The sequence below is a fragment of the Pholis gunnellus genome (assembly GCF_910591455.1).
Source record: "Pholis gunnellus genome assembly, chromosome: 1".
Classification (NCBI taxonomy): Eukaryota; Metazoa; Chordata; class Actinopteri; order Perciformes; family Pholidae; genus Pholis; species Pholis gunnellus.
Window position 1 is genome coordinate 3,809,092 of NC_136528.1, and position 71,279 is coordinate 3,880,370.

The following is a 71,279-nucleotide window of genomic DNA, read 5'->3' on the forward strand; positions in this document are numbered from 1 at the left end:
AGAGTCGCTTTAACTTCACAAAGTCTAACATTTAATTGAGGCTCCTCAAGTTGCCATACCAGTACAAGCTGCCTAACTGGGAGCTGCTGCTCCACTCAGTCACATTTGTGGAAAATGATCAGATTCACAGAAGAACACATGATGTGAATGTGGCCTCAGGCACGTTGGACGTTTTCTGATGGCTTCTGTGATGATGTCATGGCTATCCCCCTGTCCTCTATATGACTCACCCTACCCATCTTCTCCCTCTCCCCCTGTGCATCTTCTCCAGGCGGGTCTTCAGGATGGAAACAGGGTGTGTAGGCGTGTCTGAGGACAGCAGCAGCAGACGCCAGCAGTCATGGAGGTGGAGGGTACTGCAGAACCGGCCTTCGTGGACGTGGACCAGGGCCTGACTCTGGCCTGCATCGCCTTCCTCTGCCTGCTGCTGGTGGCCATGATCATTCGCTGCGCCAAGGTCATCATGGACCCCTACAGCGCCATCCCCACCTCTACCTGGGAGGAACAGCACCTGGACGACTGACACACTCAAGCACACATTTACATAACGTGGATCCATGTGCTCCTCCAGGCAACCAGACAAGACAAAGTGTCCCGCCAGAAAAAGGAGGTTTCTTCAAGGGTCGTGTAGTCAGGAAGTGCTTCTGTATGAAACCTAATGACTCCACATTTCATTAAGACAAGCAAACAAACAGGTAAAACACATGTCAAATATGATCTTTTAATAGTCTTTAGAGCATTACAGTTATTCTAAAACTATGACAGAGACCGTAGAAGTAACATGTCTTCTACTGGTACAGAACTTCTTTTGTTTGAATACACAATCTAAAATGGTTCTGCTGTGGTCGTGTCACACTGCGGGACATTAGTGGGTTTGAATTGAGTGGTCGGAAGAGTAGATAGAAAGGCAAGTTCAAGTCCATTAACCCTTTACAGAGCACTGCGCTGTGGCTATTGTAGAAAAAACACTCTTTTGTACTATACAGAACATGTTTGTGCTGAGTGGAGAAACACATACAAACCAGTCATGAACATGAAACCTGCACATCAGGTAAGATGTACATTGGGAAGACAAAATGTAAAGATTGCTTTATCCACATAGACGACTAGGAGAGAGAAAGTGGGTAAAGCTCCAGTGATGGAGTAACACTGATGCAACTACAGAGTAAAGCACATAGACTTGGCTTTTTGTATCTACTGGAGATGTCTTCAGGAGCTGCCTTACATTCCTGTCGGACTAACAAACACAATCAGTCATGCCAAGTGGACGTCATCCTTTACTGAATGCACTTTCCCTTTATAGACTGGAATGAAAAGATTAGCAGAAGATCAACATGAAGAAGAGAAGTCACAATATTAGCAGGTTGTGACAGATTGCACAGGGTTGGGAAATAGAACAAAAGACACGAGAGGTCCATATCGAGACAACAATCACGGCAAAATGAGTCAAAAGAAGCATGATTCATGTTCATTTCAACTTGGTTCTTATGTTTTGATCATCATTCTGCTCAGTAATATTAGCATACATACATCAAGTTGATTGCTGAGCTCTGGCAACACAGCACATCATCATGTAGAATAATAGTATGATAAGTACATATCCATCGCAGTTTAGACTGGCTCCATAGCTACATTGACATGGTACTGACCTCGGTGCTTTCAATGATGTGGTTAAACTGACTGCTTGTGGTTCCTATCATGTCGTGACCAAATCTCGCCGATTCTAACCACAACTACGTAAATAAGACCCAAGTTGTGATGAACCAGAATCATCCTATAAGGGAATACACACAAGCTCTGAAGAGATCCACAACATAGCCGACTGTACACATTATACTGTGTACGAAATTAGCATGGAGCCTCTGGGGTAACAGGCCCTCTCCAATGCAGCCACTTTGACACGTCATTGCAGGGTAAAGACAGGTGTAATTAATAACATAACGTAAGGCCCTGTTCCAAATAAAGTGGTGTGTAAATATTGTCTCACTGGAATAACAGTGACACTCTAAATAAAACAGCACCGTAACTATTTTCGCCAATTACACCGGTGTTTTCCCTGCTATGACATGAGAAAATGGCTGCTGGGAAAAGGGCCTATTTACAAGCAACTGAAGCAACAATCCCAATCACTTCAACTCAACTCAACGTTGTCATTGATTAAAGCTAAGGTTGGCCATCTTCTTTAGACAGGAAAATGGTTATATGTGTTACAATTCTCATTACATCCCGACAGCAACCAATAAACCAGATGCTCTTACAAAGAAAGCAAATAAGTTCATTCAGCCTGAATGGATGATCGTTTGTTGGGGGGGGGGGGGCTTTGGAGGGTGGCCTAGAGTGACGGGCTGTCAGTGTCGCTAGAATTAGCAACTTTTGGGGCTATTGCTGCTGGTTTTTCAGTTTTCGGTCTGATCCCTTTTAAGATGCATACTCTTGGTTGTTTCTCAACATTGCTAACCTTAGCTTTGGTGTTTAAGTTGTCGACCAGGACTTGATGATTTCCATAAGACAAGTTTAAAGGGGCACTCCATTGATTCTGCATGTCAAAATCAGTTTGCTAGTCAAGAACCTAAGTCGTATTTCACATCTGAGCTAGCTGCTGTTCCACTAAATTCTATAACTCAATGCAATCTCTGATTGAGTATGAGTTTGATTGTTTTGTTCCTTGGGTTTACGAAACATATTCTAAGAAAAAAGACGGGACAGTGTGTTTCATGGGTTTCATGGGTTTTATGGGTTTCGTGTGTTTCATGTGTTTCATGGGTTTTATGGGTTTCGTGTGTTTCATGTGTTTCATGGGTTTTGGATGTTTTCTAAAGAATGATGACTTTCCTACACGACTTGATTGACTTGTGTGTAATTGATATTCAGTGTCTGAGTATACCTATTTAGCATTAACACTCAGACAGTCTGCCGCCATTCAGCCTTTACAATTGCGGTCATGCTTGATTATGTGTTACTGTGACAGCATGTCCTTCTCTTGTTGCTGAAGAAGATGCACACATATAGGTGCACCCAAAGACAAAACTGCAAAACAGGCATGCTGTGTAATATTTCACAGAATGTACCATTACGCACCATTGCCTCTGTTGATAAATGGACCTTGTCTACTTTGCCTTTTTCAGCCATTAGTTTAGAACAAGCGGAGGTGTTCTTGTTGCTGTTCATTGGATCTGTCTCTGACTTATGTACCATGAAATGATTGCATGTTATGAAGTGCCTTTGCTTAAAGTAAACCACAGAAGAGCCATTTAGCACACTGAACTCCACAGCAGCCATCAAAGTCTCCTCAGCTTAAATTCCTCGGACAAATCAACATTTTTGGGATGGGAAAATGGCACATTATGCTTCTTAAGGCAGCAGGGTTGAATAGCTGAACTTGTACCATTCCCTGGGATTTACAGTTTTCCTGGTTTTCCTGGAAAACCAGTGAAGATGATGGCAGGGGTCACTGTGGAAGTCAGAAAAATACTGATGTGCTTCACTTAACGTTGTGTTTAATATGCTGTATAACAATGAGGTGAAGCACCATAAATAGAGGAATGAGAAGTCATTTCCTAATGTCCACTGGATACGACGGCATGACATACAGACTATTGTTATGATCCACTGGAGCAGCACGCGTTTCTAAAGCCTGAAATTCACTGTCAATGAATATCAATGCCTACATTTATTAGCAATTGACTTTGAATGAAAATGTGATTGTGCATTTCAGTTGTTATTGAGTGTCTGTGTCTGTGTCTGTAAATAAGTAGTGAGAAAGACAGCGAGAGAAGCAGAAAGAGAAGGAAAAAGTATGAGAGAGGGAAGGAGACAGTTTTGCTGCAATTATATGTCTTTCTCTTCGTCCTCTTTTGAGTTTGGCAAAGAATAAAACTGCATCACAGCCAACATCTGGGAAGGAGTGACACTGAGAGCTCAGTCTGCTGCATCTCAGCTGGTAAAACCTCCATTCAGTCTCTTCCTGCGGTGTGTAATTGCCATCACTGTGTTTTAATACAGCTGAATTACAGTTGTTCTCTGTGTATCAGTCGCCAAACAACGGAATAAGTTTAAACCAGTTTGATCATGACTCTTAAACACTACTTGTTACCAGTTCTGCCTATATCATTATTTTATGTTTCCATGTTATTATTCAGTGTGCATGCTAGGAACACTGACTATAATGCCACCGGCTTCTTCTTCTTCATCTCCTTCTGACGTCACATTTTTTGCTGCACTACTCCTTTTGCAGCGTTGCCAACAAAACAAAAACGAGCAAAATGATTGGGAATGTGCTGTGACTTTTCTCAGAGATTCGCCAAGCCATTTCCACCAAAATTCCCAAAACAGCAATACAAATCCAATCATCGGAAATCGGCGTGAACAGAGCTCAAAACCTCTCCTCTTCGGGGCCATACCGTCTTTTAACATTTAAAAATGCTTAAAAGTTTAGACCCCACGCTGCTGGAGACCCAGGCCGTACTGCTGGGCCCGCTGCAGGGAGGAGAGGCAAGGGAGAACCAGAACCAGGACTGAGCGAGGCAGACTGTCAGACCCTGGTGCAGTAAAATGAGAGGTTTTCTAACTCTGGTGCTCGGAAACACTACTGCTTTTATCCACAGGGTTCACACATGAACACAAACTCTCTTGAACACATACTATCACATTAGTTTTACACAAGACGGATCCTTTCTAGCCATAATCATGGGCCACACATTCTCACCCCAAAGGGTGAAATGACTTTACACTATGACGCTCTACGTACCGCTCTAGCTTCAGGTTCATGTATACTTGCAAGCCTGGTGCATCGCTAAAGAATAACTCAATGAGCCAGTGTCTGAGGGATTGATATGGAAGGAATGTTCAGAGCTGGAGTGGATCACATCACAGCTAGAGTGCAGAGGAGCTTTATAATATCTGAAAGAAATATCTTAAACTGGCTCCCATACCTACAATTTTCACTCTTCACATGCAATTCCAGGTAAAATCTCTGAGAAAAACTCCAAGCAACTGCCTCAAGACAGCAAACAATACCAGCCTTCAAACCATCTCTGTTCCTCACATTTTCACATCTGAGTCTTTTCTCTCTGGTGATCATGATATTTTTACACAACTCATGATTTTTGAGTTTGACAATCAACTGTCCTGCACTGACTGTTAGTATTTGGATAATTTAAATGCTTCACATTTAAAAAAAAACACTGGATTGCAGTTCAATAAAGACGACTGTGGATTGTAAAAGTACCTACCTTTTCTGTGCTTGATAATTGAACATAAATGAAACTGGAAGCTAATCTCACATTCTTTTGGACATGTAATTGGGTCACACCAAAGCCTGATGGAATTTAATTCAGCACTTATCTGTGGGGAACGTCTGTCAGCCCAAAGGCCTTTTCCTTCAACTTCTGTCTCATATAATAGGCTAAATGCTCCAAAGATGAAAATCTGCAATCGTGCTTTGAGTCAAGGGCATAATACTCTGCACATTTCACCATCCACAGGGCTTTGAAGGTCAGCTTCAAGGTGCAGTATATTATGGTAATGAGGTTGGCTCTACATTGTGAGAATGTAAAACAGTGATTTAATTTGCCTTGACAGTTAAATTGTGTCCTGTTTCTCTCTTTCCTTTATTAACCTTGGCTCTGTGCTGGCAGCCTCATGTCTGCTTCAGCCCTGTTTCTCTGAAAAGGTCAGCCTGCCTCTCATGTTGAGCATGTTTATGGAGGAACGGGACACCGTTTACAGCATCCAGTATGCACCTGCCTCCTGCTAACTCTCAAGCAATTACATTTTGCTGCAAACTTTGCATGGGTGAATATCTCACATCAATTGTCTGTGTGTGTTTTGTGGCAATGATGATGCCCCTTACTATACTGCCAGTGTAATAATGATTCCCATTAAAGGAGAGAGTAAACGAGTAAAAGAGTAAAAGAGTAAACTAATAAATCCGACACTGAATGTTTTACTTAAGGTCATCAATATTTGTGTTGCTATTTCCTTTGCTGTTTGTTTCACAGGCTTGTCTGTTTGAGACTGTAGGAGAATCTTTGATGGCTGTAACTGTAGCAGCTTCATCTTCTTGTTGTTTGTGGGTAAATGATAGATCGTTTCACGTTTTTATGTTGCGTTGTTGAAAAGGGAAATCAAAGATGTCTCTGCCAAACTGTAAAAGTAAGGATCGTAATACATCATTTAAACTGCTGAACATCTAAATCAATTCTCATTTTCTCCTGAAGAGTTATTTTGTATTTATTATGGGCTGTGTTACATCGGCTGCATTGCCTCTGACCAACAGCTCATCAACAGCCACATAGAGCCCCACAGAGCAATGTTTGGGCAAATTGGGAGAGAGAAAATGATAAAAATCGATGTTAGATTCTCAACCACCTCGCTAGAATAAGAGTAAACACCACTCGCCAACTCTTTATTCATGTCATTGACTAACTAGAAAGACCTAAACAGCTTGTGCTCACAGTGCTAGATATTTGTGCCAGTTGCTGCAGATCTGAGGAAGCTGCATGAATCAGTCGATCGGTGACCTACGACATAGTCTAAGTCCAGTTAAGAGCCGGCCAGGAGCAGCAGCCAAGACCGTGACGGAAGTCTGGGAAAGGTGAGGGTTTAAAGTGGTCCGGCTGAAACTGTCAGAAAGGGATTCTGTGTGGTGGCATTCCACCCATCCAGTCACACAATCGGACCAAAATAAAATTGAAGTCTTGAAAGAAATGCAGGAGTACCGGGTTTCATCTGTTTATTTGATCTTAGAGAGAATGTAACCAGAGGTGTAATTGATTTCATATAGACTCAATTGCTGCAAACAGGACCAACTGAAATTGAGAACACTAATATGTATGATGTTTAGGATCCTCCGAAAGCTTTGTGAGATTAAGTTTGACGCCATATTTCTTTAGTGTCTCCCAAAATGAAAAGGTGCAAAGGGGCTCTTACAGTTTCTGAGCTGTTAGTTTCTCACTGCTTGTTGTGATTCTTGGAAGGTAAAGATGGAAGATGTGGCTGTTGATCAGATGTTGGTCAGGAGGACCAGCAGCCCATGATTGATCAATGCTTCAGATGAAAATGAGTATTGATTTTGATGTTCCGTAGTCAAAATTATTTATTTAAATCTGGATTTTTATTGTTGGCAGAGACTTGTTTAATTAACTTACTCAGCCACAGAAACAATAAATCATTTACTCACAAATGACAACAGGATTCAATTAGGACTAGGGAGACACCGATCCAACTCTTTAAGTCATGATACCGATACGATACCGATACAATACCGATACGATACCGATACGATACCGATACCGATACGATACCGATACCAATACGATACCGATACCGATACGATACCGATACCAATACGATACCGATACAATACCGATACGATACCGATACGATACCGATACCGATACGATACCGATACCAATACGATACCGATACCGATACGATACCGATACCAATACGATACCGATACGATACCGATACGATACCGATACCGATACGATACCGATACCGATACCGATACCAATACGATACAGATACAATACCGATACGATACCGATACCGATACGATACCGATACGATACCGATACGATACCGATACGATACCGATACGATACCGATACGATACCGATACCGATACGATACCGATACGATACGATACCGATTCCGATACCGATACGATACCGATACCTTGGCTTTTACGGTATCAGTCAATCCCAAGTAGCGATCCCATACCAGCGTTGAATCGAGGCTGTGACAATCCCAACATCTGCTGCCTCTGTGGAGCGGACATTTTCAGCCTCAAACGCATTAAAACTTATTCAAGAAATACAACTGGGGAGGCTCGACTGTCTTCACTGGCGTCCATGAATCCAGAAGGACTTCTTACTGGAACTAAAACGCACGGATGTACTGAACAACCGTGAGATTAAACTCTTTATTAACAAAGAAAGGAGGATGGACTTTAAATGTCTTTAAATAGTGAACAGCAGCTCTGGTAAATTAAATGCGTTTGTTTTTACATCTGCAACTTGTTTTTATGAAGATGGATTTTTGTTTGGTTTTATATGTGATAGGAACCATTGTTACATCCCATGTTGCTCTAATACTATGTATACTATGTTGTGTATACAGCCTGTTCCGTTGTCTCCAAGTCATCAAAAAGTCAATGAATGCAGTTTCACATAAAACCATGATACTCAATGCACTTACCAGTTTAAACGTTCCAATTAACTACATTCATTTTAAGGTCCATACTGAGCTCGAACAAAGCTTCGGTAAAGTTATTGGAAAATGTCTTCATATTCACACATATTCCCCCAAATTGTCAACACACTGATATGTCATCTGAACCTTCATTTGGATACGTGTGCACTTCAACGTTCCCCTATGAAATGCGACAAGGTACTGGCATGTCAGATGTCTGGACTATCCCTGACAGAAGCACAGTCCATAGGGGACTCATTGGCAGTGCTGGAATACAGGAGGAGGGAGGGGTGAAGTCTGAAATCCCTGTTGGTCTTGGATTGCAGAAAGTGGCTCACTAATAAGACTGAGATGGGTTCTTTAAAGCTCCCAACAGCCAGGAACGTGACTCCCCTCGATGCTTGGGTGGGTGGGTGGGTGGGGGGTGTAGCGGTAGGAGGGAGTGGGAGGGTGTAATGGATGATGTGGTTGTACGGCATTCAGGCAGAGGTGGAAATAGAGGGAAAGGGACATTTCATTAACATAGAAGATGAAGGTTGAGAAATCTACTGCAACAAGCTCTTTGACATTTTGGATTTTTCAGATCAATATCAATTTCCTCTCTGTGTGTGCTGTACTGAGATTTGTAGGTCGAGGACAAGTTTAGCATAGCTTAGCCCAAAGACTTGAGGCGAGGGGAAAAGTACATAATCACGCTTTGACAGATGAGGCTCACCATATTCTCTCTTATAGTTCATCAAATCTAATGTGCTCAATTTTAGCAGCAGCGCTCATGATTCCTAATAACCCCTAATCAAAATGTCACACGAACATTAACATCCACTGCTTTCGTGTTTCAACAAGTGCCAGGTTTAGCCTCTCCACACACACAAATTGAAGATACCGTTAGGTACGGGATACAAACAGGTATTGAATGACATGCTGACTGATTCTGTGATTTTGTGTTTTTATCTGAACTAGACTAGAGAATATGTTTGTTTCAGGCTCAGGGACAACTTTATGTATCGCTATTCCAACCTTACCTGGGCTATTAACACCCTCTACATGACATGTCCAAACAACATACAGTATTAACAGTAAGGTACATTGGTTCAGCTTGATTGTCTACTCTAGTTCATCCAGAGACAGAAACAGAACTGTTATCTCTGCACATGGCAGAGTACACCTTTGAACCATTGTACAAGTCAAAGTTGTTTTTCTGATGTAATTATTTATTATAGTGCAAAGGAAGGCTGAAATAAATTAAATATTTGAATGAAAAAAGGCTCTCCTCCGCTCTCCCATAAAAGTCTGAATACCTTTCCTTCCGGCAAAATGAAAATGGCGATAGGACAAGGTGGAGTGGTTGTCTTACCCCATCTCCCCCAAAACCATTTTCACACAGTAGTTGTACCTACAGCACCAGAGCATGAATAAAGAATAAAAACTATGCATCAGCAGTCCATGGTGTGCAAAACAACAGTAGATGGAAAAGAACTTTCTTTCAACCTGATTCATCCAAATATAACCAGAAAACTCTGACTTATGAGTGCAAAAAGGCTTTGCACAGCAAACGTCTCATGTTCAGAGTGTGCGAGCCTGAATAGAGAATCAACTGCTTCCACTGGTTAATAATCTGCCAGCTGTTCTCCAGGTAGTGGTTCATTTACCATCACAGAACCAGGAGCGCCGCACGGCCCTCCGTTTCCTGTCGCTCATTTCACTTTAACAATCTGTCAATTTCTTTAATATAATTTCTTCCCTCAGAGTTACATTAGGAAAGAGATATCTGTAAATCAGCTGATGTTTCTTTGTTTTGTTTGTTTGTTAAAGTAACAAATACATCAAATCATTTGACCGAAAAGCTGTAAATGAGCCTGAGAACGAGGCTGGACTGAGGGTTACAGGACAGTTAAAGTGTATACACAGGAAGTCAAACCTCTTTTGCTACACGAGCCACTGAGTGACTTTCATGGGAATAAACGAGGCCCCACCTCCAACGCTGTCTCCAGTACTCCTTTTACATCCATACATTGAAGTAACTGGTGATATATGCATACCTAGGGTGTGGTTGCAGAATTACAACTAGAGAATGACAAAGTAGGTGACTACTGATGTCTGCTCAAAACACTGAAGACCTCAATGTATCCTTTACAAAATGTTCCTGTTATTCGTCTTATATTTGTATCATGTATTGTTATTAATGTGATGAAAAGTTGATTTGAGAACTGTTTGTTCTTTCATGTGTAAAACACAGTCTGAGGTGTTTGCAGATGGAACGCAGCATGCAGATAACGTTGTAGCTATTGGTGATATACTGTATACCTGTATCTCCCATCGATCATGTTGAGAGATATAGGTAAATATTCTCACGATATTCAGAGCATGTATTAGGCATCAATTAACTATTGTCTATTTAAAAATAGAGGAGTAATGTCTACCTGAGAAGGGAATGAAGTCTCTCTCTCTTAGTTTCTATCAGAGCTTCTCTGTACTGGGCCGGCCGTGCGCGTCCTTTAGTGCACGTGAGCGCTCCACTGGCTCCCTCACGATGTCTCCATTGACGGCATTGTCATGGAAGAGATGCGCTCTGTTTACTGGTTCTCCCTCACTTAAACAGTGTTAGCTCTGTTGGACTGTTGCCGTTGTGAACACTGTTAGCGCTGCTAGAACCTTTAGCTGTCGGCTCAGCCGTCTCCTTAATGAGAGGCGTGTGAAGGCAATACATATGATCTGAATTTCAAACCTAGCTCCTTTAAAGTTAATGAATTTTCTTGTCCATCTCTATTTGGATGAAATCAACCAAACAGCAGCAGACAGAGTAGTCCAGGGTCATCAGGCTGATCTCAGAGGATTCCTCATCTCTTGACATTTTCCTGCTTTCATCTCTGACTCTGCCACACAGTCCTTTGCCCCGTTTGACCTTCACAGCCTGCAGGGCACGGAGCCAGCTTTACCCACACACACACACACACACGCAAACTCACACACACGCACACACACAGACACACACACACACGCACACACACACGCACACTCACACTCACACACACGCACACACACACAGACACACACACACGCACACTCGCACACACACACACACGCACACGCACACACCCACACACACGCACACTCGCACACACGCACACACGCACACACGCACACTCGCACACTCGCGCACACACACACACACACACTCGCACACACGCACACACGCACACACACACAGAGACACACACACATACACACACACAGAGACACACACACATACACACACACACACACAAACACACAAAGAGACACACACACACACACACCTACACACCTACACACACAAAGAGACACACACACACACACACACGCACACAGACACACACAAATACACAAAGAGAGACACACACACGCACACACACACAGACACACACACACACACAGACACACACACACACGCACATACACACACACACACGCACGCACACACACACACACAAACACGCACACACACAAAGAGACACACTCTCGCTACTAATATCCACTGCAACACCTGCAATACATGTTGTGTTAAAGATAATGTTCCTCTTCATGCACTCAACAACCCTTTCTCGTACAAAATGACTTCGCCATACAACTAAACTGTGTTTTCAGATACATTTTAACGGATTACGGTTGAAGTTTGCTCAACAAAAGCACATGTTTTGATGATGTTTAGGCAACAAACTGGCAGTCAGGAATGAATGACTGCCAGTGAGACACTTGAGCGTTACACACCGTTAGCATCCCCAGCAGCATGAGCCATGTCTGGACTGTCAAACTCGTCCCAGGATTAAAAGACTATAGTCGGCACTGAATCCTGTCTACTCGCTCCATAGTCGGACGCACCTACATAGAGACCTAATTCAGAGACAGGCCGATGAAGGTGATACGCTGCTCGACAATGCAAGCTCTTCTCTCGAGTCACGAACATGCCCAGTGCCTCGACATGAGCTAGGACCTCCGTCGTTCTCTGTTCTGCCTCCCGGAAACAGGGGGCACAAATTAGCCATTAGACGGCAAACTAATATGCATGACCTAAAAGGCTAAGGGAAGAAACTTGTTGTGTTCTGGGTGAATAGGAATGTGAAAGTAGGTGTCTCTGGGCCCTCACTGGGTCACCATTTTCTACATAATTCCCCCTCCTGATGCCGAGGTGGGCCAGGGCACAGTGTGGATAAGGTGATTTATTGCCTCGTCTGTGGATCTGTTGGAGCGGTATGAGACCGCAACGGTCTGAAAGCCTTTGACAAGTCTCTAAAAGCACTTCATCACCCTTGAGGTCAGAGCTACTGGCAGCACTACCAGCATGGGGTGAGGTTTCTTCAGGACAGGGACCACTGTTGACAGTTTGAAGCACGTGGTAATAACAGGCTGGGCGATGGAGCGGTTGAAGATGACTGTGAACACCTGTGCCAGCGTGCCGTCCAGTCCCGCTGCCCTCCTGGTTTTGACGCTCAAGAAGCTCTTCTCACGTTGTGCTCTGAAGCCTAGTTTGTACACGAGACACCGTGGAGACCCGCGAGCTACGCGAGCTGATATCTCAAATTCTAAATTCATGGACAAACTTTATAACCTTTATACCATGAAGGAAGGAGACAACAATTTGGAACAACAATTGCATTATAATGATAATATAATATCCTGTAAACAATTAGATTCAGCTGGCAAAATATTTACTCAAATAGATTTCTAGTGTTGAATCGGTCTCTCTAAAATCTTGAGACATAATAACAGTGATTAATTATTTAACTTCCTAATTTAAATGAGCTTTTATTAGTATTCGTGCCCTTTGCAGTGACTTGTTACAAAAATGTGGAGGTGCACAAACAAGCGCTGCGACAACTTCACGCTAAATACGTCAGATGATGTGATGTTTGGCTGGCAGAAGCTCGCGCTGGGACACTACGGCTCACATGATGCATTGTGCATTGAGCTCTTCGGCCAGAGAAGCGTCTGCCCTCTCTGTCCTGGATGGGATTGTTTTGTAATCAGCCATGCCGGCCACAAGTTCAGGAATCAGTCGGTTGCAATTGTGATTCCAGTTTCTTGACGCCGCTTAGCCTCTTTCGGTGCTCGATCGCTGAACTGGAGCTTTCTGTTTCAGCTGTTGTTTGTATTTAGGCAGAAGTGGCTCGGCCGGATTTGCCAAAAATGAAGGAGAAACGGGGCTTTGTACCCGTCCTTGCACTGTGTGTAGCAGTGGTCCAGAGGAGTCCAACCCTGCTATAATGATGTTTTTATCCGCCCGCATATCAGACCGGCATCGCATCATCACCAAGGCCACACATGCAGCCTCTTGGGGGAAAGAAACGCGCTGTCACATATGGAGAGAAACATGAAAAGGCAGAAAAACTGCTGTGTAGCGAATGAAGCTCTACTTTCACACTGAGATTTGATGCACATAAGATACGTGAATATTCAGTTTGTGTGGTAAATTGCTAAATACTATACTGTGACAATTAATACTGATGGATAAGTTAGCTTAGCTAGCTTCTGCAGTACAGTCTTACTCTTAAGCTCAAATCAAACACCAACGACAGGAGGTGGGTCTTCATCTGTAGTCTGTGCAGTTTTAATTTGACACAAAGCTGTTCCAAACACTGCCACCGCAAAGGCTCAATCACCACTGTTTGTGTCTAGTTCTGGACATCCAAGAGCGTCTGATTGGTCGACCCCGGTTCTCTGACTGGAGTGTGGAGATGCAAGAGTTTGGCTAAAAGTCTTACCTGGAAAAAGTTAGTTTTGACAACTGAACCAACCACTCCAAGATTCTTAATGAAAGTTTGACTGTGAGAAGCTAAAGGGCCTCTGATAGGTCAGGTCGTCCAAACATAATGATCTGAGTCTTTAGAGTGAGATTGAAGTCCCACGTTTTGATATCATTTGACCACAGACATCTGAGAGCAAAACAAAAGACACAGACACATGGAGATTAAAAATGGATGATTTCATTACAAAGCCAACACATATAAAACATCAATAACACTGATCCTGGTATAGCAGTAACACTGTCACGTAATGTGGGAGCATCCCTCTGCTCGATGATGGAGGATTTCTAAAAAAAAGGTTCCGTGTACAACTCTACAGACCGCTGAGACTACATCAACTGAATCTGAGAAAAGCTCATCAATGATCAATAAAAGCTGGAAACACATCGTTTGAAGAGATAGATGTGTGTGTCTGTTTTTGAGAGAGAGAGAGAGGATGAGTTTGTAAGCAGAGTTTTTGCTGGTAGTAACTTCATTCATGGAATATTGAAGATCAAAACAGGGTGAGATACTTTGGGTGTGTAAGTTTGTGTCTTCCAGTATTTACGCTCCACAGAAGGATGCTCACTGAAACAACAGTAGGTGTGTTTCAATGTTGCAGGGCAGGGAGGACGGTTCCCATGCAGGGTCCGAAGCCCACTCTGTACCCGTCTCCTTGACAGTAACCTAGACAGAAGAAAAGATGGGACATTACTATGAATACAAACATGTGATCATGGACATGATTATCAGTATGATCACATAATTCATGTCTTTTTGCTGTCAAACTGATTTATTGTTAATATTTGTATAATTGAAAGGGGCCTGTCAGAAATGTTTCTTCAGTCTCCAGTGTGAACAGTAATAACTGGAGAGGGAGGGGCATGTGGAGTGTTAAATATGTGTTAAATACTGTTAAATATCCTTCTTTGTCTGCTTTGGGTCCATCCCCTATTGTCTGTTTGCCGTAACTCATGTGCCTCAGTGGCGTAACTTTGCGGTACAGAATGTTCATTAAGAATCACTCAACGTTTGAGCTCACACAGGACACAAACACTGGTCGGCTGAGTAATAGTCCTGTGTGTGTGTTTGACCCAACCAACTCACTTCCCCCTTTTATCATAACATGATATTCCTATCGTGTAGATTTTACACCAACAATTGTGAAAAAAAGCCTTGTACAACCTGCTGTTAGTTGTCGTTTTTCGTATTGATAATATCGTTTGAAAGCCGATTTTAGATAAGAACCACTCTATATGTTTCCAGTGAATGATCCAGTTATCTGGTTCACATGGGAGAAGTTTGCCTAAAGGGCCTTCTGCCAGAAATCTCCTTAATACTTGGTTAGGATTAGGAAAATGTGGTTTGGGTAAAAATAAAACCTTTCTGGCAGAAAGCCCTGACTGCATCTTCTTCTCTGTGCTTATCTGGCTGCTGTGCTTAGGGTTCAGTCCAACCTGTGATGGTGACTTTATCTCCATCCCTCAAGAACGTTCTGGTTTCTCCTCCTCCCAGATCGATGTTCTTAGATCCCCTCCATGACAGCTCCAGCATGGATCCAAAACTCTCTGGATCCTGTTGAGATGCAGTACACACAGAAACATGGTTCACTGCAAATGTAGTGCACGTAAAACACAAGACATAGAGGTAAACAAACATGCTTTCTTTTATATATGTTCCCATGGCAAAAAATGTATCGTCCACCAACACAGAGAAGTGATTACATTGTTTATAGTGTGTGAAATTGAATTGATTACAGCATCTTTTTAATTAGTCAGATATTTGCTTGATGAAAAAGCAGTAATTTATATTTTGTGGCACCAGGTCATATCCATCAATGTTATTCTAGAAATTACAAAGTTATATACACTAGAAAGAAAATGGAGATGAAAATGTATAAAAGCCAGGGGATGAAATGTGCATTTTAGGGGTTATGGGTAAAACAGAGATCCCCAAAATCCACAGTTTTCATTTTTTCACATAAAGGTTCTGATGGTTCAAAATTAAAAATTCAGACAACATCTATGCTTGAGGGATTGCCTCAACATGGCTGTCAACATGCACGAACGGGCCAAACAACAGCAACAGTGCTGACAGAGCTAACAGGAACCGGAGACGACGCCGCGGTACCGTAAAAGCACAGTGCAGAGCGGCGGCCGTGAGCTAACCAGAGGGGCACGCTCACGTGCACTTACGTGCACTAAAAGGCACAGAGAAGCTTGTATTAACACAGAGAGGGAGAGTGACTTCATTCTCTGCTTAAGTACATTACTTCACTATATCTGTACATAGACAATAGTTGTTGGATGATGTATTTTATGCAATATTTTCACATTCTGTCTTACAGCTAACAGATTATTCACCACTCACTTCAACAACATAAGCATGAAATGGGACTTACTTTGCCTCAGGGCAGTCCTGTCTATCACACACGGTGTGTGATAGAATATGTATTCATGTAAGATACACAGTTCAAATAGTATCCATCTTAACTCGTATTTACTGAGTATACTGTACATGCAGACACTCACAGGTCCACTAATGGTACCGGAAGCCAGCAGGTCTCCAGGTCTGACGTTGCAGCCGTTGACTGTGTGATGGGTGAGTTGCTGCTTCATGGTCCAGTACATGTACTAGAGACAGAGATAAGAATGGTAGAATGTGAGTGAAGCGAGGCAGACTGCAAGACGTTATCCTGGTTCACCATGTGCATAAAGGAGACTGCTGGTCCCACCTGCCTCTACAGTCTGGTGATGGCTTTGAGCTCTGAGGGAGTCTGCACTAACAACATTTGTGTTCAAAATGGACGGGGGGTGTTTTGATACCGATGGTCACAGTGTTGAATAATTGTAGTAATACAAAATTGACAACATAGGGCATAGCCCTACTTTCTCAGCCTACACAGTCCTGAGAGTTATAAAATCATCGGGGTGGGAAGGAAACATCTATTTTTTCTTTGAACTCATATGAGTTGCCGTTTGTAGAGCGAGGGGACCAGGATCAAAGAGGAGACCAGCGAGTATATACCAGAGTATAGATGATGCAACTGGCAGAAAAGCGAAGAATACAATTTAGCAGGTTTGATTAAATAAGTTTAAAACGTCTAAATAAAATGTATTTACTTGCACAATATCTATGAAACCAAATTCTTGAAGAGGGGCTGGACTGTAACCTTGCTGAGGAGAACTGCGGACCTGGACTGGGGATATTGTCGAGCGGTGGAAAGAAAACTTTGAGGAACTTCTGAACCCGACCTACACGTCCTCCATTGAGGTGGCAGAGATTAAAGATCCATCCATGTGCCTGGGAGAGGTTGTTGAGGCGGTAGAGAAGCTCCTCACCGGCCAGGCGCCAGGGGTGGATGAGATTTGGATGGACAGAATCTGTTTTTTTTCATAACAGTGTGAACTACACAAATCTCATGGAATTTGATGTTTTAAATTCTGTTTCGGGACACTTTCATGTTTGGGCCTACATCATATCAGGTCTCATTTGCAAACAGCCAAACAGACACGAGCAGATGTGGAACCGTGACGATGCAAATCTGCAAATCTGTGGATGCGTAGTTAGAAAATGTTGGCTGTGCACAGACACTCATGGATGTAGCAAGCATTAATCATACTTAAGACTTACAGTGTGGATGTGATTGACCTGTATATTATTAAAAGCGCCCTCCATGCTGTATTATTTACGATCGACATAATGTAGCACAGTGACTCAGCACACAAGGTCGCTACCTTAAAGTTTGACTTGCAGATGGTTGCTGCCTCTGACATGCCTTGTCCTGAAAGAGCAAACAGAAAGAGGAGACATACTGAAACACACATTCACTTTAAACTATGTACAGTCCTGCTGACACACACAGTGGATCATAGCTAACCTCGATGGTAGAAATGTACCAGCTACAATAATAAGATTGAACAACAACAATATAATCATCAGAAGTAATAATCGAATGATATTTAGTCAAAGAACACAGAGACGCTGCTCCATAATGAGTAAACTATGAACATTATAAAACACGAACATGGTTGTTCTTTGAGATAGTAGCCCAACCAAAGTACTTTAACATAATACTATACATTTTTATAGAAAACTCCTTCACATCCCTGCTTGCAACATTACTGCCTTAGGCTCATGACACATGTTTCTGGTGCATGCGTGTTTAGGAGGCATGGGAAACCCTGAGAAGTGTGGAAAGCATAGGTGGAGAGAGAGAGAGAGAGAGAGAGAGAGAGAGAGAGAGAGAGTATGGGGGAGGGAGACATAAAAAGCCTTTAATGGCTGACATTACCATAGATGACCTCGGGGCTTTTACTGCTGTGTGTGTGTGTGTTAGTTGATTGGATGAGGGCCACTCTGTGAACAGTACCTTTAAGTGACACGAACAGGTTAATGTTGAGAGTGTAAGCATCAGGGTGCTGCAGGTAGGGGAGGGGCTCTGGGTCCTGCAGGGGGAGGGGGGGGGGGGGGGGGACAGAAACAAAATGAACAGGAAACAAATGAGGAGGAGGCTCTGAAATGAATTCTGCTACGTAATGTATTCTTTAATCCAGCTGTTATTTTACTTGAAATGAGAAGAACATTTATTTATGTATTTCTATGTATTATTTATAATCCATCCAGTTAAATTTGAAAACTGAGAATAATAATCGTTAAAATATAATTGATTGATTGACTTTATTTGATTTGACAGTTGTTAACTACACAGAGACGTTACTACTACTAGACTTCTTGAATATAGATATACCCAAATTATATACACGTATATATATATAATTTCAAATTATATATAATTTGGGTCGCGGCCTGTCATTAAGGGGTGATGGTGGGTCCCGCACTATGATGTAGAACCGCTGCTCTACATCACAGAACATACGGAAGCCCTGAGGAGCAACTGAGAAACACATTCAGATGTAAACAGTTTTCTCTCCTGTGTCCATGGCTTAAGAAGAGATTCAAGACAGGTTTTGGCAGGAAAATCTGTCTAAGTTCCTGAATGACATCATCTCAGGGCTTCTGTATCGTGGTCTGGTGACTCAAGTCTCTACAGACTTTAACTCAGTGACGTTGAATAGGGGGGTCACTATTGGATGCTTCTCTTTACTGGTGTAAGTTGTGACCCCTGAACTCACCTGGACGGGGTTGGGCTCTGCAAAGGGTAACAGCGCCTCCATTGGGATGACCCAGGGTGAGATAGTTGTCCCGAAGTTCTTCCCCAGGAAAGGACCAAGAGGAACGTACTCCCACGCCTGGATGTCCCTGGCTGAGAGTAGACACAGATAATACTGCATAAGTATGCAGGTAATTCTTTCTTTAGTAATTAGATACTGTTGGGCAATAACAGGGAGAAACTCCCAGGAGACCAGGGACCGTGGTGACCTGAACCTTTCTGCTGAGCCAGCAGAATGTGAATATGAGTAACTCTTCGACTCGTGTGTTCCATTATGATGCAGATACAAAGGATTCTATGATGCTAGAAGACATTTATTTATCAAGGCAGGCGCAACTTCTCAATCATCATTTTGATATAATAAAGATTAAAAACATTCTCTTTTCCTTTTAAACGTCAAGGACCTAACAGCCACATCTATTTAGTTTCCACATTTCCACATCCAGGAAATTTTAGAATCACCGGAGGTAATTTATGCAGCGTCCAACAAGCATCAGTCTGTGCTTCACAACGACCCAACATGGCCGTTCACAGTAACAGGCTCATAGCGGAACAGAAAGGGAACATTGAGGGAACTTTTCTTGCGTAATATTTGATGCTGAAGTGTATTTCAGGGCATTATTCTCTCTGTTGGTTAGGAAAGGTTATTTTCATCTTCTATCATTTCTCTGATTCATTGTTGTAATTCGTTAATTCATAATAATTCAAAGTCTGCTGTCGCTGTCGCTGAGCTTCCCCTTTATTCAAAAATGGTGAACTATTATTTATGGTGTCATCTCATATTTTAGCAGTTTCCAAAACAAGAGTGCTTAACATCCAATTACTGAGAAAGGTCAAATGCTTTAGATCCTAAATGACGGCATGGGTCTTTCTATGGTGTTCCTCGAGGTCTTGGTGTCTTAATGAGCTGTTTTGGAGGGAAATTTGATCATTTTTTAAATTTGGCACCAAATCGGTGAAACAAATATTATCAACCCAAATGAAGTGGTTTGGATGACATGGTTAGCCTGTGAACTATGAACCAGTCTGATCTTCCCTCTGGAAGCCGTTGTAAAGCTTCGCTGCTAAACCTCTTTATTTTTCTTTAAACGTGCATTCGTGGTGTTTTAAATGGCTGAGATCCAGCCATAGCACAGGCCATATAATGACATATTTAATGTGTGGGTCGCTGCGAGGCCTGTCTGCTGATGTTTCATTTGTTCCAGGATTATATATCGGTCATACATTTTATGATGAACGCCTCATTTTCACACAGTATGGTTTTGTCCTTAATTCCGTATACAGAGTGCACTCCCTAGTGTTCAACGCGAGGAAATATATGTCTCTACGGATGGTTAGAAACACCACCGCACAAATGGGAGAGCAGTTAACTCTGCCTGCTGTCTGGCATCCAGTCTCATGGAATATGGGAATGGAGCATCATAGAGACAGAAACAGGACCAAGAATGCATCGTGACAGGTCGGGAGGTTGGCCTGCCAGCTGTGTAGCCATTTGTGAAACGTTATGTTAAAAGACGTGCGAACCATTGTGCATGCACTCTATCATGGTTAGATAAAAAGATATTAAAATAATATAATATATAAAGTTGTTATTCACACAGTGATCTGTATCAAATCTAGTGCAAAAGTTCAAAAGTACTCGAGGCAAAATAATTGAACGTGCCATCGATTTTACTCTATTTCCCCACAAAGTAAGGCACAAAGGAAGTGTAGGAGCTGCTCACAGAGGGACAAAGGTTGAGCAGATATGCACATCATTGATGTTTAGTGTCTATAGGCTCCGACTTTGTCACCGTGCACAACGAGGCGGTCAGTGCAGCACAGCAGGGAGTAGGGAGTGACACGCATAACTTCTCCATTTAATGTGGAGTCAAAGCCCCCAGGTGGAGGCGGGGCTTTTTGAAATGCTAATTTTAATTGACCACATAGCTTACAGGTGAGAGCAGGGCTCAAGCCCAGGGGGCCCAAGGGCCCAGGGGGCCCCGAAACCCAGAGCCTCTGCATGAAGTCACTGATAGTTTTGTTTCCACCAGGGATTATGTACACAGTTCTGTGCATGCGTGAGTATGTGTGTGCACGTCTTTGTGTCTGTCTGTCCATACTAATATTGCATATGGCTGGACCATATGTGTAGCATATTTTTCTGACAGTTTTATACCATCATTGACTGCTGACTCCTCACTACTGTTTGGACTCGGACTTGTTTCCGCTACACATTCCGAATTGTTCCTCTAGTGATTTGCACACCTGTGTAGGATAATTCACAATAGCCACAATAACTATAACTTACAAAGTGAACCGAGTGCTGACTACAACAGAGCGCGTCTTCCAACGCCGGTAGAGCTAGTTAGCTGTTAGCAGCCGCTAAGAGGCGTTACACGTCCCTACCCGGGGGTCCATTGTCTGCTAATGGTATGCAGCCCTTGTTCATACTGTATACAGTTAGCATGGAATTTGGGACACACCTCACAGCAATGCAATGTTGCACACAATACCAGTAGCCCCCTTATACCTGGGCTCCCATAGAGGTCCTCCACTGTGAAGCTGATGAAGCAGAAGTGAGATAATCTTCCACTGAAAGAGCTTTACTGTCAGCCTGCTCTTAGTATCCGTCTGTCTCTGCCGTCACATGGACACGGCTCATTGGCCGATGCCTTCCCTCACCCACTGTGAGCCTTTTACAAATTACTTTTCAACTAAGCCACTGTGCACCATCGAGAACAGAGGGAAGAAGAAGAAAGGGGGGGGGGGGGGGGGGGGGCATTTAACTTAGCGTGCATTCTTATGGTATGACAGGACGGCAAATATTCAGAGAGCTAGTGGTGAACTCGGATCTCCTGAGGGCTTCAGTGAGTACTAAATGAAAGCGATGTCAGTTCCCTTTCAAGCTGCACATTCAGCAGAAATGCTGTGGTGAGAAAAATAAAAAACGGACGCCTTCTGAACAGAAGTATCCGTCACAGCACCCGTATGATGGGCTGTGGTTGAGATGGTTCAGTGTGGAGAACGTGTGGCACGGTGTGCTGGAGAACATTTCAAAGGCAAAACAGCAAACTTTGATAGCAGAAAGAACACATTCTTTCTCTTAGTGGAGATAAGAAGAGAAAAAGATGAACTTGTTAGCAATAAAACACACCCTTTCCCATCCCCTGCTTTATGGTCTGTTTGACTCTAAATGGACAATCATTTACTAAATGAACATCATGCTGTATTGAAGAAGACTTGAAACTAGAGATTGAGACCATAAACCCATGTTTACAATGTTTACTGAGGTAATAAATCAAGAGAGAAGTAGAGTCATTTTCTCATAGACTTCTATACAACCAGAGGAGTCGCCCCCTGGTGGACACTAGAGAGAATGCAGATTTAACACATGAAGCTTTGGCTTCACTTTACAGGACCAGGGGTTGCTGCCTGGTTGGAAGTCTGTTTATGTATAACTTCAGTGCAACTTGAAGACAAGTTGCCAAGAACTGTAATAGCAAGGAGAGCTGTTTAATCAGGCTGTAGCTGTAGCCCTGCATTAACTACAAATCTGTTTTCAGCCTCCTGGTGTAACTGCTCTCACACCTTTTTAAGCTGAATTTCACAGTATATTTGTCATCATCATAGTACTTGATATCAAGGAACAGGAAACATAGGAGAATAGGGTCACCATTAGAAGAAACAACCCAAAGTACAATTTGGTTTTGGGTCTGAGGGTACAATTCACATTTGTTGTAATTGATTTCTGCTGGCAGAAACGGAGGAACGTTTTTGTCAGGCTGCAGGATGACTGATGTAGGAGTAAAGAGGAATATTGGAGATAATAATCGTCACAGGGCAATCGCACCATGCATGTCCTCTCCAGAGACTTACAGCTGAATCAATAATACATATACCCACTCATGTTTTGATGAGGACTGACTCCGCCATTTCATCTAAATCCATTTCCATCTGACTAAATCTGAAGTGGCATCAATATTTATAATGCAGAGCTAAATTAAGGAACAAGTGTGCTTCTAAGTGAAACGCCACTGCTAATGAGAGCTGTTGATTTGTCATAATGAAATAAAACCATCGAGCACATAAGGAGGATGTTGGTGTGACGTGTTGTGCAGAGGCTCTTACCGCTCCAGTCATTCATGAGTACCATGCCAAAGATGTGTTCATGGGCTTTCTCAATGGGAATGGGCTCCCCGAGCTGATTCCCCCCTCCAACAAAGAAGGCCTGAGAATAAGAATGAATACAACAGCACTGACATATTGTACCATATTAAATATCACACAGACTGGCAAAAAATATAATATTATAAACATGCTGGTGATTTGATGAAGTAAACACTGTAATCACCATCTCCAGCTCAATGTCCAACTGCTTAGACGGGCCAAACACAGGAGGTTGTGCTAGGAGAAAGAAAAAGGCAAGCATAGTTATCATCCGCTGTAAGAGGTTCTACTCTATGTACCTGTTTATGGTGAATGTGGTGAATGTGAGGATATTACTCTGGTCAGGTCTCATCTGGCCCGAGGGGCGGCGGATGGGGGTCCCAGAAACAACCACTGATGATGCTCTACCATGGTATCCCACTGGAAGCCTCAACCTGCAAAACACAATACTGAAGACTGAACAGGGACCACAGCATGTACACAGGTCATTGTCAGCAGACACGCATAGATAATGGCTGCAGGGTCATTGGTAAAAACCATTCAACTCAGTTACATCACAGAGACAATGAGCACGTATAAAGATGTGCCCTGCCCAGGTGATCTCTGGGAAGTGAAGTTTAGAAATGCCACAGTAATGACTGCTTTGAGTCAAAGATGGACACAAGTAGTTCAATACATTGCTGCGTTTGTTTATTTTGATCACGCTCTGCCATGAAACCTCTACTGAGGGTAAAACATATGATTTGATAAAAAAAACTTGAAGAAGCCACAGTAATAAACATATAGTGGTCTGGTCTCCTTATCTTTATTACACAGATTCAAAAAGATTGTATCCATCGTCAAAGAATTATTGCTAAAGCATATCCTGAACCCTGAAATGTGACCTGGGGAGCTCGCAGAACAGCCTTTCAAGGCCTTTTTTTTATTCTACCAACAGCTGTGAGTGTCTACTGCTGGTTAGATTGACAGCGTACCAGTTTGGCATCAGAGCATTCTCCTTCCCCCGGAACATGGTGCCAACGTTGATGGCGTGGTCTCTGGAGGAGTAGAAGTCGGTGTAATCGCCTTTGAAAGACAGATAAGACAGTTCATGAGAGGAAAAGGCTGAAATATTCACGTACCCTTCTGTTATTACTGAGGTCTATCAGCATGAACCTGGCTGGATGAGCCGAGTGTTACTAGAAATGCAATGTGTTGTTAAACAGCGCCCCCTAGTGCCGATGCACCTCAAGTCCATTTAACTATGTCAATGTTATTTTCTGCATTTAGATCTACTTCACAAGTAAGCAAACGGTCACTGTGCCTTCCACTATGACACGACTTCAACTACTCATACTAATGTATGCATTCTTAATGAATTAAAGGTAACTATAAAACGGACTTATTGTCATATTATCTCAAACTGTCACTCTATCATGACAGAAGTACATCAGACGGATAATCAGTGGAGATGTCTGGTTCCTCTGCCTTCTCTTATTGCTCCTGATGGCATTTGCAAAGTCCACCGTGCCTGAAGGTAACCCACCAATCAGAGCCAAGGAGTCGAGCGCAGCTGTCAGTCACTGCTCACGAAGCCGTGAACTCCAATCAAACTGTCAAACTCGGCAGCTCTGATCAAATATGAATCAAGATTCTGTGATTGTACTGCTTATTTCTCGCCTCAACTGTTTTCAGAAATATATTTGAGTGTGCTGTAAAGATGAGAAAACAAGAAAGTGAGCTAAGTCTTTAACTTCAAAAAGCTCAAGCAAACGCATGACTCTAGGCTGTGTGAGGGGACATCAATAGATAGAAGTGATGCTAACGGGGAGGTCACGTCTCTAACAGGACAGGCTCACCAATGTCTGCAGGAAGGTGCATGGTGGCTGCGCTCTGATGGACAAATGCTCTGCAGAGACAAAGAACAGAAAGACAGAAATCACTATGAGCTGTCTCAAAAAAGGACCAAGATTCTGCCCGCAAATAGAGCATTATAGAATATTGTTAATAATATATATAGAATATACAGCTGGGTTTCCACTCTACAATAAAAGATTTACCACAACAATACAGTTCATTGACATGTTTCTGAGAAAAGATGAAGACCACAGACCTGGAGCTCTCCATCATAGTGTAGCATGACAATTTTAACTTTCATCACATATCGTAACCACTCAATGATGAAGGCTGTTTCAGCCTGTAAGTAGACGTCTACATCCACAGACTGACCTGCTCCGAAGGCTGACATCGTCTCTCAGTGTGCCCTCATTGGCTGACAGCAACCCCTGCAAGGTCCTCCTGGCCTCCCTCCAGGCCTCATGACCAAGAGCCATGAAAGCATTCAGTGTGGACTTGTAAGGGGGGGACACAGATAACAAGTCAAAATCTGATACAGAAAGCAGCCCATCCCATCATCACTTGACTTACTTTTAGAATGCAAAACCTACAGTATGATAGGGACTTTTAGTGGAGTCCTGCATTCATGTTACTGCCACTTTAACCACATTTGTTCAGGTTCAGGGGTTTCTCTGTGTGGGGGTTGAGTGACGGGGTGTGTGACAAAGCAGGTCCAAAATAAAAAAACAGCTACTGGCAGCAGTAGAAGAAGTCCTCACATCCTGTACTTAAGTATAAGGTGCCATGTGGCAATAATCCTTTACAAGAAAGCATTCTGCATTTATAATTTGACTTAGGGAGTAGAACTGGCAATCAACAAAGTCACGGTACCAAAATACTGATTACACATACTGTATTTCTCTATAATATTACAGCATGAATGTGTAAGCATCATATTAATGTATCTGGTCAAGCAAGAGCTAATTAAGGAGCATTATCGACTAACTGGACTTACCGTAGTATCAGTACGATGATACCATCTGATTCATATCAGGTAGAGAGCTCAGCTGATCTATGTTGCATCTTCTCTGATTATTATTATTAGGGATTAAACGTACCTGCTCAAACACATCCTGATGTTTGGACATCACAGGTCCTCGAAACAAAGACATGATCACACTCAGGTCCAGAATCTGGTCTCCAATGGCAACGCCAATGCGACGTTTGGGCTGGGAAAACAGAACTCACTGATGTAATGATCCACATTCCACTACCCTTGCATCGATCCACGTGGTGCTTTCAATTTACGACGTCTCATCCAGCAAGCCAAGTAAGCCTTCATGCTTTAAACTAGGACCCATGGCAAACATGAATTAAATAGATAGTTCCAAATATTAACATGTAGGAGCTACGTAATGTGGAATCGGGTGCTTTTGACTACAGGACCCCAATACAAAAAAAAGCACCTGTGAGATATAACAAAAGGTATAGCTCTGGGGTCTAAAGGGACCCGTTGGTTTGATGAGGGTTTCGGTAGAGCACTTTTACCTTCAACAATAACTAATACTTATCAACAAAACTCTCTTAATGCTGCTCGATTGGGTGTTAGACTTGTACTGGCTCTGCTATTCAACATACATCCTCTCCCTCAGTACACTTCAGCAAGCTCAGGTCCTTTTTCTCCTCATGGACCCACAGTGATGTGAGTATTTTATTTTGAAAACCATGACCATAAGTCCTCAATGTGCCTGACCTGACAACACTTTTTTCTTTTTGCAAACCCAGAAGAAATAACCAAACTGCACTTACATGATCAGGTGTGGAGAATATTCCATAAGGGAGGTTGTGGAAGGAGAACTCTGATGAAGCATCTACTTTTAGGAAGGACATCTTCACTTTGGCAGTGGTATTCCTCTCAACCTTACTGAGTTACTGAGTGAATGAGCAGCAGCATCAAGCACATCCAGATGTTTGACTGCAGACAGGCCCGCCTCCCACTGCAGAGCCAATCACATGCTGCCTATAGTATCCACCCTCATACTGCCCCTTTGGAAGTTAATGCAAACCAGCCTGGTACATGACTAAGCAAAAACCAAGTTACTGATACGCCTGATGACAACTTGAGAGAAAAGCCCTGATTCTAATATGTTTAGTGTAAAAGCAGTTTAATGAGAAAAAACACAATTTGAAACATTCCAACATGAACAGTGAATATGTCAACAGAAAACTGGGGGGGGGGGATAGTTTGGAAAGGAAATAAAAAGCATTAAAAGTTTCATATTTAGTGTAAGACATCAAATAATTATGCCCTTCACATTCGATTTTGACAGTCAAATTTAGTTTTATTTGTGTGTGGTAACATAAGGAGAGCTTAAATTGGGATACTGATTACTGTTCATGGACACGTTTAAGCTTCAAACACTGCGATATACGATATATTGTATATATATTTAAAGTTACTTTTAATGAGGTTTTGAATAAATATTCATGATATGATTTCTAGCTCAGAGACGCTGATTAGCCACACATGTACCTCTAGAGCTGCTTATGATTATTCTGCCGTTGGCCTCCCTAAACTTCCGGTATGCAGCTGACGTCAGAGACATGCGGCGTAGGGATACTATGGCGTGGACTCTTTACTGGACTGTTGACTGTCATGTCTGAGTCCTTGCTGCCAGTAACGTTAGCTGTTCTCATACCGCCGCCTCTCATGTGTTGATATACTTGTTAATGTTTAACTACTGGAAGCAAAAAAACACTGTGAAGTCGTCTCTTCCACAGTAATAACAACTGACACGCATACGGAACGCACTTCAGAGTTATTTGTCAAACATCATTTTTACTGAACGTCCGCTTGATTTGAAGTTCTCAGGCAGAATGGCCGCCTTGCGTGCAGCAAAGCAAACTCTGAGGAGAGAAATAAAGCGAAGGGTTGCAGCGTTGAGTGACGAGGAGAAACAACGACAGTCTCTAGTCCTCTCACGGCAGGTAAGGGAGAGCTGACACGGACTGGCGGGTTTGAAAGTGACCTTTATGGTGTGGAACAGGCTGTTAGACCTGCTAGCTATGACCAATCAGAGTTAGTATCACACTAAAGAACCCACTGCAACTCTGCAGTCAAAGCAAACTCTAATAAAACGGGTCCAATAAACTGCCTTGTGTATAACGTTAAATATTGTCAAGTGTTTGAAGGTGACCAAATACTTGTTTACATTCATAGGACCAGTCTTTCAATTTACCGTACACCATCTGTAACATGTGAATTTAAGGTTGCTTTCCTTCAATGTTAACACATAAAAACACGTGGTGCTTAAGAAGTATTAACGTTAGTATGTCAGCTATTGCTCAAAATGTACGGAAGCCGAGAACGGCCGTGCTAGCAATTATTTTATGAATGCCGTTATCTTGACAGCACACATTAATATTTTCGTTATCAGCAGAAAACAAGAGATTATTTGCAATTATTACTTATTAGTTGACGTTTGTCAGAGAGCAGGGTACAATGCCAGATGCCTTCACTCCCATCTCCAGTCATATCAGCTGATGCTAACGCTAACGGGCACCCATAGACCAGGACCGAGCTGACTACAGACTATGAAGAAGTCTGTATACAAAAACCACGATATAAAACCACTATGTATGAAAAGTCTAGACTGTAGACAGTGTGTTGAGCTGACAGCTAGTGACGGACATGACAAAGCAAGCGGACGTACGTGTGACTACGTCCGGTTTATAAAATGTAAAAATACATAAAAATAAGATAAGTTGCATTATATTTACAAGACGTTTAACACGTGTAACCTGCGTCCCTTATACATTATTATAATGATTAAAATACCACTAAATTGTTATATAGTGACTTTGCTGTTCTAGAAACAATATTTAGTTAAATCCAAATGATCCTATTCTGAATTTTGTATTATATATATACAGGACTGTCTCAGAAAATTAGAATATTGTGATAATCCCCATACGTGTGATTTAGTTTACTGAACCAAGCTGAGTGTTTTTCAAGGCTCAGGAAACCCTTGCAGGTGTTTCGAGTTAATTAGACGATTCAAGTGATTAGTTGAATACCCTACTAGTATACTTTTTCATGATATTCTAATATTTAGAGATAGGATATTTGAGTTTTCTTAAGCTGTAAGCCATAATCAGCAATATTAAAAGAATAAAAGGCTTGCAATATTTCAGTTGATTTGTAATGAATCCAGAATGCATGACATTTTTGTTTTTTTAATTGCATTACACAAAATAAAGAACTTTATCACAATATTCAAATTTTCTGAGACAGTCCTGTACATGTTTTTAGAAACAATGATTTAGTCATGTAGAAGAACAGAGTATTGATGAGAGGAGCTCCTAGTAGAAGATAAAAAAGATAACTCTGTACCTGAAGGCCACCATAGTTCTGCAACATGTTGGAAAGGGAGGGGGGAGCAGAGGGGTGTGGAGAGGGTTGCAACCTGCAACACACCACTAGATGCCGCTAAATATTACATACTGTCCCTTTAACAATCTACATTATTGTTTGTGGGTGCAGTATGAACGTAGTTCTCCCCACCATTTTTTTACTGAAGTTGGGTCCTTAAATCTACAATTCATTCATACAATATTTAATGCTGCTGTCGTTATTAATAATATTAATTTCTTCGAATTGTTAACGAAAGAATCTTTTGCATTTCTGCCTGAAAAATGACTAAAGATTGATTGAGAAATTAAATAGTTGCCGTTTATTTTTCGACTAATAGATTAATCGGCTTAGTGCATTCACTGAGGAGAAACTATAATGTTATTTACATCTTTGATATTTGTAAATCAATCATGGATGACAATAATTAATGTACAGCCTCTGCTCCTGTGCTCTGATAATGTCACAGATTTAAACTTTCTCTTACTCTGCATCTTTTTGTAGCTGTTCAGACACCCCAAGTATCTGTCCTGTAAGAGGATTGCTGTGTTTCTCAGCATGGATGATGAGGTGCGCACCGAGGAAATCATCAAAGACGTGTTTAAATGGGGTAAAAGCTGCTTCATTCCAAGATATGAGAGCAACAGCAGCCGTATGGACATGTTGAAGCTTAACAGTCTGCAGGACATGGAGACGCTGCCTCTGACATCATGGAACATCGCACAGCCGGCTGAAGATGACAACAGCAGAGAGGAAGCACTGGCTGCAGGTAAGCATGGACACACACATTCATCTACAGTCTACAAATTAATCTGCATATTGCTGATTAACAGGTCACACAGCTCTTCTCCACCGATGTCTATTCTCAATATGGCTCCAGCTTTTAGCTACTATATAGCTGAGTAGTAGTACTGCAGAGAAGTTTTGTTGCTTTTTGGTGACCATAAGTTACAATCTTAACCTCCACCATTTCACATTAACCACAAGTTACAATCATAACCTCCACCGTTTCACAACGTTGACCACAGGTTACAACCTTAACCTCCACCGTTTCACAACGTTAATTGTCATTGCCGTTGACCCGTGCAGCCTTGAGATCCGATAGCAAACATTAGAATTTCGTTTTTTCAACAAAGCAAACATGGTCACAGGTCATAAACTACACTTGCTGCTGCAAACGGTTTGGCTAGGTTTTTGGCACGGTGCCACATGTCCAGTGTGTCTTTTATCCAGAGGTCTTTGTATCTTCTTCTCTCTGGGTCTGAAAAGGGAGGAAATACAGTATTACTCTGACTTACTAGATGCATCTTATGTAGAATATAACCAACTATCTATACCATTGGCATGTATACTCACGAATGAAGGTTCCAGTGTGGACAATGTGCAGAAGTTTAATTTCAATGTGAAGTTTCTCTTTTGTCTGGATAGAGGAGTAACTGCAGTACTGAGCAGTGTGACCTGTCGGGTGTAACACAACTAATCTGTAATCTACCCAGCGTAAATATTTAGTTTTATTAAGGGCTATGATCCAAACAAATCAAAAATAGCCTGAACATTTTTGCTAACAAAACAATCTTTTATTTTTCCATCATCAAAGCAACATTTTCAGGACCATTGTGTGTCCCTTCAAATCTATCATTATTCCATGAGAAGAAACTATTACCAACTTTTATACACGTATGACTAGTCGAAATATTGTGAACAATATTTGACACCATTTCTACAGCTCTGGCATGTATTATTTTCTAGATATTCTCTAGTCCCAGAAAAAAACTACTTTCAAATTCCACAAGCAAGACGTTTGGCATCTCTATCACCGTAACAGCCGGTTTATGATGTTTAGTATTACCTGAGGAGTCATACATTCCGTCTCTTAAAAAGAAAGAACAAGTCATTATTAATAAAGGTATCATCTCAGTTATCAGGTTCCAAGAATGACCCAGTTAATGATAAAGCAGTACACCTTTGTGAACGATGCACTCTCATATAGGGGGAAACAGTCCAGTCGAGAGGTGAACCAATTTAGCCAGTTCATGTATGTTCTCTTGATGAACGATGGATGCGCGGGAACCAGTGATGTCTTCTTCAATCGTGACCTTGTTAAGCTGTGTAGGAAGCACGTTTCAACCAATGGAGGCCTCTCTTTGGCAGCTGGTCCAAGATCTTCAGGGAGGTCATGGATTGTCTTGTCGGCTGCAATGACCTGCAGATTGTCAATATTTGGCCTCGTGGCCATAGTGGCACTGGCTACCCAACTGTAGGATCAGTCAGCAACCTGTCTACAACCGATCCATCACTGAGTGAAATAAAGTTTTACTGACAATTATTCAGTAAAATATGTGATCAGAACATCATTTATGCTTCTCTAGTTGCCAATGTCTGATAATGTTACATTGTAAACAACCAATCAAGTGTTTAAATCAACAGGAGAGCTAGTAACGTTAGCAGCACTGCTAACGAATAACGGTTACGTTCAGTTACATTATGATGCGTTCAGGCTCTGTTCAGTGAAAATGAGTATTGGGCGAAGGTAAACTAACATTATCATGATGTGTTTATGTGTAAAATGTAATGTTAGTGAGAAACTTGTTTTTGTTGTGTTTCTCATGTTTGTTGTGTTGAAAATGGGTTACAACTGAATGTCGTAGTGCATCCCTGTGTTGTATGACAATAAATAATCCTTGAATAGTGTATTTTTATGAAGAAAGGAAAACACTCTAAATGACTTACTAAGTAAATGTGTCACTTTTAGAATGTTTGATGCTTTTTATTCATATGGTAATTATTTCATAATGTGTTTTTATTTATTAATACTGAACACTTTGGGGTCTCAAAGCGTCAGACCCAAATCATTGTTTCACCGTGATGTAGTGAAGACCGTGGCTTATGTGGAGAGAGCATGCACAGTGCAGTCCTCTAGTAGAAGTAGAGATATTTCACTGGGTAACATAACGTCGAGCTGCTGTTGGCATCAGATAAACGATCGATGGATTCATCCTCTTGATCAAAGTGGTAAAGCGACAAACAAAACAACTTTTTTATACACAGAGATTTGCTCCCGGTGTGGTTAAAAAGTGTTTGACTTTTATTTCACCGTCAATATTCTTGTGAAGTGCTGTCCATATTTACAGGCAAGGGCTGCCAGTCCAGACCTCTATCACTGATCACACTGTCTGCTCTCATTATCTAGGAGGTCTGGACCTGATCTTGATGCCAGGCCTGGGTTTTGACCGGTTGGGGAGACGTCTGGGAAGAGGGAAGGGCTTCTACGACACCTACTTGGAGCGCTGCATCGGACACCCCAAAGGAAAGCCCTACACCATCGCCTTGGCCTTCAAAGAGCAGCTGTGTCAGGAAATCCCTGTCGACGACAATGATGTGCTCATCGATGAAATCCTGTATGAGGATGAAGAGTAGCTAATCAGTCACCACCTGTGGTCCACGAACTCTAAACTGGCTATATTTACATGTCAAAGTCCGCCAACCGTGTAACCTGGCCTTTCAATTGAACTCTCTGGCCATGGCTACACTTTTCTTCTCCCTGACTCTTTTGGTCGTACGCACCTGACCAGAACTCAGCTGTCTTCACACTTCACACTTCAGTGTGACCCGCCTGATCAAACAGTGATCGCATATATTTTGTGGTAAAATGGGCGACTGTAAAACGGTGAATAAACATTTAATTTCCTTTATTTTCTTCACAATAAAAGCCCCTTGTTATGTTGCTATTCAAAAGCTTTTGTTTTGAAGCAGCAGAATCATGAAATGTTGGGTTTTCATCAGCAGTGCGGACCTGCTGGAGGAGCCCAGCATGAACTAATGCTCCTTATGCCTCCTGTGCTATACCTGCTGTGACTTGTCAAAAACATCATGTTATTACAGGATGCACGTTAAACTACTAATTCATGGCCGTGTTGATTCTTGTGTTGATGGTGCTGAAATATGTTGTGCCAGTGTTCTGCTCTGTATGTCATGCTGCTGATGTTGCCATAATGAGCTGTTAGGTAATCACCAATTACCTACAGTGAAGAATTGCTTTACACAATTACAACATTAATGGACAATTAAATGAAAGGCAAATAAATGTTTTTAACATATCTCTTAATGGCTGATGGACCCTGACTGTTATTATAAGCCTCCAACAATCTGTTCTACTGCTCTCATTGTTGAACATCTTGGCACCTCACATGGTGACTGACACGTTACCACAGTAGGGATTCTTTTTGACTCTTGAGCATCACTGCTGGATAGATTCACTGAGTTATTACTAGTTGGCATATTGAAGCTGAAATCAGTGAAGTTCTACATGCAGGTTTAAAAGCCTGTTGACCACATGACTGTAGTTCCATAATCAGGTCACAACTTAGCAAGCTCCATCCATCCATCTTCTTCCTGTTATCTGGGGCCGGGTCGCCGTGGTTCTCCAAACTCCATCAGCTAATAAAGACGATACGATGCAGTTGAACGCACGGGGGAGAAAAAGGCAGAAAATCGACAACTGTGGTCCTCACCAACCATCATGGCACTAAGTAACTTAAAGTATATCTATATAGAGCACCAGGGTCCAACTGAGCCGTAGCCCCGGTGGTATCTTGAATTCTGTCCCCCTGTCAACTTGTGTTTTCCTCCTGTTCAAATAATAGCCCCCCCCCCCCCCGTAGGTGGTCAGGGAAACAGTATACGACACAACACCAGCACATAGGTCTACACTCTGTTTTTATGGAGTTTCCTTTCATTCCGATATTACAAACATGAATGTATGCGTATAGGTCTGTGCATGTGTAAAACAGAGTGAATTTCCCATTCAGGGATTATTAAGCTTGTAGTCTGTCGTCCTCCGGCTAGAAGACAAGAAACAACCTGGACACGCTGTAAACTCATGGGAGGACTAACGGACACTGGACCACTTAGATTTAGCTTCACTAAACATATTCTATAGATCTTTATCATTTATTGAAATGTAACAGATGTTGATTGTTAGGAACAGTTCTGTACTTGTGCTAAGAGCTTCAAGAGTGAGGAAGGGTTGTATGGGAAGAGTTTCTTCGTCTGCAGCCTCGTCACCACCTCTCTGAGCTCCGACATACAGAGCACTGCTCGGGCTAATGTTCCACGGGGCAGCTGTCCCGACATGGTTGGACACGATGACGTTGGCAGTGATGGCCCTTCCTGTCTTCTTTCCAGTGTGGAGTTCGGTTTGTACACCGATGACTCATATTGTCTGTGCCTGATAGGTAGCGCTGGTCCACTAAGCTCTTGTTTCACATCCAAGGCACTAAATCTACGTTCCTCACATGCAGACAGCCCTGGTTCCTCTGGTTCCTCTGGTTCCTCCTGAGAAACCTCCATGTTCTCAGGATCAGACTGGTCAGAACTATCGTACTCGACAAGGTGAAACCCGGCAGCCAAACGGCCGCTTCCCACTGGTGAAATCACAGCTGCGGGCCGGACACAGGAGCTGACTCCTACTTGATCTGGCTCACCTTTAACCTTCAACACGTCACCACCAGATGAGGCAGTCGGTGACTGCTGCGGTGAAAGATGACAGTCTGGCAAGCTGATTCTCCCACATGCTGCAGTGAAGCCCCGCCGGTCAGCGCCGAGGAACTTGAGGTACCGCACGAAGTACTCTAGAAAGCAGGTTTCGGTGGAGATGAGGAAGTCGAGGAGGATGCTGTGGTCGAAGGAGATGCTGTGAAGCAGCAGCAGGAAGTGGCAGTGAGGGTTACAGCCAGAGGCACAGGCTGCCTCCAACACAGCGAGGTCATCCAACCCAGAGCACCGTCTGCAGGCAGAAACAAGCAGCTCAGTGAGAACATGAAACCTGGCTCTCCAGGGCTGCACCAGATGATTTCACTGCTTCTCTTCTCTGGTTGATAGCAGGTGTTAAAGGTTTACTTGTATTTTTCCAACCTGGATTCTATTTGTCAATGTTTTTGTGTCTAAATTTCTGAAATTGTTCCAGTAGTGAGGGAAAGTGCACTTAGAATACCGCTCTGAGCCCGTCAGTGGTTAAAACAAGTGCTTACGTTACAGCCCGTTCAGCAGCTGCAGCGTTCTCTCTCAATACTGGACCAATTTCAAAAACTAAGACAGAAAAACGTGGGAAGAAAAGTCCCACGTTTGATGTCAAACTGACCTTTTAAGGTCAGGTCCTATGAATATATATGTATAACCTTCCCTCTGCACTATGCCCTGAGCTCTGAGCTCCACCTTTAAATCCTACAGTCACACGCTCCCCTCACATAGCGATCAGCCTCATTTTGTTTGCATGTCGTGTTGATGAAAATAAATGACACTTGCGTTACTGTTGTACCTGTGATGGAGGAATATGGAAAACAAAGCTTTGGCTGCCTCCATCATGTCGTCGTCCTGGTCCCCAAACAGCAGGCTGACCCAGCAGCAGCGATGAGTGACCTCCGTCAGCTGGACACTGCACCGCCTCAGGAAGCCCCACAGACGCTGCAGATAGCCATAGAGCTCTGTGGCACCGTCCACTCCTGCTGGGACAAGATCGCAGGACTCAACTCACAATGAGAGGAGTGCCCCCCCTGCTGTGGAAATGCTGTACTACAGAGCGTACAGAAGTCCTTTCTTACTGCATTACTGACCCACAGGGATGAAGGTTTAGTAACATGAGCGCAATGAAGGACAACTTAAAGCTATGATGTGTCGTCACTTTGTCGGTTGATGGATGTAAACACAGCATTTAAAATTAGCGCCTCCTCTCGGCTCAATGAGAGAGAGAGAGAGAGAGAGAGAGAGAGAGAGAGAGAGAGAGAGAGAGAGAGAGAGAGAGAGAGAGAGAGAGAGAGAGAGAGAGAGAGAGAGAGAGAGAGAGAGAGAGAGAGAGAGAGAGAGAGAGAGAGAGAGAGAGAGAGAGAGAGAGAGAGAGAGAATATTGATAATACTAATGAACCTACGGAGGAATATCACCGTCTGCACTTCCTCTACTGAATGTTTTAGCATCTTTCAGCCTGTTTTGGTTTCATAGCCTGCGGGGGGGAATTAAGCAACTTAACGCCACTTTATTCAAAAAGTCTTGACACTTTAGCATTAAAGTTCACTTCAAACTCAGCACCAACGTCTTCACACTGTTCTCACGTGACATCAATCCATAATTAAAACACAACACTGTGTTTCCATCATGGGTTCTCACCTGTTGCCCCGGCTGTTTGGATGTGGAGCTCCATGGACTTGAGAAGCAGCAGGCTGACAGATCTCAGCATCACGCAGTCTGGTTTCTGGCCTTCCTCCCCTCGGACGTGGCTGGTCCCCCCAAAGAAAGAGGCAGACTCCACCTGAACACTCTGCAACCAATCGGCAGCCACCGCTGTCAGCACACTCTGAGCCAGCACGTTCATATCAGAGTGGAAGTGCTCGTATCTCAGCCCAGTGGATCCTCCTAAAGCCCATTCCTCTCCAGCCTTCTGCAGCAGCGCTCTCTTCAGGAGCAGCAGCGCTCGCTTTTTGACAAAATACTGTGATGAGCAGCTGACTGTCGCCAGCAGTGCTGAGGAGTGAGTGTGGGTCATCCTCTGACTCTTCAGACAGACACCAGCTCCACATGTCACACTGGATGCAGTCAGCACCTCCAGCAGGTCCAGCAGGAGACACCATGTCGTCGCCCAGCGTCTGCTGCTGGCGACATCCACCAAACGCTGCGTTTCCTCTTTTCTCTCGTCAGAGAGGAACTTGGAACATAAAGCACACAGGCTGGAGTCAAGAGCTGCCAGAAGTTTCCCGAGGAGGTCTGATGGAAGGAAACGGATGCATTTCAAATGAGCGATCGGACACACAAAAAGGATCACTGCAAGAACCCTGGGCTGCTCCATTCTGGCCTTCCTGTTGCTCTTAGTTAGCGTAGAAACTAATGTGCATGCTACAGTTTTTTTATAATTGATTCATTTTATAAAAGGAAGGAATTCCACATAAACAGTCCCACGCTGGCGCTGGAAGTCCACGAGTTTTGGGAGTTCATAAACGGATGTTTTGATGTCATTTTTGCCGTTGTTCTTAAAGAATTCAGGGTAACACGGGGTGATACATTGATGTACAAATGATGACCTTGTGGGTGAAGTATTTCTTTAATTAATTAAATTCATGACAAAATGCCAACCATGCTGCTTCTCCAGGGAGGACTTACTGCTTTTCTCTGTGTTTTCATCATTGAAGGCTAAATATCTTTGGCTAAAAAAATTCATAGAAAACATACTCAGAAGATTAATGTTAATAATGATTAGCCACAGCAGTACAAATGACTTTTTTTTTTTATTTCCCCACAATATAGCAAACTTAATGTGGCACCTTCATATGGGACTAAAAACAGAACCAACAATGGCAGCAACTGCAATATTCTACCACATCGGGTAGAATGTGGTAGAAGGTCAACATCTCCTTGAGCTCGATGTAAAACTTCACGGGGTCAAGGAGAGATGTGAAGGAGACTTTATAATGACTTAGGAAAAGACAAGCTCTCATCGTGGCTGCCCTCAGATACTTCCTGCTCATCTCACTCAGTCAGGAACCTTCCGAAGCTAAAGTGGACTGCAGCCTTGAACCAGCTTCCAGCCTGTTACACTGACCAGATGTGTTAAAAGTAGCAACACATCTGGTTTTATGTATATTTATGTGCATCAGTGATGCCGCGATTGGAAAAGACTCTTACCTGTGTGGACAACTTGTGCATCAGAGATCTGTGCATGACGCAATGTCTGCACAGATCTCTGTAGGAAGATTTGGACACGTATGTTGATCAATAAGTTACAAGACTGCAGCAGAGAAATGAACAAGTAATTAAGTAAGAGTGTCTCCGTTTATGCCATTTTATTTTATTTATCAGAGGAACATCAAGCAGAGAAGATCTGAGCTTCTGCTGGATCCTGAACATGACGTGTTACAGACTAAAGTACCTGGTTTTACCTTGATGAGCTCCTTTAAGAAGTCTTCTCAAGACTTCAGTCAGTGACCACAGACAGGCATCCAGTTCAGGACCGGAGGGTGAGCCGTGAAATACCTGCTGACACTTCTGCTGCCAGACAGGACTGATCGTACCCTGAGAAAAGAAAGTAGATAAATTATACACATAATAATGTTGGAACATAGTACAATATGTCATATACTATATGAAGCTAGTATTGATCAAATAACTGCTGCTGGAATTCTAGATTGTTTCAATTTCCCTGTAAACCTCGGTCCTCTCCTGACCCGAGCCGTTCTGGTCCATGTCCAGATGTGTAGGGCACATTGACTTTATGGTTGTTTAGCATCTTTATATTGTTGCTTTGTGTGTCTTTGTAGACATGTATGTGGTTGTTGTTGTGGTTGCGAGTCTCTTTGCAGTTGTTTTGCATCTCTTAATGAACTAAAAATGTGTTAAACATAAAGACAATTCCCCAGTTAAGATTCACACCAAAGAGACGGACTGCGTGAAGCCCACTTAACCTCGGTGTTTCTACGGATCCGGACTCCTCAGCCCTGAGAACTCACAGATTGGTGGAGCTGATAGAAAACACACGTGGACACAGTCTTCGCAGCCAGATGTGAGATGATCTGGTCCTCAGTCTGGAACTGGTGAATCTGTGGAATAGAAGTCTTTTCAGAAAACGCGCGTGCTGTTTAAAATGCATTTGTGTTTTGTAGTTAGCCCGGAGGAGAGAGGGGGACTTACAAGATGTGACATGAGATCCAGGTCTTGAAACAACACCACCAGGATCTCCACGCAGTACAACGTGACTGCTGGAGACAGGCTCCGAGACGTCAGGCGGGATGTAATCCTCTCCAGCAGAGTCAAGCTGAGGCAGGTCAGCTCCACGCCGCTGTCACGGCAATGCTCCGACAGAGAACGCGCTCCGTCCTCGGGGACGAGTCCACACACCCCGGACAATATCAGGCCAGCCACGTCCACAGCCCTTTGGCTGGGACACGATCCCGTCAGAAGACATCTGTACGCATCGGTCAGACAGTGGAGGCGCTCTCTGCTGCTCGCTGTGCGCTCCATGATGCTGCCTCTTCCGCGTGGACCTGCCATGTGATGCACGCGGAAGCAGTGCTGGCGCAAATAACGCCGAAGTAAGCCGGAGTCAAGTCACCTAGAGTTAACAAAGTAAGACCGGATGTATGCCAGATGAGCCGTGAAATAAAAGGAATTCCAGATCGTTTCGTTCTGGTGGATTAGACATTAATGATGACCACAGCATGACTTCATGACATGGACATGGACATGGACCGACTGCTCAAGTAGTCCACTAGGTATGTTGTGGCCTATATTAGCAGCAGTACAGCCTTGGGCTAAGTATTCTCGGTGGTTGTATTGTCACACAATTGTTCAGCACAGCATACAGGGAAGTTATAGCCTCTACATTTAACCCGGGAGCAGTGGGCAGTGTCCGGGCTCGGTCGGTCTGTGTGGACACGAGATCCAGAAATGCTCAGCATCCCAAGCCAAGACCCCACGGACTGTACTGCCACACCAGATAGCACTTAACATAACATGCATCTTTTGGTAAACAAGGAACTTGAATGTAACTGTTGCACATTCAATTACAATGTTCATAAAAGGTGTAAGGACGAGGAAACGTTAAACTCTATAAGGGAGACTTTTATTTTGACATAAACGTTCTTCAATAGTAATTTATATGACCGGAAGTACAGTTTTCAAACAGTAGCCTCTCTACATGGAGAGCATCATGAGTCACTATTGTTAACCATATAGTCACGAAGACAAAACAGAAGAAAATAACTTATAGTATAATAAAATAACTTAAGGGGACTTTGCATGGTCCTATGTACCCAGATTTATATGGTACATAATGGAAATATTACAAAGGGTTCTATGTACCCAGGATCCTCTGCATTTGTGCTCTCCGGGGTCCTACGTTTCCCCCAACACATTCTCATTCCCAAAAGGTCACATTCTTGGTCAGGACTCCTTGGTGTCACTTAGTTTAAACTTTAAGGCAACAGTTGGGAAAAGAAAGTGCTTTGGGTTATAAAGGTACGTTTTTGACAACCTGGGAATTAGAATGGGTTGATTCAGCAGCTCTATACAGTATATAATGGGAATTATGTTCCCAACTCTATTCACTTAATATGGCATGGGCTACAGAGCTCTGTAGCGCCTACCAGAGGGGAGGAGTTGGAACAGCTTGTGTCCAGGGTGTGAAGGGTCTGCAGTGATCTTTCAGCCTGTTTCCTGACTCTGGAGGTGAACAAGTCCAGGATGGAGGGCAGGCTGGAACCAATGATCCACTCTGCAGACCTGACAGTCCGTTGTAGTCTGTTTCTGTCCTGTTTGGTGGCCGATCCAAACCACACAGTGATGGAAGAACAGAATCAGCAGCTCCTGAGGCAGGTTGAACTTCCTGAGCTGGCGCAGGAAGTACAACCTCTGCTGGGCCTTTTTCTGATGGTGTCGACGTTGGGGGCCCACTTCAGGTCCTGGGAGATTGTGGATCCCAGAAACCTGAAGGTCTCCACAGCAGACACAGTGCTGTTGAGTATGGTGAGGGGGGGCAGTGTTGGGGGGTCTCCTCCTGAAGTCCACTGTCATCTCCACAGTTTTGAGCTTGTTCAGCTCCAGGTTGTTCTGACCACACCAGAGGACCAGCTGTTCAACCTCCCGTCTGTACACAGACTCATCACCGTCCCTGATGAGGCCGATGACCGCTGTGTCGTCTGTGAACTTCAGGAGTTTAACAGTTGGGTCCTCTGAGGTGCAGTCGTTGGTGTAGAAGGAGGAGATCATAACAGTCACAGTGGTGTTACTACTTTTTTTTCCAATTTAATTAAATTTTTCTTTGTAAAGCCCCAAATCACAAATTTGCCTCAGAGGGGTTTACAATCTGTACTGCACACATTGTGTCTCAAGGACTCTCATATTGGAAAAGGTAAAACTCCCCCAAAAAACCTTTAACGGGGAAAAATGAAGAAACTAAGAGAGCAACAGAGGACCCCTTTATTTATAATAGAGTGTTTTTGCAGTGTGGTATTAGCCTTGTACTGTAACTCAAGTAAAGAATTTGCCACCACTGGTCACAATATTCATCCAAATCCCAGAATATTTAACAGAATAACAGAGTATTTTGTATATTCCCAAACGTTCCGATTTTCAGTTCACCTCCACAATGTGTATCCTGTATGTTAATCACTGTTTGGTTCTTGTTTGTTTTGTTCTAGTTCTTCTCATGTTTTTGCAAATTCTACGTTTTGTGGTAAGTTTAGATTTGAGGAAATGGTGTTTTATTCTGAAGGACTGGAGACGCCGGAAATCGTATTGTTTTTGCTGCTGGGGTCAAACTGATGTGTTCACAGAGAGACTTTGTTGTTAAAGCGGATTGTTCAACAGCGAAATGATGCGCAACATTGCTGCGACTGACATTTAGGGAAGTTTTAATAGACATTATTGCTGTTAAGTGATGGACTTTAGTTGAAAGGAACAGAAATATGCAGCTTTGACAACTCCAATTCTTCCTGCCTGGAAGCTGATTGGCTAAGTTAAACGTCGGCTCAGCGTCTGTCAAGTATGTTAAGTCTTTGTTTTATTATGTCAAAACTGTTGTGTTTGTCAGTAAATGTGTAGAGTCAACTTTAGTACCGATGTACGCTGTGTGTTGGGGTTTATCTGTAGTTACCCACTACAGCAAGTAACGTAACAAAAAGTCAACACAAGCTAGCAAGGTAGCGTTAGTGAGTTTGTTAGCCGGCTGGCTAGCCAGCGTTAGCTAACAGTTACCAGCCTGGGACGCAGCCTGAAATCCAGGGTTTTGTCAAAGAAGCTTTCATTTATTACATTGTCTGCAACGTGTGAAACTAAATGTCTTTATCTGCCCGCTTTGTTAGTTATCTTCCTGTTTTACTTGTGCGTGGTTTGTTTTGTTGGTTATGTTAGCAAGTAAAGCCATTCTATTGTCCATTGTGTTTTCATCTACCGGTAAAGCTAACAACTAAAAGGTGACGTTAGTGTGAGATGTGACGAGCAGGGCATGCTGGGTGTTCTGCCTGCAACGAGTTACTGCTTTGATTTGATCAATAAGGCGTTAGCTTCATTTCAAACCTGAGCTCTGTTTTTATTAGCAAGTTGAGAATTTGCAACACTCCTCTCATTTGGCATTCCTGTCATTTAACGGTAATGGTTCTGTTATTAGTACTAGTACTAGTACTAATGTATGCACAACAAATCCACACTGTTGTGTGACGTTAATAGGTCGACCATACATCAAATGCAGATTATTATTATTCGATCACTTCTGTGTTTCTATTCAGCTTCCCTCCTTTTAGCTGACAGTGTGTTTGTGTGTTGCAGAGTGCTGGTCCTGTCTCCTCCCCTCAGTGCAGCTGTGTATCTACAGGTGCAGCTCCGATATGACTAAGAGAAGCCCGTCTCTTCAGCTTGTCAAAAGGTAAATTACTTTTGTGTTCAATAAAGTAAGTTCAAATAAGTAATTTCTCTCAACAACAAAAACTATTTGAGTTAAACCTGTGTGGTCTGGAACTCCATGTCCTCCGAACCTGCAATCTACATTGCAGCAATGATTTAGGATATACTGCAAAAAGTACCCAGACAACGTATGCGTACACACATCTGTTTATACTACACTGGGTGTATGCGTAGGTGGCGTGTTCACGTATATTTGTGTTAAAGTCCAGAAGGTTATACCCTTTGGCAGGCAGCTTGTGGTCGGTCTGCACTGGACACTTGGATCTGTGTGGTCATGGGTAGAATCTCACACACACACACACACACACACACTCGCTGCCATGCGAACGCATGAAGCATACTTTCTGCTTCAGTCTAAATCCAGCTGCTTTGTCCTGTATAAATCACCTTAATGGCGCTAGAGATCCCTGAGTTGAAGCTTTAAGTTAAACCTGGTGTACACATATTCAACTGAACTTAAAGCTTATATAGTTGCCTCTAAGGATTATACTTTTATGAATGCGTTTGTTGATTTCTCACCATGTATGATATCATAAAGACAACTCTTGCATAGGTGTCAAAGTAAAGTAGCTGTGTAATTACATTTAGAAGGTGTCTCAATTTAGACTCCAGAAAGAAGCTTACTGGTTATCTAACAAACCGAAAGAGGTCAAATGTATCACATGTGTGTATGAACTAATGCAGCAGAACAAGATGAATATCTGCAGACATACGGTCAGTGTGTCAGTTTGTTATACAGGCATGTGCCACAACAATCGTTCACCCAACCGAGGCTGAGTGACAGCGGAAGAAACGATCAGATGTTCTGTAAGAACGATTCCCTCTGCAGCTGTAAGCTGACAGAATAGTGAGACTGCAGTGGATTGTAAGGAGATGTTCTATGATATGATTTACCTTTTCATAAAAATCACAGACAATTAAAAGTGCCACTAGACTAAATGATAACGCAAACTCTATATTTTTTCCATATTTCCATTTCTTTGGCAGTCACTGATATCGTCTACTGCATCGAAAAATCACAAAACTTCAAGCTGTTTTTGCTGAACTCGTTCTCAATCACAGCCGAGCTAGTCTGACGCTAAGCAACGTAGCAACGCGTTGCTGGTTGTGTATTATCGTGCAGTATTGTCGTACAGTTAGATATCAGTCAATTATTAGCAGTGTAAAAGGATGAGCCCGTGCCAGTGTATATGTCAGTCCACTGTTGTACAGTCTCAGAGTGGATCTTATTCCTCACAAAGGATCTAGAGCTGAGGACAGACACGGGCTGGCAGAGGGCACTTTACCCAGAAAACACTTGTTATCAAGTTACTCACGGTATTAACATGAATACGATGTTAGAGACGTTTGTTATTTTATCCAAAGAAAGTTAGCGCTGACTGAAACTGAGCAGCTGCGAGCTGAATGATTTGTCCACCGCTCAGCTCAGCCCATCGCTGTAGTTTGTTCATCACATTGTCTGAACTCTGTTGCTCAACTTGTGTGCGCCCAAATAATTAGTCACATTCTAATTTTCACTCACATATTCAGTGAAATGCTCACACCGTTGGGCCTGATTTAAAGGAGTGTGTGAGTGTGTAAAGATGTTCTTTCATGTCACGTCTTTGACCGGTGTTTCAGTGAACTTGGTGTACTAGCTCCTTTAGCAAGGCCTCATTTTCCTAAGCACCTGTCTTACTAGCGGTGCACAACAGTGAGGTTGACAGACAGACAGAATGTGTTGAGTACAGATGAACATTCCCATTCTGAAACGTGACAGGATGCTGAACCATCACTGCAGAAGGAACCCTGAGCTTCATGAGGAGCTGCAGATCCAGGCTGCAGTGGCAGCGGGGGATGTCTGCACGGTCCGGAGAATGCTGGAGCAAGGATACTCGCCGAAGATCCGGGACGCCAACGGCTGGACACTGCTCCACTTCTCTGCTGCCAAAGGAAAAGAGAGATGTGTTCGAGTCTTTCTTGAGCATGGAGGTCAGAGGCTTTGTCTTTTTGTTCATCTTGCTGTTGAGGTTGGCTTCGTTTGGTGGTGAGCATTATGTCATAATAGGTCTTAACACTAGAGGTCATCATTCTACTGGAAGGGACGGCCTTTCGTTCACCGGTGTGTTGGTTGAAAGCCATTCCAGTTGAACAATCTATAACATGATGTCACACATATGTTCTTCAAACAGCAAGGAAAGAGTCCTTACAATATGTGGTATTGAATATGTGGTTTCCAAATCTATATCTGAGGATGTATACATATGACAAAGCATTTGAAGTTACACAACACATTGAAACACAACTATGGCCATTACATTTGGGTTTTATTTCCTTCAACGACAGACTGATGTTTAAATTACAAACAGTAGACTTAGATTTGTCTGAAAGCTTTGATACATCACTAAAGCAAACAAGAACCACTTATCCTAACTCCTATATACTTTGTGATGCACTATAACAGGAAACCAGAGGACATTATAGAATTACAACTATGGTCATTATACTTCAGTTATGATACTGGTCAGTTACCAGTGATGATGAAGTCTTATGATACCTGCCCTAAATAGTCACTATAACATGCTTATTAATGTGTTATAGTTATTGTTCTAAAGCATATTGAATATGTATGAGTGCTTCTGACTATGATGTGCTATAAGCTGATTATAATGCAGTATGTTTATAAAGCATGATGTACATGGTCATTATGAAAGGGTTACAGCACTTTACAAAGTGCTTCACATAACAAGAAAAGCAAATAAATGAAGCACAAGTGACAATACAAATATCAATAATAGTAATAGTAACATATCAGAATGTTCTGCAACATCTAGGTTTGCTAATCATAATTGAAACCTGTAATTACCGTAACTCCAATATTGCAATTCTACAGCATGGGCACGTGAACGAGGAAATGAAGAGCGTTATTGATGACATATCTACAGCTGCTGCGATAGAAACACCAACGTCTGCAACACCTGTTCTGTTCAAATGTTACAAAAGTTTCTAAATGTTACTATATGTCCTCTAAATTACTGAATGGATTGCTTCAATTTGATCTTACTTTGTGAGCATAGATAAATGGCCCTTTAAAGGAACTGTGTGTACCATTTAGGGGGATTAATTGGCAGAAATGGAATATAATATGCAAACCTATGTTTTCATCCGTGACCCAAAACTAAGAATCTTTTGTTCAGCTTAGAAAAAGCCATTTATATCTATATATATATATAGCAGCGGGTCGTCCTCCATTGAGTCTGTCATGTTGCTCCACGATGATTCTACGGCAGCTCAGAACGGACAAATACTGTCTCTGAGCCGTCTAAAAGCAGGCATGGCTACCAAAACTCGGTATTAAACTTGCCTCAGATTGTTAAAGATCGGAGTATTGATAAGCTCCGACCTCACTGTGGCTTTTTATTAGTACTGTTTAATGTTTTGGTGTCATTTAATACGAGAGTTGACGGCAACTAACATTTAAAATTTAATACTTTATCAATACATCTGTTCAACGAGCATGAACATGTAAACGAAAGTGAAACCTAATTCAATCGGCCGCTATGTTTACACGGGAACGGCTCGCACTATCGGCAAAAATCTTTATTTTCTTTTACAAACAAGCTAAAACTGAACTGTGAACGAAAGCAGACCGTACATGTCTGATACTATCGGATGTCTGTGTTCTAAACTTCACTCAGAAATGTTATTTATTTTATTGACATTTTACATTTGTTTCCAGTGAGATATTAATGTGACGTGTGCTGTTGTAAACATGACTGTTGCTGCTCTAGAAAGAATATTCAGTTATATCTAAATTATAAATAACATCTAATCCTGTTCTGAATGTACTTGTTTTTAAAATGATTGATAAAAGTAGCTCTGTGTAGTAATAACATCCTAAAGATATCAATCCCTACCTGCAGGCCACCGTAGTTCTCACACACTGCTCCTTTAAGCCAACCTGACTGTTGACACGAGCGTGTAAAACTGATTGTTCTGTCTTTTGCTCTAAAGCCGTGGTATCCCTGCCCACTGGAAGGTGATATGAACAGTTAAAGGACATCTGTTGCTTGATCATAATGTCTAGCTGTGTCTGTATTTGTCCGAGTCCTGAGGTGTAGTAGTGCTCCTCGAGTATAATACCAACCAGGGGACAGTTAGTGTGGACTGGAGCAGAGTTTCACTCACAGCCTCAAAGCAGAACTGTTGTATGGATTTTCCTCTCATTTCAACTCTTTCCACTCTCCTTTTGTGCAGCTGACCCCACAGTGAAGGACTTTATTGGCGGCTTCACTGCACTTCACTACGCTGCTATGCATGGCAGAGCCCGCATCGCCCGACTGATGCTGGAATCCGAGTTTCGCAGTGACATTATAAATGCAAAAAGCAACGATGGCTGGACGCCACTGCACGTGGCCGCCCACTACGGCCGAGACTCGTTTGTACGCCTCCTCCTCGAGTTCAGGGCCGAGGTGGACCCCCTGAGTGACAAAGGGACCACACCACTACAGTTGGCCATCATTCGCGAGCGCTCCAGTTGTGTACGGATCCTTCTGGACCACAGTGCCAACATTGACATTCAGAACGGCTTCCTGTTGCGATATGCCGTAATCAAGGGAAATCACTCGTACTGCCGCATGTTCCTGCAGCGGGGAGCGGACACTAATCTGGGACGCCTTGAGGACGGCCAGACGCCGCTGCACCTGTCTGCCCTCAGGGATGATGTGCTGTGCGCCCAGATGCTGTACACGTACGGGGCCGATGCCAACACCAGGAACTACGAGGGCCAGACACCAGTAGCTGTATCTGTTAGCATGTCTGGGATCAGCCGGCCCTGTCTGGACTTCCTCCAGGAAGCCACCAGTGAGTCTCACCAACACACTACATGTCCCACTGCGCTCCATATAGGTACCTGTTCCCACCCAGTTCAAACACTTTAACAGCTAGTTCACCTTATGAATAGTAATAATGATAACACAAGTCATAATGCTTTTTATCTCACCAACATTTAAAAACTCCAGAGGTATTTAATATACTTGATAGAACCACAAAGCCTTTGGAAAGTTTAAACTAGCAGTTGTCTTACATGCTAAATTACTTAGACTATAAATCCCTCATTAAATTAGTCATCAAGTCATTTTCTGCAATCAATATTTTGATGATATCTTCTTTTGGAATTGGTTTGAAATTGTCCGCTGATGTGCAGATATCTGACTCAGGGCTGGACTAAGCTTTTCACAGGTAGACTCATGTTCTGTTTGGTAGTGATCAGTGGCAGAATGTAACTAAGTACATTTACTCAAATACTCTACTTAAGTACAATTTTGATGCTACTTTCTAACAACTGAAGAAACCATTTGGCTGCATAGTGAGTACTTTGACTTTGATACTTGAAGTATATATTTTTTATTATTTAGTGACATTATTTTTCTGAAGTCAGAGTTTGAAAGTTTTACTTTGACTTGTAACAGAGTATTTTTTAATCCTGGTATTCATAGGCCTACTTCTACTTAAAGGAACTTTCATTTTGTGTTGATTCTGGCGCCCACTGTGGACAGAAGTAGTAGTGTTTCCGAGCACCGGAGTCCTTTTTAAGAAAACCTCTCATTTTACTGGAGCAAGGTCATTCAGTATGCTATGCGCGGTCCTGGTCCTGGTCCTGGTCCTGGTCCTGGTCCTCCCGTGCCTCTCTTCTCTCCAGGGGGCCCAGCAATACGACCTGGGCCCAGTCAAGTTGACTTTTGAGACGTAGGAGGCAGAGATGTCTATTTCTGGCTGTTTTTCTTAAACCTATATGACATCTAGGGCTGCAATTAACGATTATTTTAATAATCGATTAATCTGTCGATTATTTGTTCGATGAATCGGATAAAAAAACAAAAAAGCATTAATTTCTAACCCTTTTTTCAAAAACAGAGCTGACAGTGTAAATTCACAGTGCAAAACATCTTCAGAAAGTGCACAAACAGGTTGCTTGAACATCCCTGAGCTGTTAAAGTAATTTAAAAAAAGAAATGGACTAATATCAGGAGTGGGGTTCAGTGGGTTACCCAAAATACTCTGTCTCTCATCACCTACAAGTATAACAGTACTTTAATGAGTTAACTGAATAAACTTCACCGTGTTCGCCTGGTAGACCAGCAGTAGAATAACAGAATGGGAAGAAAAAATTCGCTGTTTTCACCCGACATTTCTCATCTTTCTGAGCTCCGCTTAACTTCCGGTTTAATGGTCACGTTACAAAAACAAAGCTCGTCTATCATAAGTAAAACAACGGCGAAGCAGTTACGAGTTTAACACAAGGTACCCAAAATGGCAATAAATGTAATGTATTATAATTGCAGAAATAAACTAAAAATAATACAAATCGCGTAAATCAACTTCCGGTGTTGTCATGGTAACGTTTATACGCCGGTCAGCGTCAGCTACAGAACAGGGGGTCCTGTTCCATTATTCCGAGCTGCAGTGTTCAGGCGACCGGGCCTGCTGTGAACACTCAAACATCTCCGCGACTTATTGAGTGGCGTAATAATCGCGCGACACAACGAATCGATAATGAAATTCGTTGCCAACTCTTTTGATAATCGATTTTTATCGATTTTATCGATTCGTTGTTGCAGCCCTAATGACATCGTTACTTTACTTAGTTGGACTTGCGATATGATACCTGCTCGATCGCAGGCCCCTGAATTTCATCCAATCAAAATCGTTTCATGACAGACTTTGTGAAATCAGTAAATATCGTATGGTTTTCCAATAGTGGTGTAACGCGGATTAATTCATAGTTTTACCATCATAGTGGGAGCTACAGTTTTACTGCCAGCTGTTATCGGCTCAGTAACAATATGCGATCAGGACGTGAGCGTTGATGCTTTCTGTTCGCCGACCGCTGAACTGAGGAGGAGAGCCAGTAACTTTTGCATCATGGATGCTAACGGTTACATTATGATGTGTTCAGGCTCTGCTCAGTAACAATGAGTACTCGGCGAAGGTAAATTATAACATTATCATGACGTGTTCAAATGTTTGAAGATGTTTTTGCAGCAATAAAAATAAATATCAGTGATGAGTTATGACCTGTTGAACTTGCTAACACTAGCTCTAAGCAGCTTATGATGCGTCATTAAGTCTACTAATGGTTAGAATTGTGTGTTTTTATGCATATAACCACTATAGATGACTGTAACAAAGTGACAGGAAAAGATTTAGAACTCTTGATGGTTTACACTGACTTCAGAGCGGTTCAAATGATTTTTAGGATGGTGGTGACAATGTGGATCATCGATGACGGGCAATTGGTATCGGCGCGTCTTTAAAATCTGTATTTGCTCCCTTTATTCGTTTGTGCTGCTCCTTGTCTCAAAAATGTGATACAATCCAAACCATGAGTTTTATGATCTGTTGCACCGCTATTGTCCAAAGAATCGATATAATACTGTAGCTCATATTGTGATATACACCCCTCGAACTGAGGCATTAGGACTTGCAGTACGACTACAACTGAGCACATCTGTGAAAGTGAATTTGGTGTAGAAAAGGATTACAAGTTCAGCACAAAAAAAGTTTTTATTGGCAGTTGTGAGGAGGGAAAAAGGTGGAAACATTTGGGTTGAAGGTGGCTGCGTGCCAGCACCAAGTTATAATGACTCGTGTTCAGCCACAGAACAATCCCAGGGTGGAGGAACATTACCTGAAGCATTGTGATTTGGGGAACAATGGCTGCATTCCTCCACTGCCCCCTGCACTTTGATATCAAAGATCAGACAAGTCCTTTCAGTGCCTCCAATCCCTCAGCCAGATCACATATCTGTGGGTTATTGATTACACCTCTGCCTCCTGGATTAACCAGTATGCCATGAAAGGCTTGTCCCACACTGTATGACACACACCCAGGCCTTTTGTCTCATGTCAAATACTGCAACATGTACAACTGTCCTCATACGACGCTTCCAACTTCAAGCGAAACCAAAATCGTATACATACTCTACATCATTCTTTAAGAACAAGTCTAGATTTCTGATCTTCAAAGTCAATGAATCATTAAAAAAGGCATCATGCTACCTCCTTTAGAGTGTGCAGTCATGACTCTGGCAGCCTGTTGACCTGAGGATAGCTTCTGCACTCAGTGAGGCGGCGTGACCAATGAACGGCAGGAAAATGCAAAGTACTCGCCTGAGAATATAGAATATATATATATATATATATATATATCTAGGGCATTTATTTTGAAAGGTAAGATCTGGATCTGGTCTGTGTTGACATTTTCGCAGTTTAAAGAAGTAATAAAGTTACTATATTATATATGTACAGTATATGTGGGACTCAACCCGTTCCACACAATGTGATTGGTTGATGCCAATGAAGATGTCTTTACGGTGCGACAGCTTGATCGTGGGATCAAACCGAGACGTGTATCATTTAAAAGACTTGTATGCGTGTAACCAGCGTAAATTGACACGTGTTGCTGCACGAAAAATGACACGTCTAAATGTTAGTGCACGTGAGCGTGCCCCACTAGCCAGCTTATGGCCACCGCTGTGCACTGCGCTCACACGGCAGTTACAGCTGATAACGCCAGCCTGACTCACGATGTCATCTTGGAAGCGTAGCGCGAAGTTAACGCTGTTCGCTCTGTCACCACTGTGGCCTTTTGTTTGCACTTTCAGCGCCGTGGACACCACATGCAAGCAGTAGGCAGGTGTTCCACACTTGTGCTGCCGTCCTTTTAATGCTTTTGCTCTTCCATATACAATATGGAAATCCCCTCAACAACCTTGACTACAATACCACACAGTACTAGTAGACACAACACAACATTTGAAACAAGCTTTGCTAGCAGCTGCCCGCTCGGTACTGAGCATGTGCAACTCTACAGAGATGAGACACTCTTTAACTACCTCCATCATGGGTTCCTGGGCTGGATTCTGAGGCGCTGCATTAACAGCTTCTTAGCTATGTTCCTCTCTACTGATCATCTATGACGTTAGCTAGCTTTGAGACGTTCTAGGATACTGATCTAGGAACAGATGCACTGCAAGCGTGTGTCTTCTAGAGGCTGTCATTCTTATACTGTCAAGGAACTGTTTATCAGGCTCATATAGGTTTCACTGTTGTCAGGTAACTAGGATCAGCGCTCTCCTGTGGACAAATCGGACATCGGCGATAGCTCAAGCACTTATCTTTGGCTTTCCAAATTTTCATTTCTTGTTTCTAATTTCCCAACATAAATACCAATAATGACGTGTCTGCAATAAGCCAAAAATCATTCCACCCATGAATGGGTCAGGCTGTAGTAATGCGCATTAATCCACCGCGTAATAACGGTTTCTCTTCCTCTTTCAGGGCAACCTCGGACTCTACAGGACTTGTGTCGTATAAAGATCCGTCACTGCATTGGCCTTCAAAGCTTGAAGTTGTTGGAGGATCTACCAATTGCAAAGGTTATGAAAGACTATTTAAAACACAAGTTTGACAACGTGTGAAGGCCACAACAACAGAAGAGGAGAGGCTGACTTAAACACTATCATTTATAAAGACTATGCAATCACTATCCTCGTCGTCTGGAAGGAATGTCCACAGGTGTGTCTATCTTGGTGCTCCAGTCCAAGAGTTCTCCATGTTCGCCTTTTTACATTAGGAACAGTGGCTCCGTCTCGTGTGAGCAATGCTTCTGGTTGTTGTGGCAAAAAGAAGCTAGCAGTTATTACCATCTATGCTGTCACTGTAAAAATGTGCATGGTGTTATCCTCGTCATCAAGTGCGAACTCGCCAAGTCTTTTATTAACTTAGCTATATGAAGCTAAAGTCGAATTTTCTTTATGACTCAAATAAAAACTCCCTGATTTTGTTTCATCACCAAATAGTGAGATCAATTTTGGTTGTTTTGGCCTTGTTTGTTTTTCCATTTAATTTAATGCCTATTGTTATTTATTCTTTATTATGTGCATTCCTTTTGGAAAATTGTTAATAAGGACCCGAAATAAATTATTACTTACTTAAATTCCCCAAATAGCCTGGTTCCCCAAGCTCTGAATCACCGCCTGCATCTCCAGTTTGTTCAAAGACTTCTTTAGCGTCCAGGTGTTGTGCCCTTTGTCAGAGCTAGCTCGCTATGTCGGAAGGAAGAAGCAGGAAGAAGAAGTGTGGAGCTAAAGATGTCGGCAGGTAGCCCGTCCAATCATTTTAATTAGGGCCAAATGAATAAATGCATCTGGTGTTTTGGGACTGCTGCTGCAACAAAACCAGAGAGTGTGTCCGTCAAACGTAACACTCAAACACTGCTCAAGTGTTTCCCCTCATATGGGACAATAACTTGCACTCATTTCATAATAACAAGCAAGAATGTAACATGCAGTTGAAATGATTTTGGGATTTGAGTTTGGTGGGTAGAAGTAATAATTTGATAGTATGAGTTGACTATGAATCACTCCATGTCTACACTATGTGTTGGACATTTGAGTTTGGAGTAAACGCGCCGTGATAGAACTCTGTGATGGACTCATGAGTGATGAGGAAGGTTTTGGAGAACACACTGACACAATCGCCACAAGCTACAGTCAATGTAAATATATTACATGTACAACAGATATTTTTGTAGAATTTATTTAAGCAATGATCTCTGGTATTCTTAATGTATTTAAAGTTTGGAAAGTATTGTGATCTGTTTGGTGTGACTCAAGTATTTTTTTAATTTTTTGTGTGTTTCTGAGTTGAAGAATTCTGTCGTATGAGAATCATTTTGGAATCAACATTAGATCTTTATGGCAGACATGTTGGGTGCTTTCTTAAAGTTCATCATCTCTTGCAGGTAACTCTGTTGTGGAGATTATACTGTGAATTTTCCATTTTTGACAAATCGAAATAAAATATAGGATTTGGGATGTAAATGGTCCCCATGCCACAGGAAATATTTTGTTTCTGTGTCTCTGCATGTGTTTTAAAATCCGTAGTGATATTGTGTTGCACCTAAAGTTTGTTTTCCTAAAATGTATTCACAAATCCGTTCTAACAATGTTCACCTGCATTACCATGTCAGTGTCATTTGTCTGCAGCTTTGGATCGAGACATTTGGTGAAAAGTGCACATTCTGACATGCAAACTGTGCTCTGTGCAGGTAAACTGAGATTAACACTTGAATACTTTTAGACGGGACGGGACAGGCAGTGAGTGGGTCCGATAGGAAGCTGGATAGTGAGCGTCTAGGTTAGGGGAGCTGCATTGAACACACTACAACCACAAAGATACACTTGTGTGTCCTATTTCAGGGGCTGCATCCGTCAAAGTCTGCCTTTTAAAGTGCGTGGAGTAACAGGCTGACAGAAGCAGTCCTGTTTTAAAGGCTCCTCCAAATGCAGTCTGCTTTTTGCCTGAATGTGAAGGATGCTGTCTGCTGTCCTCTGGGTTCCTAAAGGCCCCTTTACACTGTGTGTCCCCCAAACCAGTGTGTGCATCCCTGAGGTCTAACAAACCAGCGAGTGCATTTCCTCTGAGGCTGAGCAAAATATTGATATTATATATCGATATCGTGATCTGAGACGAGTTATTGTCTTCAATTTTGGATTTGGCATAATGTTTTTTTTAATGCTGCGTTACAGTAAAGTGATGTGACCATCTCACCAGACTGTTCTATTTGTCTTTACCCATACCGTCATATCTGCATTACAGATTTTTTTTTAAAATCAAAATTCTCATTTTGTAATTGCACCAATAGTCAACACTACAAAATCGTATTATATATCATTATCATTATAATATCATTATTACGGTATTTAATTTCCTCTCAGAAAACTGTCTGCATTCAAACATGAGAGTAGATGACATGCCTCTGCTTGCATAAGACTTTTCTGTTTCTTTCTAAATCCACCAAAGCTTCTTCACACAATCCGACGCGCCTCAAAACTGATATTGACTTTATGAGACCATCTCACACATACGATGAGCCCATAAGATCGCTGTTATCGCCGGCTTTATAGGGGCCTTAATCCATTGAATGCTGCATTGATGTTTGTTTAATGGTGCTCTTGGAGTTTGTGGTGACCACTTTGTATTTTCCAGTTGGTCATCAGTTGTAACAAGTTGAAACATGATATTTTGTCAATCCCTACAGATTTGGGAGATAATATATACGTTGAATACTCCTGAGTTACTTTGAAACCTCCCAACACGAAACTTGTATTTGATAAGGATCATCTGAAATAGCCTGTTCTTTGTGAGGGCCGGGTGTCTCTAGGTGCACAGGTACAGCCCTCAGTCTTCTCAGTGACGCTCGAGTCGGCTGTTTCCTCTAAAAGAGGCAGTCGCTGAAATGGAACTATCACGAAACCAGACAGTTTGTTTAGATAGGCATTCATTTTCTATTTGACGATGTTGAGTTTTGTAAATGTGCATATGGGCTGTGTTTTTGATTGTAGGTCCAGAAGTAGTTTACTGAGTTCAGAGTCCAGCCCCCCCCCCCCCCCCCCTTCAACTCACTAGTTATTTTGATATTATGGTATGCCTAGCTGTGAGAGAAAATAAACTTTTTGTGTAAATCATGCCAGAATATTCGCCACCACATTTCAGTTGTGGTTCATGTTCCATTGTGTTCATCTCTCTGTACGGGATTCTGGATTTGATACGATGCCATTTTGCAGTGCCAGTTTTGTATTGTGTGTGTGTGTGTGTGTGTGTGTGTGTGTGTGTGTGTGTGTGTGTGTGTGAGTGAATGAGTTTGTCATACAATGACTGCCTTCTCCAATCGGTTCCTCAGCAGACTTTGGTCGTCACAGTCAGGGAAACACTTCATACATGTCTTATGTGGCTATCAAATGGCTGTAAGTCTTCCACAACATCAACTACTGAATGTACAGATTATGCAGATTTTCAAACGTAAAACGCAAAATGTGTGAATAAACTCAAATTAACATTTTGTTTCGTTTAATTTACTTTTTATTAGTGTACTTATTGGAGATCGAAATCTGGGTTTTATACATTCATCCTCTCTGTCCCACTACAACCAGTCCACTCATCCTCTCTGTCCCACTGTAACCAGTCCACTCATCCTCTCTGTCCCACTGTAACCAGTCCACTCACCCTCTCTGTCCCACTGTAACCAGTCCACTCATCCTCTCTGTCCCACTATAACCAGTCCACTCACCCTCTCTGTCCCACTGTAACCAGTCCACTCACCCTCTCTGTCCCACTACAACCAGTCCACTCATCCTCTCTGTCCCACTACAACCAGTCCACTCATCCTCTCTGTCCCACTACAACCAGTCCACTCATCCTCTCTGTCCCATTACAACCAGTCCACTCATCCTCTCTGTCCCACTGTAACCAGTCCACTCATCCTCTCTGTCCCACTACAACCAGTCCACTCATCCTCTCTGTCCCACTGTAACCAGTCCACTCACCCTCTCTGTCCCACTGTAACCAGTCCACTCAGCCTCTCTGTCCCACTGCAACCAGTCCACTCATCCTCTCTGTCCCACTGTAACCAGTCCACTCATCCTCTCTGTCCCACTGTAACCAGTCCACTCATCCTCTACTCAGTATGTATTTTCTGCACCATTAATATATAGTTTCCAGTATTGACTGGGTATTTTTTGTCGAAGTGAAATGACTGGCCAGCAGGGAGGGCTGCAGGGTTGAAGCTTGGGAAATGTGGTGTTTGCTGTCTTTAAAGAGTGCAACTTAATAACTGAGGCCATGTCAACGGTACTAAAAGGATTAGTCTCAGTCGATGCAAGAAGTTAATGACTGTCCATTTGTAAATATATATATTTATGTCAGATTTCAGCTCTTACATATTCCCAGCTGTACTGGTTGACATCCTCTCACTAACATCACTGTGATGCGGTCACAGCGGCGAGCTGAAGGTTTGCAGTAAAGCTGGCTTCATTAGAGCTCTTACTGAAAACTATCACTGATCTTCTTCAATTAGTTTGATGTTTTCTTTAATATCAAAAGTCTACCAACATCAGACATTGCAGCAGACAGCACAGGCAGTCCAAGCTGACCAGGAACAAGCTCCACACGATATATAAAGGGACCGAGGCTATAAACGGCTCTTTAACAGTCGTTGACCATGACCTGAAACCTCCCTCTCTGGTGTCGACAGGACTAAATGGTTATTTCTCATTTGGTTATCATCAGCTATATGAAAATAAATAAGATGGAAGGACTTAATCCTTGACTCCAAACTGGGAAACGGTTGTGTAAAAGCAGCAGGCGAATACACGGTAAATATACATATCAATGAAGGGCAAATTCACCATGTGCAGGTTACTATGAAGCGGAGAGTCAGACAGAGGAGACGAAGTTGAATCGGTCTTCATTCCAGTTTTATTATATATTTATTGGATCAACAAATGAAATATATTCATTTTTGTATAGAATGTGGAAGATAATGTGACAAAACGTTTTCCTTCCTGCTTGGAAAGTAAGTCTCATGAGATACAACCACCAGCGAGCCGTTCAGGTCGTTCCACTGACACTGGCACAGTACCAGGTGTTACCTTTCAGAGGACAGCACATGTGTGTGCCTGCTTAGCTTGGAGCGGCTGTAGGATCTTTAATGCATGCATATTTGATTGACCGCTCTGCCCCACACCCAAATAATAAAATATCAAAGCAATCAGAAAATGGCACTTTGTCAGGCGTCTCTCCTGAGCGCTGTATCATTTTACAAAAGGCATTTCCCCTTCTTTCTTTATTTCCCCCTTTCTTTTTTTCCTCAGGAATGCCGTCTTAAAAAGAGGTGGTTTCTGCTTTCGCCTCCATTTGTTCTCAGCAGGACTCAGTCAAACACTACACTGAGCTGAGGTGACCCAATAGTGGCTGTGATATACTTCTTTCTTACTTCACCAAACATCGGGTGCTATCGTTGAACAGATCACTGGTAGCATTACATGATAACACAATGCCATCCCTCTGTGGGCCAGCAAGCCTTCAGACATTAGGAACAATAGCAGCTTTGTCAGGAGTCTCTACAGCTCTGTGTGCTGTCTAAAAATATCAAAATACTTCTTCCTCTCTTACCTGATAGGGCACCTTCATACTGTCCCACCTAAATCAACTACACATATCCCCAATGATGGATTCCTGCAAAAATATGAATGCAACTCCATTAGATTCATATGTTAACAAACTCCTGCAGGTTTGCTGTAATGTGAGAAAGGGACACATCAGAATATTGCACACTGACAATGTATTTCTATTGTATTGAAGAGTTCAGACTTGTTGGTATCATTCTTTCCCAGACTTGAACAATGAATGAAATGACTCAATGCGAAAGGGGTCTCTTGCAGTGACGAATCCACAGAAAATGATCTTTTACCGGTGACTTAAACACTTTGTCTGCTGGATTCAGTTACACCGTGTTCTACCAAAACAAGGCATCTAAGAGGTCTACAGCATATCTTTAGTTGTGTCATCCTTATTGTCTATACTCTAAATTGTATTATATTGGCTATTCTGTAAAACAACAACAGACAAAGCGTTCTGATCAGTCACACAGTACACTACCTGCCCAGTACCAAACAACAGACAAAGTAAGTGACGAGCTTGAGAACATTGCAAGAACTTGAGGCATTGTAATTTGGGAGGGGATACTATATTGAAGTCCCAGGTAATTTCAGAAGTTGGAGGCAACGCAACACAACAAGAATGATTACAGGAAATAGAACACTATAATTATGACTGGAGTGTACTGTAATAGAGAGTTGTGTGCATACTCCTTTAGATGTGCATTGCGTCACTAAATTCACCGTTTATACTGTTTGGAGGTCTGCCCTTTGCTCAGGGCCTTTTTATATCTCTATTTGTGTTCTCTGAGGGTTTCAAGAAAAGAAAGGAAAGTTGTAATTTAATGAAAATAAAGTCATAATATTTCAAGAAATAATCTACCTGCCGTGTAGTCTACTGTGCATTATGTTATCACTCTGTGCTCTGCTAATATGCTAGTCTCCTCTTCAGACTGGAAGACACAGAAGGACTCTAGATGAGACGATGTGTGCTGCTCTTCATTGGAGAAGGTGAAGTTACGTTTGTGCAGACATTCAGCTACAAAATGGATGAGTGAATGAACAGAGATATACGCCTGATCAGAAGTGTTTTCAGTTCATTTTGGTTATCCAACTTCGATAAAGTGCAGCTCATTGCCTTCAGCTATTCAGTGGGAAGCTTCCTGGAGTCTGAAGACCGCCCCAAACAGAGCAAAGAGGATAAACGAAGCACCCCTCCGAACTCTCATTCAGACTCTAGCTTGGCGTGACTTTCCTTCAGACTCTTCTTCAGCGTGTCTCTTGTTCAGACTCTTCTTCAGCGTGTCTCTTGTTTAGACTCTTCTTCAGCGTGACTCTTGTTCAGACTCTTCTTCAGCGTGTCTCTTGTTCAGACTCTTCTTCAGCGTGTCTCTTGTTCAGACTCTTCTTCAGCGTGTCTCTTGTTTAGACTCTTCTTCAGCGTGACTCTTGTTCAGACTCTTCTTCAGCGTCTCTTGTTCAGACTCTTCTTCAGCGTGACTCTTGTTCAGACTCTTCTTCAGCGTGTCTCTTGTTCAGACTCTTCTTCAGCGTGTCTCTTGGTCAGACTCTTCTTCAGCGTGTCTCTTGTTCAGACTCTTCTTCAGCGTGTCTCTTGTTCAGACTCTTCTTCAGCGTGTCTCTTGTTTAGACTCTTCTTCAGCGTGTCTCTTGTTCAGACTCTTGTTCAGCCTGTCTCTTATTCAGACTCTTCTTCAGCGTGTCTCTTGTTTAGACTCTTCTTCAGCGTGTCTCTTGTTCAGACTCTTCTTCAGCGTGTCTCTTGTTCAGACTCTTCTTCAGCGTGTCTCTTGTTCAGACTCTTCTTCAGCGTGTCTCTTGTTCAGACTCTTCTTCAGCGTGTCTCTTGTTCAGACTCTTCTTCAGCGTGTCTCTTGTTTAGACTCTTCTTCAGCGTGTCTCTTGTTCAGACTCTTCTTCAGTGTGACTCTTGTTCAGACTCTTCTTCAGCGTGTCTCTTGTTCAGACTCTTCTTCAGCGTGACTCTTGTTCAGACTCTTCTTCAGCGTGACTCTTGTTCAGACTCTTCTTCAGCGTGTCTCTTGTTCAGACTCTTGTTCAGCGTGTCTCTTGTTCAGACTCTTCTTCAGCGTGTCTCTTGTTCAGACTCTTGTTCAGCGTGTCTCTTGTTCAGACTCTTCTTCAGCGTGTCTCTTGTTCAGACTCTTGTTCAGCGTGTCTCTTGTTCAGACTCTTCTTCAGCGTGTCTCTTGTTCAGACTCTTCTTCAGCGTCTCTTGTTCAGACTCTTCTTCAGCGTGTCTCTTGTTCAGACTCTTGTTCAGCGTGTCTCTTGTTCAGACTCTTCTTCAGCGTGTCTCTTGTTTAGACTCTTCTTCAGCGTGTCTCTTGTTTAGACTCTTCTTCAGCGTGACTCTTGTTCAGACTCTTCTTCAGCGTGTCTCTTGTTCAGACTCTTCTTCAGCGTGTCTCTTGTTCAGACTCTTCTTCAGCGTGTCTCTTGTTTAGACTCTTCTTCAGCGTGACTCTTGTTCAGACTCTTCTTCAGCGTCTCTTGTTCAGACTCTTCTTCAGCGTGTCTCTTGTTCAGACTCTTCTTCAGCGTGTCTCTTGGTCAGACTCTTCTTCAGCGTGTCTCTTGTTCAGACTCTTCTTCAGCGTGTCTCTTGTTCAGACTCTTCTTCAGCGTGTCTCTTGTTTAGACTCTTCTTCAGCGTGTCTCTTGTTCAGACTCTTGTTCAGCCTGTCTCTTATTCAGACTCTTCTTCAGCGTGTCTCTTGTTTAGACTCTTCTTCAGCGTGTCTCTTGTTCAGACTCTTCTTCAGCGTGTCTCTTGTTCAGACTCTTCTTCAGCGTGTCTCTTGGTCAGACTCTTCTTCAGCGTGTCTCTTGTTCAGACTCTTCTTCAGCGTGTCTCTTGTTCAGACTCTTCTTCAGCGTGTCTCTTGTTTAGACTCTTCTTCAGCGTGTCTCTTGTTCAGACTCTTCTTCAGTGTGACTCTTGTTCAGACTCTTCTTCAGCGTGTCTCTTGTTCAGACTCTTCTTCAGCGTGACTCTTGTTCAGACTCTTCTTCAGCGTGACTCTTGTTCAGACTCTTCTTCAGCGTGTCTCTTGTTCAGACTCTTCTTCAGCGTGTCTCTTGTTCAGACTCTTGTTCAGCGTGACTCTTGTTCAGACTCTTCTTCAGCGTGACTCTTGTTCAGACTCTTGTTCAGCGTGACTCTTGTTCAGACTCTTCTTCAGCGTGACTCTTGTTCAGACTCTTCTTCAGCGTGTCTCTTGTTCAGACTCTTCTTCAGCGTGTCTCTTGTTCAGACTCTTGTTCAGCGTGACTCTTGTTCAGACTCTTCTTCAGCGTGACTCTTGTTCAGACTCTTGTTCAGCGTGACTCTTGTTCAGACTCTTCTTCAGCGTGACTCTTGTTCACTCTTCTTCAGCGTGACTCTTGTTCAGACTCTTCTTCAGCGTGACTCTTGTTCAGACTCTTGTTCAGCGTGTCTCTTGTTCAGACTCTTCTTCAGCGTGTCTCTTGTTCAGACTCTTGTTCAGCGTGACTCTTGTTCAGACTCTTCTTCAGCGTGACTCTTGTTCACTCTTCTTCAGCGTGACTCTTGTTCAGACTCTCGTTCAGCGTGACCCTCTTGGTCAGACTTATTTTCGGTGTGACTCGCGTTCTGATAATAAGTCCTTCATGAGGACACACCAGTGAAGTCAAAGAAGAAGGAGACCGGCTCAGGCTCTGTTTAGCGACACAATACGCAAACACACTGAGTCGAAGAATGATAGCCGATTTGGACTGAATTTCTGCTCTTTTCGTGTTTTTATCGTGGGGGACAAATGCACATGTTTAAATATTTTCCCTGCATCCTAACCTAAGCCTTTGCTATTTACTTTGAACAAAATTATTTGAGATCGCCTCATTGCAGACACACTCAGGTCTGTACTCTATTGTTGCAGGATGAATGAAACATATTTGTCCACCAGGAAATGAAAAGGCATTCCAGGAGCTGCCATTGGCTCATTTCCACTGGGCTTTCTCAAGGGACTCTTTATCTTATTGCTCGGTTCAGGAGACAAGCAGCTAGCAGGGGTCAGCTGTGTGACGTTTGGTCACCTTGTGCAGAACGCTGAGAAAACAAAGAGGCTCTTTCTGATGGCCTTCGTCCCCTGTTACCAAAAGCAGCTGTTAGCTGCAACATTTTATCAAGACTTCATTTTGTGGTGAAAGAACTTCACCTTCTTGCCAGATGTAAAAGGCCTCTGAGGCAGAACAGAGTGATAAAGAGGCCAGTGCAGGAATTTTCTCATGCTGGCATCCCAATCTATCTCTGTCCCACTGCAGCTTCACTCAAACACTATTGAATCACATACCTTAAATCTGCCTTCATTTCATGAACACTGTTGATCAATTGAATGTACAGCTGAGTGTTAAAACCACATGTCTCTGTCCTGTGGTATGCTCGCTGGGGTCCAAGGCTGAAAACATGTATTGTTGGTACTCTACTATGGATGATTCCTCTAATTTGTATGAATAATCTTATTAAACTGAAGGTTAGAATTTAAGTACATTATAAATCGTTTCTGATATTTTTTGGCCTCGTACACATATCAGGTGTTGAGTGGAAGTGGCCACCTGAAGAAATGCTGCTTTGGAGCACAGTATTCCAAGGATGGATGTGGAACTCGATGTTCTCTTCATGACACACACAAATGACTGAGACGCCAATTCACACTGTAGTCAGACAACCAAAATATCTTCAGCCACATTACACAAAAACATATTTTTTGACTTACCTCTAGATAGTTTTGGTTTGATTTGTCAAGGTTTGTTAAGCTTTAGTTTAGTTTTTGGTTTTGTTACAAATGGTTGGATTAGGGTTGGAACATTCTGTATGTTTAGTTCTGCATTTCCATGGCTGGAGTTTTGGTAACAGTATGTTTGGATTTTCCAACCTGTTCTGCCATGGCACCCTATGTTCCCCATGGCACTCCACTGTTTCATACCAAAAGACTACATGTATTACACCCATCTCCAACTTTAGTATCACTCACTTACGGAAACCTGAGCTTGTTTTGGTGAACATAAAGCTGGTATCCAGGCAGGATACATCAAAAGCATTATCATTCCATACGATGGCCCGGCTCAACATATGACTCTTATTCTGACATTAAGCAGAGTAGGGAACGACAAGCAGGCGCTGTGCAGGATGGGTGGCTTCTTGCTAAGTTGATCGTCAGCTCAATATGAAAACCATTCAAGCCTGATGTGTCAGAAATCTCAGTCACAACTTGCAGGTGACCGTGGCTGCCTGCTGAGGCCCTGGCTCCTCTCCCCCTTTGCAAACCTCCAGAGAGCAGAGGAAAGGTAGCCGATAATGATGGTGAGCACCATCTGACTGCTGACAAGCAGTGTTGGTACAGTGTAGGGATTTTGAAAACGCTATCATTGAACATTTGCAAAATTGTGTAATGCTGATGCTCTTGTCTGTGCCACTAGTGTGGTTTTAGAATGTAAGCCCTCATATACGTTCTGGGAAATTGAAATAGCACTTTAGCATGCAGTTCAATAGTTTTGCTCTGTTGCCTTTCCTATCCCAAATGCAATCTACAACAGCACTTAAGTAAACTACATTCACTGTAAAAGTTCTGATTTTGTTTTTGTTCAGAGGGCAGGGACGCATTTCTATTATACTCACTGGTTTATAAATAGACTCCTACACAAACCTTCTGAAAAGGGGCCAAAGCAGGCTGAATGACTCATATGCATGAAAGAAGAGTGTCAATACAATACAAGACAAGAAGTTGTTGCTTAACATTTCTGTTCTTGTAAAGCCAATTTAAGCTTTGCCTCTGTTCATCCACATACTCCAAAAGCACTGAACAACAGCATTCTTTTGAAGGGAGACCAAACCCAGAAAACAGCATGACAGTTTCAAGTGGCAGAGGCAAATGTGACCGGGCTTCCTGATTCAAATGGGCTTACATCACCAGCTATTTACAGTTCGTCTGAAGAGTTCATTTACAAACAGATAAAGACCATTCTTAAAATGAATAAACCCAACACCAGTTTGATTGAATCCCTGGAGTGCCAAAGAAACATGATTTGAGTATATGAATGAAAAGTTCTTCAAACTTCATTTGGAGCACCAATGCCTCACATGCAATTGTTGTTTTAAAATAGAAATGCTTCTTTCCTCTTTCATTCTCATCTTTGTCCACATTAAGAGCTCTCGATTCTTTCTTTCTTCTCTTTTTGTAAAGGCGATTTGCTCTTTGCAGTTTTGATTGGCTCTTTTCTGTAGTTCTGTAGGACAATAATCTGAAGGTTTGGTTAAAAAAACATGATTAAATCAATGAAAGGAATTTTTTTTTTCTCACCACGCATTCCTTTCCATTTTTATCTTTCCATTGTCAAGAAAGCATTCAGACTCAATTAATTCAGCAATTGTTTAAGCCAAAGAACAAGTAGGTCAAAGGGGGGGGGGGGGGGTCAAAGAGGAAATTGATTCCAAAAGTGTGGGTGCAGTGTAGGAAAATGCCCATGCACCCATTGGGCTGGGTGATAAGGGAGATTTGTGAGATGAGCAGAGGAAAGATTATGAACTTTAAATATTAGCAGTGGCGGGCCGTGGATTTTATACCTGGGCCTTCAGTGCTGTTCTACACTTCTAATAACCTCATTATGACGTCACAGCTACGGGTTATTATTTGTTTCATGTAAAAGCCGCATATTCACATAACACTGCAACATTTGACAAATGAAATAAAATGTTACATGAAGTTCAACACCTAGCATACAAAACACGAAATGCAGAGTGCAGATACATGAATACGAGCATGACGGGACGCTGCGTCATTAACGGACAATATAGTCCAAATCAATGTAACACAATGACAAACTCACAAGAGCAGTCGCATATATTCATATGACAACAAAACAACAAATCAATCCAGCAGACCTGCAGCGGATCCACGCATTCCACCACAAGAGCATGAGCCATTCAAATATTATTCATAAAAACGCCACGATAGACAAATGAACAGTAGAAACTGTCGAGGTAAACAAACGAACTTCACTTACCAAATGCTGTCTATCCTCCTTTCTTTGTTGACAAAGAGTTTAATCCCAGTACATCAGTTCCAGTAAGAAGTCCTTCTCGGTTCATCGACGCCAGTCGAGCCTCCACAATTGTATTTCGCCGGTCGGTTGTAAGTCTTCGACCGCGGTTCGGTTGTCTTACGCTGCCGGTCGGTTGTCCGCCGCAGTTCGGTGGTCGTCTTCGGCCGTGGACCGGTGAAGGGCGGGCCGCGGTTGTGGAGCTGTTTCCCTGCGAACGTGGTCGTTGAGTTGTAGATCCACTCGAGTCTCTCCAAAAGTACCGAAGCTCAGTTAAAATGAAACACATTCACAGCCATAACATGTGCAACGCTTCTCCGGACGCTGCATACAAATCCTTTTCCTCTCTGGGTCAGGGCTGCTAGCTGTGGGGTCATTTCTTACTGTCCAGTTTGTTCAGAAATGTCCTTGAGAAAATGTTTGCGTAATAAAGACACAAATATGCCTTCATACCTTCCTGTTGCTTTGTTATAAAAGTACAGAAGTCTTTCCTGTGTGGTGTGTGAGGATTACTCTTACAGCTTATCAGTAGGCTATTACAGTAAAATATACCTTTCACTTTAATAACCACCAGTTTCCACATGTTCAACTTTCTTTCCCAACTGTGCAGTTAAATAAGTGAGATGTCATCAGGTAGGAAAGTTAATCTACTGCCCATGAGATACAGTGATGACAGATTCTATATCTAAGCTCCTTTTGTTTAACGCTGTTCTCGAATGAATTTGCAAATTGCTCTGATCCTAAAACACAAAGCACTCTCTCACTCCTTATGACAGACTGGGTAAGAGGCTCGACTGATATGAAGTGGTGAGAAACAGCCAGGAGTAAAAATATCTTCCTGACATCAAAAGACGGCCGTCTCACTTCTGTCAGCTTAGGTAGGGAGGGATGACAGAGGGCCGCCAGGCAGACACATATCCCTCTGCAAGCTGAGCCCACAGAGCGCTCTGCGTTGAATGGATGTTGATGTCAAGCGAGGCCTGAGATGAAACCCCGGGTAATAATGCCAAAAAGAAAGCTGAGACGATGTCCATCCGAGCAATATGCAACATTTTGTTTAATTATGACCAAAAATCTTCTTGATATTAATTCAAATCAACCTGTAAAACAGCTTTAATATCAGTGTTTTCATTATGTGACACTTAGTGCTTGTATGGTTACATTTCTGTGCATCACTGTTCACCTGCAGCGACATGTGTTTCTCAGAAGGTGCATTGTCTTATGCTCTGACCTTACTTTACTAGATTATTTCTATTACATGATACGTTTCTCCAGATGTGTTGATGTTGAATGTTTGTGACAACTGAACTGAAGGATGAAGAGTTACTTTATGTGTTGAGAAAACCTCCTATTTCTTCAGCTAAAGAAGCTCTTTAAAAAGCCTCTTGGATCAGCTTTAAAATGCATCGTCACAAAGCTGAAAACTAGCTGATTGTTCTTTTTAGAGATACGTGGTTCTCACAGGACAGCGGCGCTACAAACATATGACGATCTCAGAGAATATGATGCATTGATGTAGATCAAACCAGCCAACGTGATATAAAGGAGTTACAATGCAACGTACGCGTTAATGCAGCAGGAATATTAATCCAAAGACATAAATATTGACTGACATGGAACATTTTACTGCACTATAATACTTTTACTTTGCTGATAAGACTTACATATTTTTACGTATAGCTACTGTGAGAAACGTTCATGTTTTCTTGATTTTGGCGGTTCCTATGGAAAAAAGCAGTAGTGCTTCAGATAAACTATTCCCTTTAGAAAATCGCCCATTTTGGGAGCAGCAGCGAAGTCGGATCTGGGTCTGTCTACGGTGGACCGGTCTCTGATGGAGGATCTGGGTCTGTCTACGGTGGACCGGTCTCTGATGGAGGATCTGGGTCTGTCTACGGTGGACCGGTCTCTGCTGGAGGATCTGGGTCTGTCTACGGTGGACCGGTCTCTGCTGGAGGATCTGGGTCTGTCTACGGTGGACCGGTCTCTGATGGAGGATCTGGGTCTGTCTACGGTGGACCGGTCTCTGATGGAGGATCTGGGTCTGTCTACGGTGGACCGGTCTCTGCTGGAGGATCTGGGTCTGTCTACGGTGGACCGGTCTCTGATGGAGGATCTGGGTCTGTCTACGGTCGTCCGGTCTCTGCTGGAGGATCTGGGTCTGTCTACGGTGGACCGGTCTCTGCTGGAGGATCTGGGTCTGTCTACGGTGGACCGGTCTCTGATGGAGGATCTGGGTCTGTCTACGGTGGACCGGTCTCTGATGGAGGATCTGGGTCTGTCTACGGTGGACCGGTCTCTGCTGGAGTCTGAGCTGAAGGAGTTTCTAGTGAACCCGCATGATTTGATCTGATTTCACCAGAATCCGACCCGGTGGCTCCGATGACGAGCTTTAAGAATAACTCTATAGAAATAGACCATCTTCTCTCTGATGGTCTCGTTTACTGATGTAAGTCATATAGAGGATCAGGACTAAACTGAGACTGTTTAAGAACCAGTTAAAAGTTCCTCACAGCAACTTTAAGTAAGCTTTGGAATGCGATGTGTTATTCATAGCTTAGGCTTCTTTTACTGCAGGATCTGAATACTTCTTGTCTCACGGACTGCACTCTCTACTTCCTCTATGTTGTTTGATGGATAAATGAAGAGTGGGATGTGGGCCTTTGTATCCCTGTTTAAACTCCCGTCGTACTCTACAAGATTCTGATCTGAAGTCAGCAACATGTGACTTTTAGTTTGTCCACCCAGTTGTTAAATGGACAGATCAACTGAATAAAAAGTTTGATGAGATTAATAAAGTGTAACAGAGGAGTGTTCATGGGAAACATAAGACCTCTGGTGTGGACCTCTGACCTTCAAGATATAACTTGATGTGCTTTAACAATCAAGCGAACAATGTATAATAGTACAATGTTTACAGTATGGTCTGACTCTGAGTAGTCTGCAATTTTATTTAGCTGGTATGTATTCAGTATCAACATTGAATGACTTGCCAGATATGTTAAAAAAGCAACATTTAAGTCCTAATCGCTGCTGATGTATATTATTGTAACTATGGGAAGGTGTAGTGTCCTGTAGCTGTATTTACCTCTCTCCTCTTATCGTCCCATAAACTTTGATCCTGAGAACCCACAAACACATGATACGTACTGCAACTGCAGTGTCACACAATTCCCTTATTGTCAGTGGTCACAGTTCTGACCTCAGCCCGTTACTCTTGTTTACTGGCAGCAATGAGGCTCATGTAATTGGGTCGGCTTAACCCTGGTCCAAACTCTGGAGCGGTAACAGAGTGTAAGCTCCGTCCTGTTCTGTCCTCTTTCATCTATCCTGTATATTTTGCAACAAGTGGAGAAGCCGTGCGTTCTCATCCGGGCCTGAAAAGAGCCTTTGTTTGGCTCTGAACACCTGGACAGTTATCTCAGTGCTTCAGACTCTCCCTCCTACCCTCTCTCCTTCTCTTTCTCTCCCTCTTTTCTCTATCTGTCCATCTTTTCCCATCTGAATTGTTCTCTCCTTCTCCACCTCCCCCCCTCTCTCTTCTGCTCTCTGTCTGTTTGTGTCAATCTGCAGCAGAGTGACTGAAAGTCCAGACCAATTACAGACAGACACGGGAAAGTGCTTCGAGGTTAAAGAGAAAGCAAGCTGAAGGTAAGAATGATATTTATGGTTCAGATCATATCTACGAGATTCTCAAATCGGGCATTTGGGAGTATTCAAGAATGTTACCGGAGCTTCTTGTTTGCCATGAAGTCATTCCTTCCCTAACCAAGTTCTTAAACTTGAAATACTCTGTATTTTAAAATATGTCTTTAAATAATCCCACATTATAATGATTTGATTCCTTGACTCAATCAATTTGATTCCTTATAATAAATCATTTGTGCCCTAGATTAATGGAACAGATTAATACATATCTCAAATTCGACTTCAATCCTTTATTATTCTTTTTCTGTTGTATTGGACTGAGATTCGCTCTGGTCACGGAGACTTTAGTGCTTCAATTCAACTCAATTTTGAGGTTGCCCTTTTTTGGTATTGTACCTGTGTATTATTACATTGCTATAAACTATTGTTATCATATCATGTGTTTTCATATGAATGAGTAGTTTTCCTTCTTCATCTTCATCTCCTGCATGGTCAATGTACACTTTTTTTCCTATTTATACACTATTTCATAGACTCTGATATATCTTATTGTATTTTGTGAAATATTATTTCTCCACAACCTGTATGTTGTTTTTATTAAACTTTAGTATTGTGAAGGTTTCATTTTGATATTCTTTTCTATTGTTATTTTGCACTCCATAAAGCTTAGTTACATCACAAATTATCTCTAATTTTATGCCCCCAAATATTCAAGAAATAAATGATATAATTGATGATCTCAAAATATCTTCGGCTGGCCGTGACAACATTTCTGTCAAACAGGTGAAACAGATTCTGCAGCCACTTGTTCACATCTTCACCGTGTCTTTGAAAACAATGTTTTTGTGATTTTTACCTCCCTCATTGATAGAGTTAGGGTAATAATCTAGTTTAGGTCGGCTCAGCTCTTTACATTTAATGGCTTGCATATTGAAGCTCCACTGTGGAAACTGAACCAAAGCAACAGTCAAATACGGTAAAACAACTTTAGATTTATTGTTTGTTCTAAAAATGGGCAAACCAATGGAAACACAGTGGTGGGAAATAGGGTTGCAGTATTAGTCCAACCCTTTTTAAAGGATAGGTTCAATCCCACGCGTACAGCTAAACCAGCAATGACGGGAACAAGTGGTGTGTGTTTCAAAGACAGATACCTCTTCTTCCACTTTGCCATAGAGCTCAATTGTTGTTAAAATGTCAATGAGACACTGTTGTACTGGGTGACAGAAACACTAACTGCACCTAATGTTAATTAATCCACTGCTGAAAATAGTCCCAGACCAACGCAGCATTTCCTTTTGTTTGAGTACCATTTGATAAAAAACTACAATGGCTTTGTTCCATACTCTAATAAATACTTGTTTGCTAGCCTCGTCTAAAGAACATGTATGGTTGATCTCTCATTTGCCGTTAATCCCTCAACCTGTTTAGCAGTGAATCCAGTGCAGGTTCCTGCTTATTTGCATGGTTCTGGGCCCATGCTTTGCATTTCATATTGTTTCCCGACTTAACCATCCTGCCAAGTCCCCCCTCCCCCCTTCATGAAATCCCTTTGAGTCTCTCTCGCTCTCTCATTATGAAGTGTTAGAAAGTTGCTGAAGTGAGAAATGAGCCTGCGAAAGCCCGTTGTCCTAATTAAACTTTGACATAAAGAGTGACAAGAAGCAATGAAGGGGAAACAATAGCAGACTGTGTATGAGTGCAAGCTCGGAGCAAGCAAGCAGCTTTGTCCTCGTGAACAAAAGCATTTGTTTGCATGTGTTCAACTCCATTCAACTTCGCCAGGCCCAGGTGCGAAAACCAAATTTGCAAAGGACTTCACAACTCACAACACCTTTGCACGGTTGATGAACAGTCGGTCCAAATAGGTCAACAGAAGCTGATCAAAGTTGTCATGTTGAGATGTAAATATTGTTCAGCAGAACGAATCCAGTCTCATTACTTTCATTGCTTGGACTGAAAGACACAGACAAATAATTCAGGTGTGAAATTGTACTCTTGACTCTCTCTTTGCTAAAGATTATCTATAGATATTCAGAGCATTGCTGTAGCAACACCTTTCTATGTAAAGATGTGTGGAGTAATGATAACCTGAGCAGGAAAAGAAGTCAAATCTCTGTGTGTAATCCGAGCTTCTCTGTGCTTTGTTGACATGGCCAGGCAGGACGCACGTGCATGTTAGTGCATGTGAGCGTGTGCTCCACTTACCTCACGACCGGCCTGCACTTCTCTCATACAGCGTAGCTCCCACCTTCCCATTACCCCTCAGGTAAGCACTGTTAGCTCTATCAGCACTGTTACTATTGTTTACACCGTTAGCTGCTAGCTGTCGGCTCAGCCGTCCCCCATGTTGAGAGCAGTGAGGCAACGGATATGCTCAGAATGAAGCGCTGCAGGAATGAGTCCTAAAGGGCCTTTCACAGGACGCAGTTTGCGCTGCACAATGTGCCCAAGGGGCAAAGAAACGTTGTGGCGCCGGGCAAGCAATTGTTAATAATGGGTATCAGAGCGCAGTGGATCCGTTGACATGTTCTGTGGGAAAGGACCCATAAAACCTGGAAATGATTCAGCATTTTTGCCCTTTGCACTGACCTTTGAAGCTTTTATG

General features: G+C 42.6%; 5 protein-coding genes across 6 annotated transcripts; 3 read left to right on the plus strand and 2 right to left on the minus strand.

Annotated features, from left to right (window-relative positions):
• Window positions 1–340: 340 nt before the first annotated feature.
• Window positions 341–523, plus strand: ctxnd1 (cortexin domain containing 1; the record flags this gene model as incomplete). The annotated part of the gene is made up of 1 exon (XM_079186468.1): window positions 341–523. The coding sequence occupies one exon, from the start codon at window positions 341–343 to the stop codon at window positions 521–523; it is 183 nt and encodes a 60-aa protein (XP_079042594.1).
• A 13,681-nt stretch (window positions 524–14,204) lies between these two features.
• On the minus strand, window positions 14,205–27,042 carry fah (fumarylacetoacetate hydrolase (fumarylacetoacetase)). The gene is made up of 14 exons (XM_079158508.1): window positions 26,902–27,042; window positions 26,211–26,321; window positions 25,486–25,607; window positions 25,116–25,165; window positions 24,252–24,342; window positions 23,614–23,711; window positions 23,462–23,514; window positions 23,239–23,338; window positions 19,091–19,221; window positions 18,328–18,403; window positions 17,693–17,739; window positions 16,487–16,588; window positions 15,413–15,530; window positions 14,205–14,642 (listed from the first exon to the last, which is right to left on the minus strand). The coding sequence occupies exons 1-14, from the start codon at window positions 26,980–26,982 to the stop codon at window positions 14,566–14,568; spliced, it is 1,257 nt and encodes a 418-aa protein (XP_079014634.1). The 5' UTR covers window positions 26,983–27,042; the 3' UTR covers window positions 14,205–14,565.
• A 671-nt stretch (window positions 27,043–27,713) lies between these two features.
• mthfs (5,10-methenyltetrahydrofolate synthetase (5-formyltetrahydrofolate cyclo-ligase)) lies at window positions 27,714–33,634 on the plus strand. Its single transcript, XM_079164032.1, has 3 exons — window positions 27,714–28,080; window positions 30,008–30,272; window positions 32,694–33,634. Exons 1-3 carry the CDS (start codon window positions 27,970–27,972, stop codon window positions 32,918–32,920), a joined length of 603 nt encoding a protein of 200 aa, XP_079020158.1. The 5' UTR covers window positions 27,714–27,969; the 3' UTR covers window positions 32,921–33,634.
• Window positions 33,635–34,233: 599 nt separating this feature from the next.
• lins1 (lines homolog 1) lies at window positions 34,234–39,515 on the minus strand. 2 transcript variants are annotated; one of them, XM_079166150.1, is made up of 6 exons: window positions 39,174–39,515; window positions 38,993–39,082; window positions 38,426–38,558; window positions 36,663–37,256; window positions 35,820–36,003; window positions 34,234–35,288 (listed from the first exon to the last, which is right to left on the minus strand). In XM_079166150.1, the coding sequence occupies exons 1-6, from the start codon at window positions 39,501–39,503 to the stop codon at window positions 34,481–34,483; spliced, it is 2,139 nt and encodes a 712-aa protein (XP_079022276.1). In that variant the 5' UTR covers window positions 39,504–39,515; the 3' UTR covers window positions 34,234–34,480. The 2 variants fall into 2 exon arrangements, with proteins under 2 accessions (XP_079022276.1, XP_079022275.1); XM_079166149.1 differs by having other exon boundaries at window positions 35,820–36,006.
• A 2,324-nt stretch (window positions 39,516–41,839) lies between these two features.
• On the plus strand, window positions 41,840–53,738 carry asb7 (ankyrin repeat and SOCS box containing 7). Its single transcript, XM_079157561.1, has 5 exons — window positions 41,840–42,024; window positions 42,807–42,903; window positions 44,701–44,912; window positions 47,178–47,783; window positions 52,263–53,738. The coding sequence occupies exons 2-5, from the start codon at window positions 42,866–42,868 to the stop codon at window positions 52,400–52,402; spliced, it is 996 nt and encodes a 331-aa protein (XP_079013687.1). The 5' UTR covers window positions 41,840–42,024; window positions 42,807–42,865; the 3' UTR covers window positions 52,403–53,738.
• Window positions 53,739–71,279: the final 17,541 nt, after the last annotated feature.

Bases quoted from the DNA above. Each gene is read 5' to 3' on its own strand.
- mthfs (XM_079164032.1), top strand. From the start codon at position 27,970: ATGGCCGCCTTGCGTGCAGCAAAGCAAACTCTGAGGAGAGAAATAAAG. The intron at 28,081-30,007 runs GTAAGGGAGAGC...ATCTTTTTGTAG, and splicing joins CTCTAGTCCTCTCACGGCAG to CTGTTCAGACACCCCAAGTA. The intron at 30,273-32,693 runs GTAAGCATGGAC...CTCATTATCTAG, and splicing joins AGAGGAAGCACTGGCTGCAG to GAGGTCTGGACCTGATCTTG.
- fah (XM_079158508.1), bottom strand. From the start codon at position 26,982: ATGTCCTTCCTAAAAGTAGATGCTTCATCAGAGTTCTCCTTCCACAAC. The intron at 23,339-23,461 runs GTGATTACAGTG...TCTTATTCTCAG, and splicing joins TGGACATTGAGCTGGAGATG to GCCTTCTTTGTTGGAGGGGG. The intron at 16,589-17,692 runs GTAGCGACCTTG...CTCTGTCTCTAG, and splicing joins TCTGCAAGTCAAACTTTAAG to TACATGTACTGGACCATGAA.
- lins1 (XM_079166149.1), bottom strand. From the start codon at position 39,503: ATGGAGCGCACAGCGAGCAGCAGAGAGCGCCTCCACTGTCTGACCGAT. The intron at 38,559-38,992 runs GTGAGTTCTCAG...TTCTTTTCTCAG, and splicing joins TCTATCAGCTCCACCAATCT to GGTACGATCAGTCCTGTCTG. The intron at 36,007-36,662 runs GTGAGAACCCAT...ATCTTGTCCCAG, and splicing joins CCAAACAGCCGGGGCAACAG to CAGGAGTGGACGGTGCCACA.
- asb7 (XM_079157561.1), top strand. From the start codon at position 42,866: ATGACTAAGAGAAGCCCGTCTCTTCAGCTTGTCAAAAG. The intron at 42,904-44,700 runs GTAAATTACTTT...GAAACGTGACAG, and splicing joins TCTCTTCAGCTTGTCAAAAG to GATGCTGAACCATCACTGCA. The intron at 47,784-52,262 runs GTGAGTCTCACC...TTCCTCTTTCAG, and splicing joins CTTCCTCCAGGAAGCCACCA to GGCAACCTCGGACTCTACAG.